We start from the raw sequence: 62,804 nt of genomic DNA on the forward strand, positions 1-62,804 counted from the left end.
TGCTGCTACACTTTATTTTATTTATCTAAAATTAAGCACTTTTAAGATGCACATATTTTCAAAAGCTATTTTATTTATTTTCTCCTATTTTATTTTTAAATGCAGCCCGAGAGGAACATTACACATATCCACAGTATTTTATTATCTGTATAGTTCAATGCTAATTGACAATAAATATTGTTGTTTATGAATTGCACTTTCTTTATTTGATTGGCAGTCAGTTGTTGATTACATGCAGACGTTGATAAAGCTACAGCTACTTCAATGTATATCACATTAATTCATAAAGCAACTTAGACATTTTGATGTTGCATGGGGAGATTTTCTCTAACTGGACCTCGTTGAATTTTAGTTGAATACCCCTGCAGTAGAGCAATCAAAAAGTTACCAAATGAACCCTTGGTTGTGATGAATCATTCAAGTCAATGCATGTAAACGGCAATGGGTTACATTTGACACAAACAATTTTTTGGACATTCCTTGCTTGCGTGACTGAACACAATACATACAAAATATATATATTTTGTGGTGGTATGTCAAATCTGATAGAACCTGCTATGCTTCTCTACGTCTTAAAAATATTTAACAAATTGTACTTTTCTAATATTTTGTATTGTCTGTTTTTGTAGAGATATTGTAAGAAAGCGGTACAGAGGTAAGTCCATTATTGAAAACTGATACAAAATATCTAATACTCCAAATTGTTCCATCCAATCCACGCATTACCAAAGATTTTGTTTTGAACTGAAAATCTGAATAGAACGTCCTATAAATATTGTACATAATCAGTGCAAAAGAAAAATGTGTGGAGACAATAGGACAGACACACACTAACCTGTTGCCTATTCAAAGTGTGTGTGTGTGTGTGTGTGTGTGTGTGTGTGTGTGTGTGTGTGTGTGTGTGTGTGTGTGTGTGTGTGTGTGTGTGTGTGTGTGTGTGTGTGTGTGTGTGTGTGTGTGTGTGTGTGTGTGTGTGTGTGTGTGTTTACTGTACATGTTATATTTACTGTGTGTCGACACTTGACAGCCTTCTATGATCAATTGACTCATTGGAATGTTTTGAAAGGCAAGTTTAGTCAAGTTCATTTTAATCTATGCAGTGCAGAATAACAACACAAGTCAAGAGATAAGACCTGATAAAGAGCTGGACGGGATCCTAGTCTTTACTGTAGATGAGTCTGAAAAAAGGCAAACATTAGTGAAATTGCGAGATCATGTTAGATTTGTGTTTCAAATGTAGAGAGATGTGTGTTGTGTTTTGCAAATAGTTTAAGGCGGTGTAAAGTTGGAGTGTCAATAATTGTGCTTTATGTGTTATTTTAATATTTGAGGACAAGTGTAATATTTCACCGATAATATTTATTTGAGATTTAATCAAAGTTAGTTATGCTACGAGATCCATTAATTATATTCTGTTTGCTCGCTCAATAAAATGGGCTGAGAATCAAATAAATATTACTTTTATCATCACTCATCATAGCACGCAGTAAAAGTAAATAAATCCTTCAGTACTGTAACTAAGTCCTCCGTTTGCTTTAGGCGGAACAGTCATCGTCCCAAAGAATGGATGTATTGTGTTCACAGGCAGGCATAAGGAAGCCTGAGGTGAAAACCAAGTCATACACGTGCTGTTGACGGGAAAATAGGCTCTGAGAGACTCTGGGAGATCCCCAAACCAGGTGTGTGTGTGTGTGTGTGTGTGTGTGTGTGTGTGTGTGTGTGTGTGTGTGTGTGTGTGTGTGTGTGTGTGTGTGTGTGTGTGTGTGTGTGTGTGTGTGTGTGTGTGTGTGTGTGTGTGTGTGTGTGTGTGTGTGTGTGTGTGTGTGTGTGTGTGTGTGTGTGTGTGTGTGTGTGTGTGTGTGTGTGTGTGTGTGTGTGTGTGTGTGTGTGTGTGTGTGTGTGTGTGTGTGTGTGTGTGTGTGTGTGTGTGTGTGTGTGTGTGTGTGTGTTGCAGTTCCCAGCAACCTTCAGGAAGAAGCATGATATTTTTGTAATCTTGCAGGAATGTAGGCAGTTTATTATATCACACTGCCATCACTATCAGAAGTGACCAGTATTATTCCCACTTTTTTTAAGAAGACTAACAAGACATTCTTTTATTATTTTACAAGGGGAAATTAAATATATTACATTTAAATATATTTATGTTTGGTGCAAAGAAACAATATCTGAGGTCCATAATTGCAGGAAATAAAATATATACAGTCATTGCCTTAATTGGAAAGCAAAACAAGTACCTCAATAATGCATCAAGTACAATACTTGAGTAAATTAATTTAGATATAATCTGACATTGTTTTTATGGAAATAAAGTTATGTGAATGCTGGATTAAGTACTCTTTATGTTTGCTTGTAGACTCGACATTGTATATATTCGTAACAGAAGTTCAACAGTTGAATGTCCTTTAATTGTGACTTATTGTTCACATACTATTTGTTTCTGTTCTGATTTGATGTAAAGCATCTTTGAGCATTAGGAAAAGCGCTATAAAAATCCCATGTATTATTATTATTATTACTATTAAACTACTTAAGATGTCCTTTATATGGGATTATAAGAATTAATAGTGTAGCAAAACAACATTTTGAGATGTAGGAGAGAGTAATATCTTCCTAAACTGAAAATGACACACACACTCGGCCAGTGGCGTTTTTATATGTACAAAAGTGGTGAGGCACAAAAAACTTAGATGTCTATATATAAGCTTCTGCAGAGACGTGCAGTGAGGTTCATGGCTGGTGAGGCACTGGCACTGACTCTTCAGGTTTACAAATATTATATTTTGACCTAAATCAAAATATAATATTATTTTCAAAAGCTTTTTTAGTCTGATCCTTCAATTAATTTTAAACAGACGGTTCAACAAAAGGATACCCAAAAAATGTAATTTTATCATTTAAATATTTAATTGTTATCTCTAAGTAAGATCCCATTTTCAATAAAATGGTGGTCTTATCTTGACTTGAAGATAAAGTCCATTTGCCTATCCTTCTGGATAAAAATCTCTATTACTTTTTTGTAAAAATCCTCCTTATCTTCTTGTAGTTTCAAAAGTATATCATAAATCTAATCGATAGATTTATGATTTGAAAATTATAAAAGTAGGGTAGACATGTGTATACTATCCGGCTGAACAAAACGTGCATTTATCTAACAGGTACGTTTCCCACAGATCTTATTTGGAGCTATTTTCTAAAATCCTATGGAGAAATCTCATTGCTTTTTTGTCGAGGGAAGCCATGCGCAGCTTACTTCCGGGTTTTAGGACGCGTGACTGCAGCTCTCTCGTCTCCTCTTCACACACTACACTTTTCGAGGCACACGTACTTACAGCCAATCAGCTCTGAACAGTGACGTGCGGGGAGGTTCATGGCTGGTGAGGCACTGACTCTTTCAGAGTCAGATTTACAAATATTATATTCTGACCTTAATCGAAATATTCGGTTATTTTCAAAAGCTTTTTTAGTCTGATGTTTCGATAAATTTTAAACAGACCGTTCAACAAAAGGATACGCACAATCTAAATATTGGATTGTTCTTTCTTAGTAAGATCCCATTTTCATTACAATGGTGGTCTTACCTTGACTTGAAGATGAAGTCCATGCTATCCTTCTGGACAACAATCTCTATTACTTTTTTGTAAAAGTCCTCCTTATCTTCCTGTAGTTTCAAAAGTCTAGTTTGTTGTTTGCGTCTACCGTCTCTGCCTAGAATAACAGTAGCAACAAGAACCTGTGGGCTCACGTGCGCCCCCTTCAGTGCGGCAGAGGTTATGGCTGCCTCTCCTGGTGCTTTTTTCATTGCCGTTGTACGGCGAGCCTAAATATCATATATACGTGAAATAAGTTATTTAGAGACTATTGATGTCGAGGATAAATGTAATATTACATTGGTGACCTACAGTGAGATGGTAACAGGCATGCGCTTAGTGCCCGCTTTCCAGACAGTTTCTGTGGGGTGACACATTCTGAGGTGAGGCAGAGCTCATCTGTGCCTCACCTCACCCCACAGTAACTGGCTGGAGCGCGCTCACAAAATAAGTGCCCGCGCTAAATTAGTGCCCGCGCTCCAGCAAGTTAATGGGCTTACGTGAGGCAGAGCTCGTCCCTGCCTCACTTCTCATCGCTACCCGCGTAGTTGTAGCGGAGTTCGGCAAATTTGCTGATTTTGACTATAAAAAGCGATTGGAATCATACATAAAGCACATTTACAACACAGATCAGTGGAGACATTTTATTATTATTACTATTTAGTTTTTCTTTAGTTGTTTTTCCGTTACATTGTAGTTTGACCAGTCTATGAGTATGACAAGTGAGGCTCTGCCTCCCCTGACTGCACGTCGCTGGCTCTGAATTATGTGAGATGATGTATGGTGGGGATGGCAGCTCAGTGCCCCTAGGGTCATTATTTTTTTGCCACACACATTAAATTGAAAAATACTCTGAGCATGCGCAGTGTAGTTTTTACAGTCACCATTGACTTAGACAGTGAGAGGGAGGGGCATGATCGGGATTTGTCCCACATGGACGTCTCAATAGGCACACACTGTAGACACTAATTAGAAGAACACAGACTAAAACAGCAATGTATAGACGAATCAGATGATTAAACATGATCTTAAAACATATTTTATGTACATATATATATTTAAATTGTTGTAATCATTATGTGTAATACTTTCTGCTGCCACTAGGTGGGGCTGTGCCACCTGCCCCTAATGACCACTGCACTCGGCTTGTTTTTGTGCCTGCAAATAACTCCACAGAGTCTTTAAGAGCGACATGTGCACAGTGCACACACACTCCCACACATTATCACACGTCTTCCTCATGGGATTTTGTTTTATGCATCCGGATTTTGCATTCGGTACATGTTCTTTTCTGACCATGTTCTGTTGGGATTAGGGATGGGTATCGTTAGGATTTTATCGATACCGATACTGCTTATCGATACCGGTATTTTTCTATACTGTTATCGATACTTTTCAATAAGGTATGAGTGTGTTTGACAGTGTGTCTCTGGAAGGGGGGCGATAATTAGGGGCAGTTCATAAATCCATGTAAACATGACCATTATTCAGTTAAAACAAGACGCTGCGTGTGCACCTCCTAACTGGAAGCCCCGTTCGGCTAACAATTATAATTCATTTATTGCGTTTATTATTTATAATTGTAATGATGGATTATCTAATGTAATGATATTACCTTTCTTTTTAAAGATAGCTGCAGACTTTATTGCTCCACCTCTTACTTCTCTTTTTAACCTCTCCCTCAGCACAAATACAATTCCAAAAGTATGGAAGTCTGCTTATGTCTTGCCTTTACTGAAAGGAGGGGAGGCAACTATTTTAAATAACTATAGGCCAATCTCTAAATTGTCAGTTCTGGCTAAGGTTCTTGAACGACTTGTGAGTGAACAGGTAAAGGAGTTTTTAGGTACAAATGACATCCTGTCTAAACATCAGTCAGGCTTCAGAAAGAAACACAGCACCATCACTGCCACAATGAAAGTGGTGAATGACATTACTAGTATTTTAGATAATAAGCAGAGTTGTGCAGCTCTGTTTATTGACCTTTCCAAAGTGTTTGACACCGTTGATCATCGCATTTTAAAGCAGAGGCTGGTCAGTATAGGCATATCCAGCCTTGCAGTGGGGTGGTTTGTAAACTACCTCTCTGAAAGGTCCCAATGTGTTCATTTTGATGGACTGTCTTCTGAGTGGTTAAACATTTCTAATGGTGTACCACAAGGTTCTGTTTTAGGACCACTTTTATTCTCCATATATATTAACAGCGTAGGTGATAATGTGGATGAAGCTACTTTACATTTTTATGCGGATGATACTGTGATGTATTGTGCAGGTCCCTCCATTAAGGAGGCTGGTGTTAAATTACAGGCTGTTTTTAACACTATTCAGACTCAGCTCTCTGAATTAAAGCTTCTTTTAAATGTGGATAAAACCAAGGTAATGCTCTTTTCAAAAGCAAAAAAGACACCAGAGCCTGTTTTAGATATTGTAACTACGCAAGGAACAAAACTTGAAGTTGTTGCCTGTTACAAATACCTTGGTATCTGGCTTGATGATTGTCTCTCTTTTAAACTTCATGTCAATAACCTGCTTAAAAAGCTGAGGGTTAGGCTAGAGTTCTTTTTCAGAAACAAGTCCTGTTTCTCGCTTGAGGCCAGGAAAAGGCTCTGTGACCTTTTTACCTGTGCTGGACTATGGGGATCTGGTCTATATGAATGCACCTGCCTGGTCAAGTTAGATGCTGCGTATCACAGTGCACTAAGATTTGTGACAAACTGTAAAGCATTAACCCATCACTGCATCCTGTATGCAAGGGCTGGTTTGCTTTCACTAACTGTACGGAGGCTCAGTCACTGGTACATTTTTATATACAAAGCCATGTTAGGGAAACTTCCATCTTATATCTGCTCCCTGATCTCACGGAGAATTGTAAGTGGCTACTGCCTGAGATCGCATGCTGTGGTTTTATTAAATGTGCCAACTGCTAGGACTGTCTTAGGGAAGACAGCTTTTAGATGCGCAGCTCCTCTGTCTTGGAACAGTCTGCAAATTAAATGGAAACTGAGCAATCTGGTGCCACTAAATGTTTTTAAAGCTCGGTTGGATGCTACTCAATCGGAAGCTGTTGGTACCTGTTTATGTGGATAATTTTGTAAATGATGCTGGATGATGTCCTTTTGTTGTTCTGTTTATGCTTTTATGTTTCATGTGGAACTACTTGAGCAGGTCTCCCTTGGAAAAGAGATCAATGATCTCAATGGGATTTTTTCTGTATAAATAAAGGTTTGAAATGAAATGAGTAATAATTTTAAAGTTACACAGAGACATTGGATTAACCATTTAAAATGACGTAGAAAAGATCGCTTTTGCCAGTTATGTGCTAAAGTAGCCGTTAGCCCCGTTAGCCCGTTTTGCTAAGTAAGATAAGATGGACTTTTATTAATCCCCGTGGGGAAATTGTTTCTCTGCATTTGACCCATCCTAGTGTTAGGAGCAGTGGGCTGCCATTTTGAACGGCGCCCGGGGAGCAGTGTGGGGAACGGTGCCTTGCTCAGGGACACCTCGGTAGCACTTGCCGGGACTTGAACTGGTGACCTTCCAGTTGCCAAGCCAAGTCCCTATCGACTTCGCCACTACTAAGTGTTGATTTAGACTCTTGGTGTTGGACTTCTGTTCCGTGTAGGTCAAATGGTTAATATCGTCTGTTAAATGAGTTTCTTCCCGTTAAGTGGGTATGCATCATTAATAGATTGTTAAATGTTAAGAAGCCTTGAGACGCTGTTTCTAGCAAGATGTTGCGTCTGCCCCCGGGAGTCTCACAATAATAAAAGCGCTGTTAGGAGAGATGAGGAGCGGCATTCACAGTGGCCAATCAGAGTGGTAATCAAACCGGATACGTCACACGGGATGAGGGTTCCCAACCAACCAGAATTGTTTAAACTAAGAATAGCAGCACCGTTTGTCCAGCGGCTTAACGGTATACCAATACCATCCAATCAGGTACCGGTACTGACTTAGTACCGGTTCTCGATACCCATCCCTATTTGGGATCATTCCTTTCCTGCTTTACTTCTGCATCATTGATTTTTTTTCCCTTTATTTCATCATTACCATAATCATCTAATGAGGAAATGTCATGTGTTTCTTGTCTCATAAACATTTCTGATTAGCTGTGTCATGGAGGAGATACAAAATGGCAAATGTTTTACTTCGGTTTTATTTAATAAAGTCCATCATTTATATCCAAAATTACATTAAGCTGTAAACATCAAAGCAGCAAAAAAAATTACAGATATTTACATAATCTCATAGGGATCATTTCCATGTAAACGTTTGTAAAAGGTAACACTTGTAGTTCTTTGTTTGCACACTATGCACAGGAATCTGAACAAACAAACCCCAGATTCTCCATTAGCCACCCAAACACCTGCAGCGCTAAACATCAGACCTTAAAAAACTCAAAGTATAAATCGGTTTGAGAGCTTTTGAAACCTTTAGAGCAAAATGTTACTTGATGTTCTCATTTTCTCTGCTTCTCCCCTGTTCCCACTTATAATATAGGGATCCAATTTGCAGGGTAAAGACCGCAAGGGGGGTAATATTGAAGTTTAAAAGTTTGAAAATTAGGGTCATAAATGTATAAAGTAAAATATTGGTAATATTATCTGACTATCTCTCTTCTTCTTGTATATTTAACACTTGTCCAACTTTCTTCTGGCAAATGTATGACTTTAAAAGGAACATGACTTGTTCAAAGAATATCTGTCATAATTAAGTGACAGTCTCAGCAAATGTAACCATATTTTTACTAACTGCAGGTTTAATCTCTAAAATTCAGAGTTTTTTTCCTCTGAATATTACCCACAATGCTCCTTATATGTGATCATCAACACGAGGCACTATTCAGACTCTGAGATCTCGGGGGGCATCCTCTCGATTGACTCTATGGAGGAGCAGTGGGAGCGCTGGGACTGAGAGGCTCCAGGGCTGACCGTCCCAGAATGCATCAGGGGTATGTATATGTCGTCCATATTTGGCATCACAAACACTTTCTGGAGGAATACAAATACATAGTTGTGAGACAAAGCATTAAAGGTCCCTATTATACAGCTTTTCATCAATATATTATAGGTCTCAGATTTCATTTCTCATTTAATTTCAAACCTTTATTTAACCAGATTGGTCCCATTGAGATCAACAATGGATCTCTGAACACAGGAAGAGACACTGAACACTGAACACAGGAAGAGACTAAATACAGGGAGGGGTAATCACGAGACGAGAAACAGCCGGGAAGGGAAGGAGAAACACAAGGGCAACATCTGAACACAATCAGACACACCAGGGAAACAAATGACAAGGAAGACAAGACACAGGGAGAACAGAATTGCAAAATAAAACCATGACAAGACAGACCAAACAAAACCGTGACATAAGACTAAGATCGTGACAGAACCCCTCCCTCAAGGGACGGATTCCAGACGTCCCTACAAAATACAAAGAGTCCAAAACCTCTAGAAGGATGGGTGGAGGGGGTCCGGAGGAGGGACGCATCACTAGGGCCAAAAGGGTGGATGGAGGGGGTCTGGAGGACGGGTTTGGGCTGACAGCCCAGGGGCACGGCAGAGGACCAGGAAGGGGTCTCGGGCGGACGGCCTGGGGGCAACGCAGAGTTCATGAAGGGGCAAGGACCACCGCGGGCGCGACAGGTGTCGGCAGGATTACCCACGGAAAAGGACAAGAAGAGGTCGGCGGGACCTCCAACGGAACAGGGCATGGGGTTGGGAGGACTCTCAGCGGAACCCCCAATGGCACAGGACATAGGGTTGGCAGGACCCCCAGCAGAAGAGTAGTCGGTGGGACCTCCAACGACACAGGACATAGGGTTGGCAGGACCCCCGGCAGAGGAGTAGTCAGCGGGACCCTGAACGGGACAGGACATGGAGTTGGCAGGACCCCCAGCGGAACCTCCAACGGCACAGAACATAGGGTTGGCAGGACCCCCAACGGAACCCCCAACGGAACAGGACATGGGGTTGGCAGGACCCCCGGCAGAAGAGTCGTCGGCGGGACCCTCAACGGGACAGGACATAGGGTTGGCAGGACCCCCGGCAGAAGAGTAGTCGGCGGGGCCTCCAACGACACAGGACATAGGGTTGGCAGGACCCCCGGCAGAAGAGTAGTCGGCGGGACCCCCAACGGGACAGGACATGGAGTTGGCAGGACCCCCAGCGGAACCTCCAACGGCACAGAACATAGGGTTGGCAGGACCCCCAGCAGAAGAGTAGTCTGCGGGACCCCCAACGGGACAGGACATGGAGTTGGCAGGACACCCAGCGAAACCTCCAACGGACCAGGACATTGGGTAGGGACTTGAGAGGGGACTCGAGAGGGGACTCGAGAGGGGACTCGAGAGGGAACTCGAGAGGGGACTAAGAGGGAACTCGAGAGGTGACTTGAAAGGAGACTTGAGACGGTCGGTTCGCCGACAGAACACGGGGGGCTGGAGTCGGCCGGAATGCCGACAGGAAACGGGGAGCTGGCGTCGGCCGGTACGCCGACAGGACACGGGGAGCTAGCGTCGGCCGGAGAGCCAGTACTGGAGCCGAAACCATGGCTGCTGGGGCTGGTTCTGGAGCAGGAACCATGGCTGTTGGGCACGGAACAGATGCCTGGACCCTGGCTGTGTAAGCCAGGTAACGGAGCACGGAAGCATGGCTGTGTGGGCCGGTATTGGTGCACAAATCCATGGCTTTGTGGGCCGGTTCTGGAGCAGGCACCATGGCTGCTGGGGTCGGTGCTCGAGCCGGAAACATGGCTGCAGGGGCTGGAGCCGGACACATGGCTGCAGCGGCTCGGGCTGGTAGCCTGTGTCTCCTTCTCTTAGGATCCTTTTGGAGGCTCCGTGGACCTCCAAAAGCCAGACGAGACCCATCAAAAGTGTTCTCGAAAGAAGCTATGTTGGGAACTGTGGCAGGCAGGGATTTAGCATGCCTGGGGCTAGCAGGCTGGGAAACGCATGTCTGGAGGAAGTCCATAATCCAGCCAGGTAAGAACTTTACTAACCCTGGTTTCTCTGTTGCCCTCTGGTATGCCTCTGCCAGGGCAGCCCTCTTTTGCTCCGCACTGGTTGCTCCCCTCCATTCACCATAGCTGCAAGCCAGCAAGCAGGTAAAGGAATACAACTCCACTTCAAATGGATCATCTGCTGGGTCCATATGTGGTTGGCTCATTCTGTCAGGGTTGGGGAAAAATAGGACCCAAATGCAGATTGAGGAGTGAAGCGGGTTTCAAAATGAAACAAAAGGCGAGCTTTATTTACAAAAGCTGAAAAAACAAGAATCCATGAACAGGTACTGTAGCATCCAAACAAAAGGTGACTGTGACTAACATGAAGGGAGACATGAACGACAAAACAATGAACCAACACTGAACACAGGAAGAGACTAAATACAGGGAGGGGTAATCATGAGACGAGAAACAGACGGGCAGGGAAGGAGAAACACAAGGGCAACATGTGAACACAATCAGACAATTAGACACACCAGGGAAACTAATGACAGGGAGGAAGACAAAGACAAAGGGAGAACAGAATTGCAAAATAAAACTATGACAAGACAGACCAAACAAAACCGTGACATAAAACTAAGATCGTGACACTCTGTTTCAGCCCTGTTTCAAAAGTGCTGATTCTCTGTCTGTTACTTTAGATGAAAATAAGGAGCCCCTCCCCACGCCCCTCTGAGAGATATTTGGTTAAAAAGAACACAATGGAGCTCTAGGAGGAGATGCAGGTAATAAGGTGGGGGGGTTACTTTGGTTGGTGATTGGCTAATGGTTACACAAGCCAAAAAATCGTTATGACATCATAAAGTGGCCAAAATCTGATCAGCTCATTTTCAGACAGGTTTTTATAGAAATGGATCAGGACAAAAAGAGAGAGAATCTTTTTTCATGAAACTTTCAGAATCTCTTTCCACAGAGGGGACACATGTTGATGTAGAAGAGACATGAAGAAGTGGATATTGCATAATAGGTGACCTTTAATATGTACTGTAGCATTTTGTTACCTGGAACTCATCCTGCAGTTTCTTTTCAATCCACTCGGTCACATGACAGAAAGTCACCTCCCTCTCCCCGAGTTTGGGACGGACACGCAGGTCCAGTTTGGGGGGAACGCAGAAGCTGTACCTACAGAGGAAAAAATAACAGTATTGATAAAATAATTGATGTTTTTTAGCTCATTAGAATCAGATATTGGTTTTTAACATAGATACATGGAATTTGCTTTGTTGGATAAAGGTGCATACATAAAGACAGTAGGAGAAAAGCATATGAAAAATAAGAGTAAATATAGAAAACAATGAATAAGGAAATACAATAAGTACATGACAAATGACTATTAAGCAATATTAAGAGTAAATCTGAATCCAAAAGTGAAAGAGCTGTGCAGTTTCAAAGTGATAGTTGTGTGCAGAATTGTAATAGGTAGGTCAACAGAGTGGAGTATGAGGAAGGACACACAGATATAAAAAATATTTACTTTCATATAATGCACACGTCAATATAACGCAGAGTGTTTCTTGGAGGATAAGAGTCATTCTGTTGCAGCGCTTAAAACAGGCTCGGTAGAATAAATAAATGTTGTTTTGGCAGGAGATGAGGTGTGAAGAGTGAGTCACACATCCAGCAGGCACGAAGGAAACGTGTTGCTGAACATTAACCGATTTGTTCTTGAATTAGCAGTTGTAGAGTGTTCATCACAAGCAGTACTTGGTACATTGGAGTACAATTGATGTAAGGAAAATAAGACATAGTAAAGTACGTGCCTAACACTTTCCAGTTGTCCTCAGCTCAAATGTTCCCAGTTTTTAAAAATGGTGTTGTCATAATAAGGGGTTATTAAATCGTATTGCCACAAAAGTAACATGGATGGATCGTACGAAACAAAAAGCATATCATGTGGTGGCATTATGTGCAGCCAGTTCTTAAATATAGTCAAAATAATTCTACATTTGTGCCTTTTTACCTGAAAAATGTGGTTAAGATGTGTGTAAATGAGGTCTATTGAACATAAAGGCCCAAAACATAAGGGTAAAATGTCTCGTTAGTTGGAATAAAGTTGGTTTAAAAGTTGTAGCTAAGATTTGGGTGATGATTTACCTCTATACTGCTTTATAAGGTGTCAAGCCAGGATAAAAGTTGCACTGTTGATTGTGTAGGAGCCAAAATGCTGTGCCTCAGGGACGTGAGAAGGGGGGGTGCTGAGGGGGCTGCAGCACCCCCATCTGTTGGCGGAGAGATGTAACTACAACGCCAAAAAGTTCACTAAACAAATCAATAAAAAAGTTTTATTTTGAGTTAGCATTTTAGTGTAAGCAGTCTATTAAACATGGTTGTTTTTTAAATGGTTGATATATAGAAAACATAATTAATAAGTAGCAGACTATTACTTGTCAATTCAACCTCCTCAACTGTGATTTTTTTGCGCCCAATGTTTTTTGTTATGATATTTTCTGCGACAAAAAATATCATAACAAATATCGTTGGGCGCAAAAAATCATTGTTGAGGAGGTTGAATTGACAAGTAATAGTCTGCTACTAGTATTGCTACTACTATGTCTCAAAAACTAATTTCTTTAATGACCCCAAAGTCAAACAACCAAAAAACCCTATCGACTCGGAGTCCCTGCAGGTGGACACAGACAACTGTCACTCCAGCAACCCGGAGGAGAGAACACCCGTCCAGCAGCTAACAACAACTCAGTTGCCCTCAGTGAGGAGCCTTGCCAGCCCAAGGACTTTCCCTGCCAGGCGGTTTGGAAAGGAAACATTCACCCGATCCTTCAATTCAGTTTAAACAGTAAACATGGCTTCACTACATAAAAGAAAATGATAATGCGGTGTGCTTCTTCTGTTGCTCTGCAATAGAAAAGAAGCTCGTCAGTGCAGACAAGATCAGGAATGGGAGTTTTGTTAAAGGAGGGTTTAACAACTGCGAAAGGCAGGGGAAAAATGTAGGGAGCATGAGAAGTCCCATCAACACACGGAGGCCGTCAACAAACTGGCAGAATTCAAACGAACACCAATTAATGCGCTTCTCTCACAAGCTGTTGCTAAGGAACAAATGACTGCACAGACTGTGACTTATTTCCACCACCCCTGAGCGCAAGACCACCTTCGGTGCCTATGCTGTGTGTGCGCGAAGAGAGAGAAGTTCAGAATTACTCGTTATTAATATTTTCGGATGGTTACTCTGTGTTCACTTATATATAATAAAATAAATACGTTCACATGGCGCTTTTCTATATCGCACAGCCGAATTCACAAAAATGTGCAATTGTGTAAAATGTGTAAATGGTCACTGTTAGAAATGATGATTATTCATGTAGGCCTATTCCATTTTAATCTGTTTAATCTCTGTTAACTCTGCATCTGTTATTGTTATACAATCCGGTGCGCAGTGCGCGCTATAAAGTTCAAGTGCGTTGTTATTGCTACCCGGCTGCGTCTCAATCAACAATAAATCGTCTTCTGATTAGAAAAAAACCTGCTGCATTTCGTGTGTGAAATCCCCCCACATCCCCAGCTCTGACTGACTTCCCGCGTCCCTGGGTAGCCTGTGCTTATAGTTATATTATCTTCATTATTTATTAACACCACACACACTTGTAATGGGTTGTCTCCGGTAATTGTCACATGGGTGTGGTTAATGGTATTTAGGACAGAGATCAAATCCTGGCTGAGCAAAATGTCCTCAACCTCAACGAGAACAAGACCGAGGTCATCTTTTTTGGACCCCAACCTCCAGCCTCTCCGGTTGATATTCTGGGCTCCCTCAATAAAAATATCCTCCCCTCTGCCATGAACCTTGGAGTGACCTTCAATAGCGCTTTTAAATTTGATAAGCAGGTCAGCACCGTCAAAACCTGCTTTTTTTAAATATGACTATTGGCCAAGACCAAGTCATTTTGATTTTTTAAAGACCTGGAAAGGGTTATTAACGCCTTTGTAACCACAAGGTTGGATTATTGCAACGCCCTATACGTGGGTATGGACCAAGCGTCAATTAGACGCCAGCAGCTAGTGCAGAACGCAGCTGCACGTCTTCTCACTGGCCACAAAAAGCGTCACCACATCACCCCAATTCTGGCCTCATTGCACTGGCTTCCAGTTCGGTTCCGCATTGATTTTAAACTCCTTTTATTTGTTTTCAAAGCACTAAATGGGCTGGCTCCGGCCTATATAGCTGAACTCCTCCAGCGCTACACCCCAGCCAGAGCTTTAAGGTCTGCTGACCAGCTGCTGCTGGTAGTGCCCAAGACCAGGCTCAAAACCCGAGGGCACCGAGCCTTCGCAGCAGCTGGCCCTAGGCTCTGGAACAGTCTGCCCCTCCATGTGAGGTCGGCCCAGACCCTGTTTTTTTTTCAGAATGAGGCGGAAAGTATTAAAAGAGGTGAAAATCACTCCAAGTCTGGGCACGTTGAGAGCTGTACATACACACAAGGGGAGTGAGTCGGTTCCGTGAGAGCCAGCATGCGGGACCGGGACTCTGGGATTTGTAGTCTTTCTAGTTGCGTATTTTTCATAGTCTTATATTTCAACAGTTTTACGACAAACTGTGACTTTTTTACATGGAAATAATTTTTTAAGATTGACAAAATCATATGTGTAATTCGTGGAACAATTCAAACGTGGTCGAAAGATAATCTTTCTCTCTCCATTGACTTCAATACATAATTTTTCCGAAATAAGGTCCCATGGGTCGGAAGTAGATGGGCGGGACTTCGCCTCTCTATAATGCTCTAAAACCTCAGTTTTTACCATATCCTGTCCGTAGGGGGCGGTGGGATGTTGACGACCAGAGTGCCCGACAGCTCCTGAACCTCCACAGTGAGCAGCAGGGGCGTGTTGGACATCTCCTCAAACTTCTTCTTTATGAACTCGTTCTCCGTCGCCTTCTGGAAATACTTGGATTTAGCGATTTTGTCCACAAATCTCAAAATCTTCCTCCCAGTCATTCCGCCCCCTGTCCTGTGAAGATAGGATTAAAAGAGAGGAGAGAAGAGGAGATTTAGTGTGAGTCAAAATATGAGGAGAAATTAGAGTCTGAAATGTAACTGTAATAGAAAGCAGCCATCTGGAGTGTGATGTCAGTGCAGTTTATTTTCTGCTTTAGAAAAATTTGCATTCAAAACACAGAAGGGTAGAAGTAACACTTAGAGGTGTTGCCATCTGAAAGTGCTCCATTTTTAATAAGCTGTTTATGTAAAATGTCTTATAATTATGTATCACAAAGAAATAGCAGTTCATGGTACATGTCAAATGTTCTTTTAATTAACGTAAACATATCTTTAGAGTCATATTAGCACTTATCATTGTAGTATACAACCTTCTGTACCAAGGAAACATATAAACAAACACATGGTGTCACGATCTGTCACACCAGTTTCCTGTTTTATTTAGAAAAGTCTTCAAAATGTCTGTTTTTACTTCCTGTCTCTGTGTTTTCCCTCCTGTTTGATTCTGTTCACCTGGTGCCCTTCTGTTTTTCCTTCCCTCCCCCGCTGTGTCTTGTCCTTGTGATTAGTCTTGCATGTATTTAAGTTCTGGTATTCTGTCAGTTGTTGTCAGATCCTTGTTTGTCTTTTGTGGAAGTGGACAGTTTTCTGTGTGTTGGAGAGTTTTCTTATTTTAGTTTTTACTGGCCTGCTGTTAACCTGGAATTAAAGGTATTTGTCCTGCATTTGGGTCCACCTTGCTCTGCTCTCAACCATGACACATTGGCAGTATTTCTTTCATCATTCACTACTTTATATTTGAGCAGTTACCCATCAGTAGCTGGTGTGGATCCCTTGTCTCCCACCGGGCCCTGAGGCTCTGATAGGAGCAGCTCTTCCTCATCAGAGGACCCAGCGCTGGAGGACTCCTCATCGCTGTCCGCCAACACGCTGAAGATTGGCCTGCAGCTGGGAGGATGCACGGGAAGACAGACAAGTTAGTAACGGGTGGATGGAGGACAAAATGGTGGTATGCATTGAAGCATCAACCTTTTTTTTTTACATTAAAAAGTGACATTGACACAATGGAAGCCAAGAGCCAACATTCTTTCCATAAAAAATGATTTACAATAATTAGGAAACACACAGAAAACGCTACAAATCTGTTTCTAAAGTATTTAGAAAAGCATATAAAAGAGGAAAATTCGAACAGCCATCATGTGGTTGGGCTTGTTTAACAAATGTTGTGGGGACATTACTCTGTTTACATACTTACCTTATGAGGACTCTCCCCAACCTAAATTATAAAATGTATGGTAAAGACTTAGTTTTATATAAAGGTAAGTTGAGGCTTAAGTTAGATTTCATTTGGCGAAGGCAGGTAGAAGTACAGGGTACGTCCCCAGTCTATATATTGTCCTCTAATGTAATGAAAACAAGAATGTATGTTTCTGTGTTTGTAGTGTTTATAATGCTGACCATGGGCTACGAGTTTCTGTGGTACAGTCTGCATCATGACCGCCCTCTTTCCCCAGCTTGGACAGGTTGAACTTGGTCTGCAGGGTCATCTGCAGGGCGCCGGTGTAAACCAGCTGCAGTTCCACCCACAGGCCTGCGGGGGCAACAGTGAGAAGAGTTCATCACCAGACCACCAAAATCAAGGAAAAACACACACACAGCTGGATCTGGACACACACACAGCTGAGCAGATTAAACAGCTTGTACAGTGATTATCGAGCACTGAAATTAAATTTACAACAAATTACAACAGATCTAAAATCCCCTTTTGGAGCGGATAATTTGTTGGAGGGCGATTGTGTAACAGTGAATTGGAGCAGAGAGACACAAATCAAGAGGTCGCACAGTCACATGCTGACACACTTTCCACTCATCATTGGGAATGTTGACTGCCAGTATCCCTGATTTGACAACACACACACAGACATAAACAAACATGCATGCATCCACAAGCCAATATGCTCTAAATGCTGAAGGTCATGGCGTGATGGCTCTCCTGCTCCGTGAGATTACATCAGGATAAGAGTGTCTGATCTGATGCTCTGCTCAGCCGTCATCACACAGGTCACATCCTCACTCATCTCCTGCATTTGTGTGTTTGCATATTAAGTATTTGTATGCTGTTTGCACTCACCTCTGTGGTTGACTTCTGGTCTGGAGGTAGCGGTGATTTGCGGCATAGAGCTGCCCATATCCAGCTCAGTCAGAGTCAACTCATTCATAAAGTAAGGCAGCTGGAAAGGATGAAAAATATCATAATGTTAAAATTCACCATATTATTATGGGGTATCGTGTAACAATCGAACCTGTACTTTTAGAATAAAGTGTGGTATTGATAATATTCTCTACTTTATCTAATTGTATATAGTAAAACAAGATAGGAGTTATATTTTACAAGTATTTATATCTCTCTTTAATTTTCATTTGCATTATTTGTCTTTTTAGAAAAAATATTTTTGCATGCCATTTTTCTTTTGTTTTCTATTGTTATTATTGTTTGCCATTTTAGAAAAGTGAATTATCATTCAGGCTATCTCTTTCATCTAAAGAGGTATTTAACTATGTGTACTTATTTACCTGTCCATAGGTAATTGAACTTAAATACTGATCCTAGTATGCCATCCATCCATCCATCCATCCATCTTCTCCCGCTTATCCGTGGTCGGGTCGCGGGGGTAGCAGTTCCAGCAGAGAGCCCCATACTTTCTTTTCCCTGGCGACATCAACCAGCTCTGACTGGGGGGTCCCAAGGCGCTCCCAGGCCAGCGAAGAGATATAATCCCTCCACCTGGTCCTAGGTCTACCCCTCGGTCTCTTCCCAGCTGGACGTGCCTGGAACACCTCCCTAGGGAGGCGCCCAGGTGGCATCCTAACTAGGTGCCCGAACCACCTCAACTGGCTCCTTTCCACGCGAAGGAGGAGCGGCTCAACTCCGAGTCCCTCCCTGATGACCGAACTTCTCACCTTATCCCTAAGGGAGACGCCAGCCACCCGGCGGAGGAAACCCATCTCGGCCGCTTGTATCAGCGATCACGTTCTTTGGGTCATGACCCATCCTTCATGACCATAGGTGAGGGTAGGAACGAAAATGGCCCGGTAGACAGAGAGCTTTGCCTTCTGGCTCAGCTCCCTTTTCGTCACAGCGGTGCGGTAAAGCGACTGCAGTACCGCTCCCGCTGCTCCGATTCTCCGGCCCATCTCACGCTCCATTGTTCTCTCACTTGAGAACAAGACCCCGAGATACTTGAACTCCTTCACTTGGGGTAAGGACTCATTCCCTACTCCTAGTATGCCCTTAAATGTAATTGCCACATTAGCTTTAAATAAAACCGCTCTCACTCTGATTTTGCTCAGCTTCTTCTGGATCTTGCAGGAAACCACGTCGGCCCAGTGCTTCTCTCGCAGGAAGTCCCAGAAGAGTCGACCAATTAGAGCGTTGGCCCACGCAGTCTGGCTCGTCCCAGGATGCTCTGCTAAATCACAGGTACACTGCAAGAAAAGACACCTGAGTGAGAGCTTAGCAAAGACAATAAAAGTGCAGGTTTAGTACAATTTACTTCTAGGAAAATGCATTTGCATACTAGTCATTTCTATTTTTCTGTGTCACTTTACTCTCTGCAGATGTAATATAACATGTTCACTGTCCAGCTCAAGAATGTCCCCACAGCTTCACTCCATTTGCTTCACTTAATCGTATCTGCTAGCATGACTGCTTACATTCCCTTTGATGGTGGTGGGGCTCGGTTCTGCACTGCTGCTGGCTCCAGGACTGGAGAGGGGGGTGAGCTCCTCCTTGGCCAGGAGACGGGACATGTATCCCTGGTAGTCTAGTAGGAAAAGGCCCCTGGTGCTGCTGGAGGTCTGACTGACAGGGAGGCTGGGTGCTGGAGGGATGAAGGTGGCGTCTTCATCACTGCTGCCTATTCTGCTCGGGCCTCTGCTGCTCGGGACATTAGCTTGGGCAGAAACGCTGTGTGCCAACGCTGGGTCACCTGGGAGAGTACGGTCAAAGTCAAAAGTCAACTTTATTGTCAATTGTTCAGTTTGTGTGTACAGACAGAGAGATCGAAATACCGTTTCCCACAATCTCGAATATTAATGTGTATACAAATATGTAAATACCTATATATATATATATATATATATATATAATCAACAGACACATGTATACATATGGACACATTAAGACATAAATAAAAGCACAACAATCAATATATACAAAATAACAGTCACTTCAATATCTTTTGGCAGCATTTAGAAGTAATTACCTTTTGGTTATCATTCACAAAGAACATATAATTGTATCGGTACGACACAAGTCAAGTGAGGCGTTCCAGTTTCCCTTTTTCACTAAAGAATTCAACGCTACATTTCACATCAGTCTTAACGTTTTTCTTTCATAGGCTTTTAATTTGACAGTTTAAGATTTTATCAAAACAATATTTCCGATGTAATGAAAAATGTGTGCTTTAGAAATTATACAAAATGTTCCGACCCAGGCTAGCTGCATCCCCGTATTTCCAGTATTAATGCTAAGCTAATGTAAACTAATCCAGCTTCTACTCAAAACCAGAAAAATGACAGACATTAGATTTGTATCGATCATCTCATCTGACGCTTTGCATAATAATATTTCCCAGAATTTAAAACTATTCTTTGAAATCACTAAATTATATATTCCCCTTTAGTCATTTTTCATCAAAATACAATAAAACTAAAGTTGTTGTTTTTGATACCTTTGCCCAGTCATGTCAACAACAACAACAACAACAACAACAACAACAACAACAACAACAACAACAACAACAACAACTCACAGATATTTATGTTCCCTCAAAAGGGATTGGGTTTAAAATGCAAAGAACTGGAGCATGTAATCCATAATCCACACATATAAAGCATTTGTATAGATGCCTTATCTGGAAGCCCTCTCTTATCGAATGCATTATTTTCTCATACCCAATCTGGACTCACATCTGCCGGGCTCTCTCTCCTTTTCCCTCTCTGGATCCGTGGACGCTAGCAGGAAGTGACGAAACCACTCTTCTTTCTCTCTTCCTGTGCGTCCGAAGAGGTAAAGGGTCCTGGGAATGGATCTTTGTTGAGGACTTCCAGGTTCCGGTCCCTCTTCCCGACTCTCCTCCCACTTTCCTCGCTCGTCCTCCTGAGAGTTCGCTCCGGCGGCCAGTTGGATGCAGATGGGATACTTTGGGTTCCACATCCTCTTCCGAGCCAGAACAGGTGGCAGCAGGAATACCTTTGAGGATCAGTGGCAGTGTTGTGTCAAAGCAAAGACATACTGTATGTGGGAGACAACAAGCTTTTGAGCCTGAGTTTAATATTTGTTTACATTTGTATTAGTTGAGCACTACCTGCAATTGTCACATGGTTGTTTTGGTATTTAGGTCACCTGTTGCATGCTGGGGGTGGGATGATGGAGGGTGAGCTTACCCTAGTTATCGTGTGTTTCATTTAGTTTATTTAACATCCTTAACCTTTCAACTTCAGTATGGACTATCTTGTTGGAAACACGTCACAGTCTAAAGCCAAGTTTAGCGTCTTGGCGACTCCACAACATCTGTTAAACGGGCAATGCACTCAGATATCCCATTTTGTTGTTATTAATACATTCTAGTTAATCAACGAATCAGAAGTACATTTGACTGTTTCTTGCCTAACCTTATGACCTCTGCAAAAGAGTCAAGTTTGTTGGTCTTCCAGCAGGTTTACGGAGAAACTACTGGCCTGATCTTCGTGAAGCTTGGTTGGAGGGTGAAGCATCGGCCAAAGACGAGCCCATTACATTTAGGAGGGGGATGCAAATCGCAGGGCAGATACATGCATTCTTTTTTACCTATTCACTTATTTTCTCTCAGGCCTTACAAGCTATTTCAGACAGTTAAAATAGACATTATAAACATCCCAGCATTAATTAGTCAAAATCTTATGCATGCATTAATTGGGTGAATGTTACATAAAGTTAGACTGACTCTACTTTAGTCCTGACCTACATAACAGAACATCATAATACCAAACAATACAAGGTTTTCACTGCACTTTGTATATCTCATTTGGGGGGGGGCCAACGTCAGATACAAAACAAATGTTCCTATATCACAGTAACTTTGTCACTTTACCTACCTTAATATTATTTTATTTATTGTATAGGTCTTAATCTTTTTATTTCTGTTGTACCTACATGTTCACTTTGTTTCATGGGATTTTATATTGTTGCATCGACTCAGTTGTCTTGTGTCTTATCTGTCAGAGAGAAACCATCATTTATTTTATTTTAATTATCACACATTTTACCTCCTTGTGTCTATTAACCTGATCAAATGTTATATTTTGCTGCATTTACCTTTTAAAGTTCTTAAACAATCTGAGGGCAATTTCTTGTTGTTTGTTTTTAACTTGTGATGTGTCATTTTGTAAAGCACTTTGAGCTGCATGAGTTGTATGAAAAGTGCTATATAAATAACGCTGTATTGTTATTATTATCATACTTTGCTTTTTGCGAGCTGGAAGGAGCGTGACTTGACGAAGGCGGCCTCCTGGACCTTCTCATCGTACGCGGCCCTGCGGATGATGTTGTTTCGCGGAGAGTCCAGACGGAGAGACGAGCCCTCCAGGGAGGAAAACACCGAGTGAGTCAGAGCTGGATGGAAGGTTTCTGGGTCGTAATCATGTATTTCATTCATCCAGCCCTGCAAAGGCAGGAAATAGGTGTTATAATCAACACCGTGCAGAGGTTTCAAGTGAGTCAGAAACAAACACTTTGGAATCGAACCAATCTTGAAGAAGCCATGTTTGTAGCCATGATTGTAGTCAGCCTAAAAATGAAGTATACAGAAAATCTAACTGTAAACCTATATTTTTTATGTCCAAATATTCAAATATCATCCCTGGGGATTTCAACATTGCTATTTTTAAAGTAAACAAATTAGAAGAGAGGCATTAGAGGATTATTCATCCATAGAGCTAGAGAGAATTTGTGATGAAACTATGTTTTTGTTTCAGCCTTCCAGGCAATATGTCTTCTCTTGCTTTTATGCAGCAATCGTTCAGACAAGACTCTTTTTATTTTTGTGCAAATAAACATTAGGATTTGTTGGTAATGAGCGGCAGAAATGCTGGTAGGTGTATTTTGGATCTTCAGACTCTGTTTTCAGTCTTCAGGCAAAGCTAACTGTCTCCTGGCTTAAGCTAAATAATATGCGTACAAGCCTAGGGTACAAATATGAGCTTTCATCTTCTTGTTTAAACCTCAGCACAAAACAAATTTACTTCAATTCCAAAACTTTACACAAAACTCCATACATTTTATAGACATAAAAGCATAGTTAGTTGGGCTTAAAAATTGTTCATTAATATGACGCTTCAAGATAAAACCTTTTTCAGTCTGAAATACGGTGTAGAGGATCGCTGCATGTGTGGTGAATTCTACCATCTCTTTATGAGCTTCCTTTTAATGCTCTAATTAACTAATAAACCATGTATTGTTTATAGCTAGTTCCTTTATAAATAGCCTCTACCCTTGTCTCAAATTGTGCCAATCAAACACCGTGACAGTTCTCAGTCTGTCGCCTGATTAGCGACACCTCACAAACCTTAGGGCTCGGACTTTCACACGCCAACAACAGCCGTCAGACTCAACAAGCTGCGAATGACCAAACAAGGGAAATATCTCATCAGGAGAAATGTAACTTCCCATTTCCAACCATCACCACGACTCTTCACCCCCAATCTGCCTCACGCCCTGACAAATTACGGCTTCCTCTCGCCTGGATCCCACACTAATTGCCTCTGGATCTGACAGTGTCTGGTTGTTAACGGTCCCCTTCAGTGTCAAGCTCAGCCAGGGGGAGAACAGCAATTACCACTGCAGCTCAGCCGGTTTTTAAAGTAAAGGTTTTAATTGCATTCTGGTCATCTTTTCTGGTCGCCTGCCACTTTCAACAGCTTTGTGTGTGTGTAGAAGGTGTTGAAGTGTGACGCCATCTTAACACTTTCCTTTTGAACAAATTGGTAGGAAATAAAACAAGTTATTTAGTAAGTGTATTTGAAGTAAACAAGCTATTTAAATCCCTTCACTTTCAAAAAAGACTCTTTCACACATAGTTCTAAGTAAATTAATAGAATTACTGGTAGTGATTTTCACTATTAACACATACACTGCATGTTGGAACATTTCCATCTTGTGCCTTTTCACATATGCCATTGCAATGCTGGATAGGAGGGCGAAAAGACAGTCCAGTAATGGCAGTAATGCAACACCCACGGAGGCCAGTCACTGTAAAACTCAACAAACGAAGGCAAGATGTACCTGAATTAATATTTTCAGAAACATTACCGGCGAGGATATATTTTTGTCTGATGCCAAAGTTGATGTAATGTCAATAATATTCAACAAATTTGAAAAGAAATGGGAAAACATTGCTGTGAACAAGTCATAGATTCAAATATGTAAATTCAGACTTAACCCTGAAGTGCTTGTGTTTTGAAATAAACTGGCAGCTCAAATTTCCCTTAATATCAATCTCTGCTGCCATTCACTCATGAATCCATGTTGGAAATATTCCCAAACAGAAAATGGACTGCTTGGATATGGAAACAGACTTAAGTTTGTTGTTGTTTACCCCGTTCCTAGTCTTTGTAAGATAAGCTAACTGGCTGTAGCTTCATACTAAAACGACAGACATGAGTGATATCAATCTCCTTGGCAAGAAAGTAAAATAATAATCATTCCCGAAATGCCTACTATTTTTCTAAGAGACAAGGGCTAGGTGGGAGAAAAATGAGAAATGCAATGATTGTCTGCTATCTATAGAAGACATGCTGAAGAATGTGTCAGTTTTAGATTGAGACTCAGGTGCCTGAGTATAAGGTGAGAATAAAAAATGTAACACTCATCAATGCCTCAGATTTACCTTCGGGGTGTCAGGTTCAGAGCTGACGGGGCCACCTGTCAGGATCTCCTCTCCCAGCAGAGTCTGTGTTGGTCTGTACGAAGGATCCGAGCAGCGGGACCTGGGGGAACCCATCCTAATGAGCAACAGTCCCAGCAAGAAGCCCAAAGCTAATCCCAGAGCCAGGCCAGAGACGTACGGACTGAGAGGCAGGATGAAGTATCCATAGGAGAGCAATGCAACGCTGAACAAAGTCATGCGTGGAAGAGGATGGGGCTGAGGAAGAGAAGAAGTCCTAACCATGGGTGGTTCATCGGTAGGTGATCTCCTCGCCTGCCTAGGAGACTCCACGGCTAACACTTGCATCACGTCTCCATCTGTACATATTTCCAGCTCCTCATCCCTTTGATGTTGTCTGTTGTGATGCAAAGGACAGGAAATATGGTGGATTCTCCCAGGAGATTTAACAGAAGGCCAGTCAAACACTGGCAATACGTCAGCGTCTGTTCTCTTAGTGTTCCTCACAGGAGATTCGGAGAGATTTGTGTCAGTGCTACCTTCATGCCCTAAACTTCTGGAGCTGACCTGCTGAGCCCCCTGGCTTTTAGTCTGGTGTTTGGGACTCATTGCGCTATCTTCTCTCATGATCTTACTGAACATGCTGCTCAGAGGCTCGTGCACGGCCTCCGAGAGTTTCCTCTTGGTGTCCTCCAACTCCATTTTGAAGAAACCCACTCGCCCCTCTCCACTTGGGGAGTGGGCGCATGGAGACGGCGGCGCAGTGCGAGAGTCGCCATTGCTTCGGGTTTTTGGTTTTTGGGTGAGCTGCTTCCACAGATGGAGGTTCAAGCGGGAGTCTGATTTTGACTGCGACACCGCGGGCTCTGAGCGGGACATCTCGGTGGATATCGACTTCACGAGGCTGAGAAAGGGTTTAGGTCTGAGAGTGGCACCTTCTTTGATATCCAGCTCCGTCGAGAGAGACTTTGAGAGGGGTCTATGGCTGGGAGAGGAAACGGTCGGGGAAAGGAAGCTGGAACCGGTGGTGGAGAGGTTTCCCAGAGAGCCAGGAGAAGAGGGGGAAAGTGGAACGTGGAAAGCTTGGGAATGCAACTTTCTGTCATCCTCGACAGAAAGCTGCCTTACTTTGGATAGAGATATGGAGGGGTAGTCGTCTTCGTGGTCGAGGGAGAAGATGAGCTCACTGTCGTCCAGACTGTCCCATTCTCCCTCTGTCCCGGTGAGCTGGATCACAATCCCTCGAGGAAGATGCCTCTTGGTCCCTGGGGATTGTCCACGACTCGGGTTTGAGGACGATTTAGTTAGTCCGCCTCTTCCTCTTTCTTTATCCTCACTTCTTCTGTCCCCATTAGTTTTATTCTCAGCCATCTCTTGACTTTACATCGCACTGCCAAGGCACCTTGAGTGAAATAGAACAAACAGAAAAACACGGTCAGCTACATTATTAAGCCTCAAAGGCAGAACAAATGAAAGCAGAAAGAGATGGAGACATGGGGAGAGAGGAAGAGCTTCTTTTCTAGGCTTGTGCATCATTATCACAGAAACTGCTTGCCAGTGCCAACTCCGCATTAATGGGTGAATGTTGTGTGTAGTTTAGCTCTGAAGAGCTACATTAATCTGATTACTAGTCAGGGAATCAGATCCAAGTACGCATATCTCCCATAGCTGTTGCTCCACATATTGAATGGGCTTTAGAGGCAAGCAAAAATAGACAAGGCAGTCTGTCTCCCCCAAATGTTGCGCAAACTAGGGCAGCTCAGGCTCGGATTTAGAGTCTTTCGGGGCTGATTGGATGTAGAGTTCATTCAATTTATGTGCTTTCTGTGCAAATGAACATGAAATGAAAAAGCATAGTTTGAGTAAAGGCCCAGCCTTCCGGTGTGAAACAAAGAGATTTCATTCAGGCTTTGTCAAAATGCTAACTCCACATGGAAACGTAATGTTTTCATGATAAAAGAAGGCATGACCAGACTCTCTCTGAAGCACGCCAACTCCCAAAAGTAGCAACGACAATGTCTTCAAGTCTCCCTCACTACAAAGCTGTCAGCTGAGTCACAAGCCTCTGGTTTCATCTCAAGCTGTTTGAAGAGTTACTTATGTAAGCCTGAAATGTTTCGTATGACTAAATAAAGAACCTTGAACCCTTGAACCTTGAAATGAAAAGTGAGGGGAGTTAAACTATGCCTTCTCATCCCCCATGTGTGCTTGTTGTGTGTCTGCAGTAGCAGCACATTATCCAGCCACCAACAACTGACTTGTCAGAAATTATGCTAGCAGAACCAGCAGAACAAAGAGGTAATGTATGCTATATCATTTTGTTGGAGAAAATAGAAGCTCTGCATCACTGGACACAGGCTGGGAAACGGCACAAAGGCCCACTGGGGACCCTTTTTTTATTTGCTGTCTCTCTGGGTCAAGTGCCCTGCTCTTTGTGCTAGTTAAACCCTACCTATGACTGGTTGCATTTATGTAACTGTATTACAGCGCTGTGTGGCACTATTTCAACCAATCCACAGCAGCTGTTGGATTTCTGACTAATCTGCTCCCACCAAAGATGGACGGTGGGGGAGATAAACCCCACGGACACTCATTCAGCCAGGAGGCATTAGACCTTCCGAGCAATTGGGCCTGCAATTTGGTGAACACATGTGCATGAACTCACACCCACCTCTAGGCTAAACCACTGTTAAGCTAACATTGTTTTGTCCAGGCTAATTGTTGAATGCTAAGAGGACTGGACAATGTCGCCCTTTTGTCAAGCTACTGCTCTTCGATGTATTTTTTTTCTTTTCTAAATGTAAATATATCAATTCAATACAACTACAAGTCACCTGTTATGAATAACCTAATTGTATATGAACGTAATCTTCTCTCATAGTGAAAGGGCCAAATCAACAAGTTACATTTTTTATTTTGGCATTAAGCTACATGTTTAAATATCCATGAAAAGTGCTTTAAAATAAAACAAGTGGGTTTCTCTGTGAGGCTCTACTAAATGCTAACGTCGGTATGCAAGCATGCTCAGAAGTACAATGTAAACAGTCTGGTGTTCGTCTAATATACTGTTCACGTTAGCATGTTTGTGAGCTAGCTTGCTAACGTATGCTAATTAGCACTTGGCACCAAGTAAAACTGAGGCTGATGATATTGTCATTAGTCTTTGCTAATATTCAAGAGTAAGGGGACAATGTTTCTCAATGGGATGTTATTGCAACTCATCAGTGGAAGAACTCATCTCTTTTTCTCAAAATTATAGAGCTTGGATCTCAGGAAATATATGTTTAAGTAATAATAATGTGTTTTTGTTTATTCTCCCTCACCCAGCTGCATGTTATTTCACACCTTCAAGTGGGTTGTAAGAATTCAGCTGTGACAACCCCAGAGGCCACAGACAGCTGAGAGAAACCAAAGAGAGGTCGGAACAGAAAGAAAAGTGGGGGAATGTCCTTCTGGAAATATTCTACATGCACTGGTCTGTAACCTTATTGAGCTTTAACTTGTGGGAGGTCATTTCAGGTCCCCAGCCAGCGTGTGATGTTTGATGATAAACTCTAACGTAAGAGCTGTGAACTTCTCCATTAGGGTGCGTGTAAAAGACAAAGTGGTCATGTGACTGTAGCGCGACACACATCACACATCTGCTCTGAGTGAGTGTGTTCGATCAATCCTTCACATTGACAGCATCAGCCTGTGTGTGTGTGTGTGTGTGTGTGTGTGTGTGTGTGTGTGTGTGTGTGTGTGTGTGTGTGTGTGTGTGTGTGTGTGTGTGTGTGTGTGTGTGTGTGTGTCACCCTCTGATCAGACACGAAGAGTAAGAATCTCAGATTAACTTTAATGCAGGGTTTAACTGTGAAATCTGACAAATCACACAGCCGGATTACGGGCTAAACCCACCCCTCATTTGGGGCGTGTTTCCAGGCAAGCTCATCTCCATGGCCCGGTGTTGATTGTAGTTATTAGTAACATCAAAATCCCTCAGAGCCCCTTGCTATCAGTGCTCGTATTCACACACTTAAAGTCAGATGCAGATGTTTCTTTTGAGGGTAGAGGAGGACACTGCATGCATTGATAATAGATTTGCACAAATGGGAACACTTGTGGGAGGTTTGGAACTGAAATGAAACACAAATCAGTTATTATATATCGTAGTCACTGGTCGGTCTTTCTTTCCTCCATAAAAGATACTTTTAGAAAAGCAAATATGCAGAACAAATGTATGATTTGTTATTGAAGGATAATGAAAATAAAATAAATAGTGTTTGATCAGATTGGAGAGATTGTTTTCACCTATAGTTTTTCATCCAAGTGAAAGTGCAACACATGGCTTGGCATTTTTCTTCTTCTGACATACTCAACCTATTGTGAAAGGAAATATAAGCCATGCCTGTTTTACTCTTTTATTATTTGTTCTGGGTAATTTTTAATGAATCTACAGTATCATTTATGGTCTCAACCTAGATTGAAATCAAAGAACACACTAGATTGAGCTGCTAAAACAGAATTGCCGATAGTATATATATACCATAAGTATTTTCATGACTTTCTGTTAAGATCTCTATGACTTACATTTAAACTCTGAGTTTAAATCAGTTACACAGATACAGAACAGAATAATTAGATTCATTTGGTAAATAATCGACCATTGATTTATGAAATAATGGTTAGGTGCAGCCCATGTGACACCATGTGAAAGCATTAGCAACTGAAAACAAAAACTGTGACAGAAAAGGCAGTAGAACTTACTAACAGAGACATAATATAAATACACACAAAACAGCACATGAATCCTAATTTATGCAGTGGATATTAACATATATTAAACTATTATTCTGTATTATCCCATGCACATCACAACAAGTGCACATGCAAGACAATTGTGGCATGCAGACATGGCGTCAGAAGTGAAAGTGATGTGATGATGTCTTGCAAAAAGAAAGAATAAAGCAACATAATTGGAGATAAGGATTTTATACTTACAGGAAAAATAATTCTGTGCATGGAGAAATAATGCCTTCTGCTGGTTCCCGCTCCATTTGTGTGCTGTGTGCGCGAGGTTCCGCGGACTGAGGAGTATGTGCTGCCTCTCTCTCTCTCTCTCTCTCTCTCTCTCTCTCTCTCTCTCTCTCTCTCTCTCTCTCTCTCTCTCTCTCTCTCTCTCTCTCTCTCTCTCTCACACACACACCTCCCCTTCACCTCCACCCCCTGCCTCCATCCAGATGTGTCATGCGCTGCCGAGAATCACAGCTCACCAAACTGATACGCATGGCCGCGCTGCATGGTAATCCAGATTAAGAGTCCTGCAGCCCCAACAGTATCTCTCACACACACACACACACACACACACACACACACACACACACACACACACACACACACACACACACACACACACACACACACACACACACACACACACACACACACACACACACACACACACACACACACACACACACACACACACACACACACACACACACACACACACACACACAGTAAATGCTGTCTAATTGTACACAGCAGCTAAAGTTCAGCCTGAAGGTTGAATAGTGTTATTTGTTCTAATCTAGTAAACACACACGTGGGATGAATGTGTCCAATAGCAACGATATGGAAGTAGTTTCATGACAATAAAGGAGATAATAGAATAATCAATTGAACTCTTATTACTCTCTTCTTCCTCCCTCCATGTTGGCCTAGATAAAACCCACTGAAAGCCCTAGAAATGACAACATGAAGAACGGCAGGGTAATAACCTCCATCCAAATCCATCCCTCACCGCAGGGGGGCTCCTGAACTGACCGACTGTACCACCCATTAACACACATTATAATCAGAACGTTCCATTGCTCTGACACTCGAGCACTGTGGAACGCACACTTTCTTCCATAGTCTACTCTGAACGGATCACAGATGCATTTTGGAAAATGTTTTCGAATATAATTTTAAACTGACTGGCACTTCAAATCATCATTCAGCTTACAAGCCATTTAGTTCTTCTCAGGCAATTGAAAATATGTTACACGTAAATGATGAAAAAAACACCTGTAGAAACACAGACCATTAGCATGGCCAATAAGGCTGCTCATTAAAATATACACGCACATGTCAGTGAAATAGAACTTGACGAGCCAAAAAGGTCTGCAGACTTTTACTCAATTCAATAGCTTTATTAGCATGACCATATTTACATACAGTATTGCCAAAGCTAGTTGTAACATCTATACAAAAATACATACATTACTCTCACTTTGTACCTGGATTTGACACGCGTTGAACCTCTTAAAAAAATAAAATCCTATTAGCTGGAAAACTGAACTCTAGAAAAATCTGAAAACACTGACAGATGAGATATACAAGCTAGAGCGCGTCAAACTCAAGGCCCGGGGGCCAAAGCAGACCCTTGGTAGATTTAATTTCAGCCTGCAGGATAATTTAATTCCTATTAGATGCCCGGCAACAGGGCATGTTTGATATGTGCAATAAATTCATTTCAATAAGTATTGCAATAAACATTGAACCAGTCCGGCACTCTGCTAGTACTGATTTTTTAATTTTGGCCCACTGTGTATTTGAGTTTGACACCCCGAGGGATGGCATTCATCACGGCTTACCATCATGCAGGTAGGACCACTAAATAATCAAGTGCTCATTACATGACCTCTATTAAAAAGGTGGGGTCTGTAATTTATTTCAGAAACACTTTGTTACACATGCTATACAGAGATGCTGTACGAGAAACCAATGCGATTTTGGAAAATTGCACAATATAAATCTATTCTAGTAGACCTCAACAATGGAATTATGATCAGTAGAAATGGGACCTTTAATAATGCAGGATTAAGGCTCCGAAATTAAGCACATGTTCTAATCCTCATTAGCCCTGCTCTCCAAGATAAGATTATAAATTATTTAGATATCACGCAACACCACAATTTAGTCAATTAAAAAATAAAATGTTTTACATTTCTTCCACCCCCCTCAATATTCCATTAATGAGCAGGCAAACAGGATTTCAGACTCTTTACAAATTTATTATGTGGAAAATATCACATTGACATGAATAGTTCACTCAGTACTACATGCTGGCAGCAGAGCCTCGAGTCTCACTTTGATTTCTCTGTGCAGAGCCTCAGTCAGGTGGGATGGGCTAATGGTGGTCAGTGGACGACCATTCTCACATCTCAGATGTTCGACTTGGTTTAAGTCCAGGTCCTGGCTGGGCAACTCAGGACGTTTAGAATGTTAAAGGGGCGTATTTGGCTCAATATCAGGTTCATGTGTGTCTGAGATCCAGAGCACTCTTAACCAGGTTCCCAGGAGCTCTGCACTTTATGTGCCCCATTCAGTTCCCCCCCCCCTTAAAATCAGTCTCTGCCCCAGGCTTTAACCGCCAGCATGGTACAGGTGATGAACAGTCAGGTTTCCTCCAGGCATCTCTCTTAGAACTGAGGCTTAACAGTTCATCCATCTCATCAGACAAGGAATCGTGCGTCGGCTCCAAGTGGGCTGCTATGGCTCTCCACAGAGGTGGTGGCACACAGGATCTCTAAGGCACAGCCATCTTTTATTGGTCATTGTTATTGGACAAAGTCAAAACCCATCTAAGCTTTGACTGCAAATTTGCGGATGGAGTAGAGGAGCTCTTTCCTCTGCTGTTTCTTGGTCCGCAGACCCTCCTCATGCTTGTTGAGCCGGCGGCGCAGAGCTCTGGTCTTCTTGGGTCTCAGATCCAGGGGCTTGTACTTCTTACCCTGAAAGAAAGGACATTAACTTTCAGTGGAGCTGAAAACACATTTGGTCCAAATGCAAAGACACAATAGTGAAGGACAGGAAAGTAAAATGTCGAAAAGTTTGGCACTTTAAAGTAATGTCTTCATAAGAATTATTTAGGAACACTCGGGTCATCTCAAGTCTCAGTCTTTTGGTAAGCAGTTGAAAATGCATCAGTAGAACATCAGCTCAACATGTATCATCTTTGACTTGAGATCCACACAACGAAGGGGGGGGGGGGGGTACTGCCAACAGGAAGCTTCTTGCTCTTACCCTGTAGAACTTCCTCAGGTTCTCCTTCTGCGTCTGGTTTATTACAGTCAGGACTCTGGCGATGGCCTTGCGGACAACACGGCTGCAGAGAAGACAAAGTGGATTAGCACAGCAGATTTCAGATTACGGTTAGCAAAACATAAAACATGTTGGATCCCCATGAGAGAACACGGTCCTAAGAGGATTGCACAAGTATAAATCCATTCAATCAAAGGACTTCACTTTTTAAAATGCTGCCAATTCAGATAATACAAACAATAGTTTGTTAAATGTGACTAATGTCAAAGCAGTACACTGGTACATGTCTAGGTAGATTCTTCTTTCCCTGAAAGAATAAAAGTTACCTCCGTCATCTCAAGTCTCAGTCTTTTGGTAAGCAGTTGTGAATGCATCAGCAGATCATCAGCTCAACATATATCATCTTTGACTAGAGATCCACGCAGGACTTTTTTTTGAAATTCTACCATTTATAAAGTATCTTCATTCACTGCCTGCCTAAACCATTTCATACCGTGAGTAACGTTACTTACATCTTGGAGATCTTGGACGCGGCTCCTCCGGTAACCTTCGCCACACGGAGCTGGGAGAGCTCGTTCTTCAGGTCGTCCAGCTGCTTGAGCAGCTCTTCCTTCTTCTTGCCCCGCAGATCTCTTGCCTTGATCTTGGCCTGGAAAATGACATTTATATTAGACAGTGGTATATCGGACTCGCACCACCTCAGAGGGCAATGGCAAGTAAAATTCTCCACTAGTTTGGTTAACAGCAATGTACCGTTTGTTACCTAATCTGTTAATCACATTTTATTTTCCACCCTTTTTAAGGCGAGACACCGCAGGCAAATACAGTTTTTCAAGTACTGGTACATTGAGATTTTGTGCTATTTTGATTCTATAACATGTTTTCTTTCAGGTTTTTGGAAGGAAAACGTACAAAATACACATTTAAGTGTTTATTTTACTATAGTTTGTCTATTTGCGTCTGTAGATTTCTCCTAAATTAACCAAAAGTTAGCATTCTAACATAACATAACGTAACCGGGAACGCTGTGTCCACCATGTCAACAGAGATATCGTTGGAAAGCTGTCTCTCCTGCACAATCTCATCGGATCCAAATATGGTCATTTCCTTTGCATCAGCAACCAATTGTGTAAGCACTTTGGCTCGACCAAAAATCGTTTATAAATGTTCTATATAAATAAAAAACTTGATTTAAAATATGTGCATATTTAATGAGATAATGGATAATTTGCATATTTATACATGCTATTTCAGAAAACTTGTAATACAAAAAACAATTACCTTATTGTAAGTAATTAACTGGAGAAATTTCTAGCCGATAAGCTGACAACAATATCTCAAACGACTCGTTAACAGGAATAACTGCAGTGAATAAACGCTGAAAATGTATTCCAAAATTAACATGGTTCTCAGTTTGGGTTTGTTCTGATGGGTGAACATAATCTAGGGTTACTCTTTCAATTTCTATGGCGGCCATTTCAGACCGGGAACTACATAGGCGTTACAAAGTTGGCAATTCATTGAAAGTGGGGATCAGCAATGTTATGTTCAAATGCATACCGTGGAGGATATGTAAACAATAGTTAGTAAACACGACAGAACGGCTAAATAGGTTAACAGCATTAACGAATACACACGGCTATACATGAGCAAATCCTATTCAGCAATGCTGCCGCGTGTTAACTGCTAGTAGCTTAGCTTGACATGTTGGTAGCATAAAGTCTATGGTTGGTAGTAGCTAGGCTTCACAAAATAACATTAGGTTTCAGCAGCGTGCTAATCAACACACGCAAGAACGGCTACCCGAGAAGCGTGTGTGTACGTCTAGCATTCATGTTATAAATTAAAAAAGTGGATGTGAATGAACGAGTGAAGGCTGCTCACCATGTTCTCCTCGCCGTACTGTACTAGAAAGACCAAACACTGCGCGTGCTCAGAATATGTAGTACTTCTTCTTCGTGGATTTTAAGTCTCACTTTGATTCTACACAAACAGCGCCACTGGCGGCAGGGCGGGGTAAAGCTTTATACCTGAGCTAACCTGGCAGCGAAATGAAAAGGGATGAACCACAGTGGTCTTTGAGAACCAAATACTGTCTTCTTCAAGAACTCAGCACATGAAATGTTGTCTATGTTATTTAAAACCTTTACATTAATTGAACAACTAACAACTATGAACAAATGCAGTAAAGCACTGTGGTCTCACAACAAGGTTCTGAGTGAAAACCTGCCAGCGGGCTTTTGTGTGTCGAGTTTGAATGTTCCTGGTGTCAGCTGTGCACCCCCCCCCCCCCCCCACAAGGCGTGGTTTTATGATTTAAAATGTGTTATTAACAAATGGGGGAAAGAAACCTTTGCAGTGGCAGCAGTGAAATCACGAACAGCTAAATACATAACATCTTTAGTGACTGTTAGGTTTAAGGGTTTAAAACAGAATCAGATTAAAAAGTGCATTAGTCTTCTCCTTTGTTTCTCAAGCAGAGAGAGTATATTACCCAGCAGAGTTTGGGTGACTACATCAGACTGCTACACATCACAGAATGAAATTGGATTTCTGCAGTCAAAGATGCACTTCTGTGTCCAAATAAACAGAAATATTCAGCAGACTTCATACACAAGGAGAACAACACTTAAAGTACTGTTACTGATAATCCTATGCAGACAGCACTTCAATCTAATTCTGCTTCATATTGCATGCAAAATAAAAACAAATGCTGTTACCTTAACACATGTATAGGCTAATTTAGAGATTCAAGGTCAGCAGCAAACATGCAGATTCCCTGGGCTCTCCACAGATATGAAAATAAAGCTCATCATGTTGGAACTGATATCAGCCTGAGGAAGCATTATGTTGGGCAGAGTGACACTGAGGCAGAAAACGCTTCAACCCATTGAACGTGATAGGCTAAGGGCATAGGCGGAGTTTGACATTTGAGCTTGGGGGGGCAAACCTTTTTTTAATGACGTCAGTACACAGTCCCAACTATTGCGTGGGGTGCTACGGATACAGTAGCAATAAAGCCAGCGCTCACCGCACTGAGTATGACTTTTCCACATACGAACACAACTCGTCCCGTCATGCACGCCTCATGCCCGCCGTACACACACTCATATGGAAGGGGCGGTCTCTCCCCCCATCAACATGCATTACATCTGTAAAACTTATAACTGTGCACATCTTGTACTTATTTGATAACTACTATATCCCTTGGTTACTTGAACACGCTACAATATTATGAACCAGTGTCCTACTTAGTGCAGAAGTAGACGCCTTAAACGTTTTAAAAATGGCCTCATACCCATTACTGCTAATTATTGTAATACAATAGCTGAATCAATTGTATGCAAAAAAAAGCGAGGGACCTTGTGTCCTTAACCTCATACGTCACACACACACACGTCACAACATGCGACTGCTCAAAAATGAAATTATTTCAAACAAAACCTGATATTATTCAGATTTGTATTGTAACAATCATTATATTACATCAATTAAAAATATTTACATACGAAATATTTGTATTGGAACAGCTTTAGACATGCTGTAAAATCCGCATATGGGGGCGGGACATCTCTAAGCGGCTGACCAATCACAACAGAGCCGGCCAGCTAACCTATCAGTTCGGGAGGCTGTGGCTCAGTGGATTGTGTGCTGGACTTGGAATCAGGGGGTAGCAAGTTCGAGTCCCACTGCAGTCAGCATGTCGTTGTGTCCCTGGGCAAGACACTTCACCCCAAATTATTCCTGTGGGGATTGTCCACAGTATTGAATGTAAGTTGAGTTGGATAAAAGCGTTTTACAAATGACATGTAATGTAATGACTGGGCTCTGGTTTCAGACAGAGGGTGAAAAGAGGTGCTGCAGCACAGGCAGTATGAGAAAAATAAAGCACAATGTAAGCAGCAAAACCACTGAATGCACAAAGTGAGTAGGAAGTATTTTATTTACAATTTTTCATTTGTAAGGGAAAGGATGTTTTTTTTTGTATCACTGTTGTCTCACCAAATCTTGACCTCTGTACCACATCCTGCAACAAAACCATGCATTCATTATCTTCACAAAGCAAATGATTTAATCTTCACATTTTTATATTACTAATGAGGGCTATAACAAGCATGGGGTAGCTTCCATTAGCATACTGTATAGTTAATATGACGTGATAAAAGTAATTAACACATTTAGACTGAAAGAATATGAACTACAGTAATGAGTGGCAATGTGCAGAAGCCTTTACTCCCACTCATATATAATGAATATGAAAATATCTGCTCAGGGTTATCTTTTAAAATCATAATTCCTCCTCATACTCTTGAGCTATAACTCCATTACCATAATACATCTCCACTGCACTCTCTATCCTGGGATATTACTTTACTTGCAGCTTTACATAAGAAAGAAATCCAGACTGTATTTTGCTGTAGTGCTCCCTGGCATATGGTATTATTAAAACTACGCAGTTATTACCTCAGGGCATTGGGGATGGTGGAAATGAATGAACGTCGGGACCCGGGGGGATTTTGGCTTTTTAATAGTGACATCCTGTTTAATTGGTATTTTAATTTGTATTATTTATTTATTTTTAAATTGTTTTAATTATTCATTTATTTTATAGGTTTTTCTTTATATTAGATTTTATAGTTTTATAGCGACATCCTCTTTTAAATTGGTAATTTAATATTTATGATTATTATAATGTATTCATATTTTATTGTTATTCTTTTAATAGTTTTTATTTTATTTTATAGGTCTTTTTATTTTATTGTATTTATTCATTTTGTCTTAAGTATTCCTTTATTTTACCCAGAGGGATCATTATTTATTTTATGGCATTTTCTTTTTATTACCTTATACCTCCTCCTTTCCCTTTGAATTGTAACATGTTGTTGTTACTTTGAGCTGCACCTGGTGTATGAAAAGTGCTATTCAAATTATTATTATTATTATGATATAATCCCACTCACCTCAGTCTTTGTGCATGTCTGGTGTGAGTGACTGTGGGCATGTGCATGTTGGCCACCCCCCTTCAACACACACATACCTTGCCATCTGTTGACATGCAGCTGTTCAAAAATAGCCCTCTCGAAGCTACCCTGAGTGGCCCACAGATAAGCACAGATTGTATCGTGTGTGTGTGCGTGTGTGTGTGCACATTGTTGTGTTTCGATGAAGACCATGTGTTGGCCGGCATTAGTCCGAAACCTCTGCAAGACTTTTTGATTGGAAAGTCTCCATTTGTTGTGTTTTTTTTAGAAGCTATTCAACAAAACAATGGAGGCCATTCCCGACCAGTTCATGGAGTTCCACCCGATCCACGGTGTGAACGTGAGTCTGGACCTCTCGGGAACACGGGCTACTCGCGTGGAGAGCTTTGCAAATGGAGTGTGTTTCAGCAAACACCCTCTGAAGCCCGGGGAGATTTTCCTCATAGAGATCGAGGAAAAGGAGGTGGGCTGGTGTGGCAACCTACGAGTCGGCCTGACTTCTAGAGACCCTGGAAACTTAGACGTGGTGCCTGAATACTCCATCCCAGACCTGACTGATTCGGGGGACAGCTGGGTGTTCGCCATCACTCGAAACCACAACAAAGTGGTAGAAGATCCTGGAGATGGAGGTCAAAGGCTCGGTCGTGGAGAGCCTGGAGAAGAAGCAGCTGAAAGATATCACAACCTGAAACCACAGACCTTCTTCACAGACTCTCACTTGTACATTGACAATGTTCGGATCCCCAGAGACAAGCTGGTGGGACGGAGCAGGCCTGGACGCTACAGCCACATTTTAGACGACTTGTATAGGACGAACGCTCTTCCCCCCACAGCCAGACGCAGCCGGATAGGAGTGCTGTACACGCAGAGAGGACCAGGCCTGGCTGATATGCACGTTGTGATCAATGGGGAGGACATGGGAGCTTCTGCTAAGGGGATCCCCACCATCCAGCCGCTCCACGCTGTTGTGGACGTGTTCGCTGCTACCAAGTGTGTCCGAATCGTCCAGGTGGAGTATGGATGTGAGTGTCACAGTGGAACCATGGTTTACATGCGTCTCAGAGACAGAAAAAGGGCTCAGGGATGTTTTTTGTACTTATTGTGGTCGGTTTGAGTCTCTTTGAAGCTGCGTCGCATCTCAAATGTCAATGTGATTGTCTTTCTTCTCTTGTATAGTCTCTTAGATGCCCTGCATGTATTTTAAGTCTTTTTGCATCATTGTTAGTCTCTCTGGTCTTCTTTAAGTCGCTTTGTGTCTCATCCTGGACACTGTGTGACTCTTTGCAGTCTTTTTGTGTCTCTTTAGTTTCTTTACATCTCTTTGTAGTTGTGTTGTGTCTCATTGTGATCACTGTGTGTCATTTTGTAGTTCATTTGCATTTCTTTGTGGCCTTTTTGTGTTTATTTGACGTCACTTTAGGTCCCTTTGAAGTTGCACTGCATCTATTCGGAGTCGTTTGGAGTCTCTTTCTAGTTGCTTTGTATATGGTCATTTTAAATCTCTTTGTCGTAATGTTTCCCTTTCTCTTCTTGCTTTGTGTCTTAATTTTTTGGTAACTGTCAGTTTGAGTTTTGCACCATTTTGTTGGTCGTTTTTGTGTTGGTTTTGTGTCTCGTTGTGGTTGTTTTATTTGACTGTCGCCTAGGGACCCATTTCAGTCATGAATCCATGCTTAAATTCTTCATTCTTCTTTACTTTTATTCTGCTAATCCACTGTCTTTTCGTGTTTTTTTGTTTCTCTCTCGGTTGCTCAGTCTCATCGTTGCAGACGTTGTGCAGAAAGGCCATCCAGAAGCACATCGTCCACCGGATGGCCATCGACTGGCTGGAGCTGCCAGAGGCCATGAAGCACTACTGCAAGTATGAATGAAGGAGACTCACCTGAAATGGACACAAATATCACCTCAGAGATCTTTCACACTTTCTACCTAGACAATTATTAATAGCTGCCAGACAGTGAATTTGCTCGGTTTCATGAACTGTTAACTAATAAACTCACAGTTTTTGCTAGGCTGTCTGAGTCGGCTACTTTCTTTGTTACAGATCAAACGGTTCATATTCTGAAAAAGCATTTTGTTTAAAGTTACATGATAATGAGAAAAAGTGATGTTGATTTGAATAATCAACCCTAAAATGTAAGCAATGTATTGTCTACTCGGATTGAGATTTAAGAATAGTTAATAGTTCAAAATGTGGCCTCGCTATAGTCCAAGGTGTTTTTTCTTCTTCTTTGTGATCTATCTATGTCTACTGTTGTTTTGGTTACAACATGGTGTGTCAAAAAGCAAGTACACATTTTTAGAGATTAGATTATGGTTGATGTCGAAAAGCTATAAAGATTTTCTACAAATGTGACAACAAATATTAACTTTTATACATATGGTCTGGACCCTGGACTCATTTCAGTAATCCATCCATCATTTAGTAATTCTTCAACATTTCTTTATGTTTTCCACACTCTTTTTGATTTGTTTTGTTAAACTTCTCTGTTGCTTCAGTGACTGAGGTAATTCAGCCATAGTAAATCTGTTTCAGGGTACACTCACCATAATACAGTCTATGACACTCACCTGTCAGTGTGCTTAGAGCTCTTATTATACATCCATGGCTTAGAGCCGGTGAAATGTCTACATGCAGTTCAACGCAACACCTCCACCTGCAGCTCAACACCGCTCCCTGGTGGTGGAGGAGGGAACTGCACGGGGCGGAGCTCTCGTTAAATCTTCAGCCGGGATCTGTCTTCTTCACACGTGAGGAAGAAACACGGGAGAGCTTCCGGTCGTCTGTCACTGAGGCTGGAAGAAATACTAAACTGAGATTTATTTCGCTTTATGCTGATCCGTGCACACACACTCACACACCCACACATACACACTTCATACACACAGCATGTCTTTCTGCAATTTTTTCGGAGGTGAGGTCTACAAGGATAATTTCAAACCAGGTGAGCAGGCTGTAACAGTGATGTGATGTAACCTCCTTCAGTCTGGATTATACAGGATAACACTCACATTTAGAGCTCATGTTTAGACTATTTTTGGTTTCAAATTAACTCATTTTGATGGAAAAATATAATTGGATTATTGTGTAATGTCAGAGTGGATTGGAAGTGCACATGGTGTCAACAATTGGGGATATTTATTCATTATTATTTGAAATATATATCTGCAGTTTCTACTATGACTGCTACTACTACTACTACTACTAGTAGTTACAACACAGCAGCTGCTATTGATTATTATGGTTTAAACAAAGCATTAATATAACTTGCATGTTGACACAAGTTTTCAACTAAATAATGATATATATATATATATATATTCTTTTTAAAAGTGCTCTCAAGTCCTCATTCCTTATTTTCCACTTTCACTCCATGTAAGCATCTTTAATTTTGATCACAAACCTCCATATGAACGTTTGTTTACTTAATGTTTATTTTCTGTATACGCAAGGAAACATGTAATAATTATAACTACCATTTTTAAGCCATGGCTATAAATTAAAAGCCTGATATAATAAAATGAATGGTCTTGTGCTTTAACACAAATTCTTCATATGCTACACATGTCCCCAGTCAGGCACACAGATTACACGAGTAAGTGTCTCAGGTAGAAAATGAAACCATATCTTTAATAAGAATCTGTTCCTGCAGGGATGTATGTGTGCTCCCAGTGTAACCACCCGCTGTTCTCCAGTCGATCAAAGTTCGCCCACTCGTCTCCGTGGCCGGCGTTCACCGACACCATCCGAGAGGACAGCGTCACCAAGATGATGGAGAGCCTCACTGCCTTCAAGGTCACAGGCTCCTCCACCCGTTCTGTTTTTCATTTCATTTTTATTTGTCCCGCTCATGGTGCGCAAAACCAAATGTACAATAATTGCCACAAAACATGACTCCACCATTGAGCGAAAAGGAGCAGGGAGAAGAATACAATCGTATGTGACCTGCCCCTTTCTAAAAAAATAAATAAATAAATACAAATAGATGGTCTGCCCTTCATAATAATAATTTTTTTTTTTTCACAGCCAAACATAACAGTATCTTAGGATACTAAGAGAAACACATAAAACAAATACTTATTTCCCACTTGACGGTTAACAGAAAGAAACGAAACAACACCAAAACATCACATGTATAAGGAAAAGAAAAGTGCAACACCCTCATCTGAGTCCTACTGGAGAGGAAGGTGGAATTCATTTTTTCGTTTTACTGCATCATGCACACAGATCAAATATATAGACATTTATTTATTAGGATAAACCCCTTGAGATGCACCATTTCGTTTTCATGGGGGTCCCGACAAAAGCAACGTTTTACAGACATACATGGACAAAATAACAGAAAGCAAAGCATGGCAAACAAGCAGGACAAACCACGTACAGTCTGTTAAGTGAAATTCATGAAGTAATGCATACAATCGTTACAATCATTACAATTTGATAGACAGTAGTGTTGAATAGATCAGTGCCATCAATAACAAAAGCAGACCAGCTGATAGTGAGATGATAATGCATGCTTAAACATACCCAATGAAATACCCCAAACATGTAATCCAGTTGTCTAAATGTCAACATGTGTGTTTTATCTCATAGGTTCTGTGTGGCAAGTGTGGCAACGGGCTGGGCCATGAGTTTGTAAATGACGGCCCGGAAGAAGGAGTTTCACGATTTTGAATATTCAGTACCTCGCTCAAGTTTGTCCCGAACAAAGGTAAGATGATCACAGATATGAGTGAGGCTATATTTCAAAAGCGTTTGACACCGTCGATCATCGCATTTTAAAGCAGAGGCTACTCAGTATAGGCATGTCCAGCCATGCAGTGGGTGGTTTGTGAACTACCTCTCTGAAAGGTCCCAATGTGTTCACTTTGATGGGCTGTCTTCTGAGTGGTTAAACATTTCTAATGGTGTGAGGCTCAGTCACTGGTACATTTTTATATACAAAGCCATGCTAGGGAAACTTCCATCTTATATCTGCTCCCTGATCTCTCGGAGAATTGTAAGTGGCTACTGCCTGAGATCGCATGCTGTGGTTTTATTAAATGTGCCAACTGCTAGGACTGTCTTAGGGAAGACAGCTTTTAGATGCGCAGCTCCTCTGTCTTGGAATAGTCTGCTAATTAAATGGAAACTGAGCAATCTGGTGCCACTAAATGTTTTTAAAGCTCGGTTGGATGCTACTCAATCGGAAGCTGTTGGTACCTGTTTATGTGGATAATTATGTAAATGATGCTGTATGATGTCCTTTTGTTGTTCTATTTATGTTTTTATGTTTCATGTGGAACTACTTGAGCAGGTCTCCCTTGGAAAAGAGATCAATGATCTCAATGGGATTTATCCGTATAAATAAAGGTTTGAAATTAAATTAAATGAAATGTATTTTTAGCCTAGAGTTAAAAATAATGAAAACCCTTCATTCTTTCTGTACCAAGCACGAATGATGATGAGGGATTTATCTGCATTCATTGAGCTTTGCAACAAGAGAGACCTAAAAGCAAACAGCCAGTATGTACGTGACTAATTATGACTGAGAATGTGTGGAAAAAATGTTTGTGTGATTTGGTTAAACTGACATTTTCTCACGAGCACAGCTTGTCCCTGAACATTTCAATAATGTGGCTTTCTTATAAAATACTTTCGAACTTGCATTGCTTCTTTCTTACTTGGAAAGTGCTGTGTCTCTCTTAGCATCACCTGTATATCAACAATACGCCTTATCATAATAATGTAGATATTTACTTGAGTTTTTAGCTTTGGTGTAATTGTGAATCAACATATTTCTGACTTCCAGTGAGTAAGTTAATTTCTCTTTTATCTCTGTTCCAGGTAAGGACAAGCAGTAAAGAGCGAGGTGTGGGTGTCTCTCCAGCTGCTGCTCCAGGATCAGTGAACGGGTCGGTCAGTGTGTGACGTGGACGGGATAAAACCCGAGAGGGACGTCCTGTCCACTGAAGGATCTTTCTTTGACCAACCTGTGACCTCTGAAAATACTCCTTAACAACTAAAATGTTACCTCATTGTTGGAGCCAGTATTTGGATTTGATAAGAAAGGCCACCCAATTGTGACGTCTGTAGTCAACGCACTATAAAGGACTACAATTCCCACGGCGCCTGTGCTAACGCCACAGTGGGCAACCTGTTGAGAGACGCCCTCGAGGAACAGTTTTTAACCGTACTCAATCGTACTCGTAACCGCACATACAAACCGTACAAGTACCCTTTAAGTTGTGAAGTTATAAGCATTATCAAGAAAGAAAGAATACCTAAGTTGTGTTGTTTTATTTGAGTTTTGCCTATTTCTTTTGAATATTGTAAAGGCCTATTTTTCTTTGTTGCATGTGCAAAAGTTTGTTATTTTATTTTTGAGCAAACACATCGCAACATCTTCTAAACCATCGGAGGCCAAGCAACACTTCAAACTGTGAGTGATTTATGGAGAGAAACGAGTTAGAACTGTCTGTTTAAGGCGTCTAGTGGCTTGGTGGAAAAACAAGGAAGGAAGCCACGACACTCATATTTAAATACATTTAACTCCATGATTAAGATTTTATCAGTAGATCATTTTTAGCAAGACTTTACTTCTCTGCTGCAGAATCTGCTTTATATTGCTGGTACTATTGACTCTATTTCACCTTTAATGTAGCCAGACTATCTATGCACTGAACAAATCCACATTTCTAGTCAGTTTGGGGTATCTGTTTTTTAGCAAAGAAACTGTGAACTGTCTGCAACAGTATGTACTTTTTTTATTTTATGCACTTTAAGACTTGAACAGATTTTTTGTTTGTGCATTTTACTTTTAAAATCTCATTTTAAAGTCAATATTTATTGGATTGAATAAGCTCTACATGTTGATTTGTCTTCAACTGTTACAGGATGTGACAATAATTCACATATGAAGAAACAAACAATAAATTATAGTTTGATAGATTTTGGTCTTGTCCTTTTTCATGTTATTATAATGAACATGAATACATAATACTATCCTTGAACATTGTTAGGAATAGTAACCACATACAGGGGTTTCTGAAATGAGTTATTTTCCAAAACTGACCTCTAGGTGGAGCTAACATCCTGCTAAATCACATCAACTCCTCTGCAGATGTGAAAGTCTGATGCAAAACATATGCATCTGTTCTGACTCTCTGCACATGTGGAAGCTTGCTTGATATGAACACAAGTTGTACGTGTTTGTTTCCATGCATTAATTATGAATGCTGCTTGTGGCTCTCCAGCTGGAGGCCATCCTCTCTGGGTAAAGACTGTGAGGTTAAGAGGAGATCCTGGTGAGGGACTGAGAGCTATCATTACAGGGGAAGCACTCACACGCACAACACAGAGTGCATCCCAAACCACTTCAAATGAACATACTTTTCCCTCTTTTGCATCTTTTCCAGGAAGGAAACCATGCAAGACCAGAATGAAACAAGGAAATATTAAAAAAAGATATGTCATGCACCTTTACGTACCAGTAAGGAAACCATGCAAGGAGAGAAGATACAAGGAAATATCTATTAAGACACTTTTGATGTACATTTACACATCCATAATGAAAGCAAGGAACGAGGTAACAAGGAAATATAAAGAATTGGACCTGTCATAAGTTAGGAAACCATGCAAGGAGAAATTAAACAAGGGAATCTAAAAAAAGACTTGCACCCTTACACAAGTAAGAAATCATGCAGGTAGAGGAAACAAGGAATGATCAAATAAGAGACTTGGGCCACACCTTTTACACACAAGGAGAGAGGGAAAAAGGAACTATTGAGGAGTCTTGTAATGCACCTATCCACACAAGTAAGGAAAACATTCGAGCAGACAGGGAACAAGGAATTATCAAAAATAGACTTGTGATTCACCTTTACACACCAGTAAGGACCTATGCACGGAGACAGGGAACAAGGAATTATCAAAAAGAGACTTGTGATTCACCTTTACACACCAGTAAGGAAACAACACGCCAGTAATTAAACCATGCAAGGATAAATGAAACAAGAAAATACCACATAAGAGACTTAAAGGTAGGGTAGGTAAGAATGGAGAAACCAGCTCGAGTGCGCTAGAATTTGAAAGTACGAAATAAAAATCTGCCCCTTCTTTCAGACTTCCTTACAGAGCCCCTCCTCCAACACACACGAACGCGCACATGACCAACGAGGGCACGAGCCAATGAGGGCACGAGATAAGTGTGTGCCCAGATGGGAGGCTGACAGGCAGGTAGGCCATCCAGTTACTTTAGCCGGCTCAGATGATTGGTTCGTGCTTTTCACAGCGCCACGGCTTCCACAGATGATATTTTTTTAATGTATTTATTATCAAAGCATTTCATGTATTCATTGATATCGAGATGTTAAGAGCATTCCATGGAATATAACAAAGTGTTTCTGAAGTGAATTACCTACCCCACCTTTAAGATGCACCTTTACACACACAATCGCAGAAAACAGTGTGTGCAAATCAACACACTACTCCTTTTTCAGGTCACACACATTTCTCTCATCAATTTCCCCCATATTATGACATGCGTTCACTTACTACACCCTAACACACGCCAAAACACACACGCTGTGAGACAAACAAGTCCTCTAGTTCATTAGCATGGCCACAGAGTTCGCAGCGTATTTTCTCTCCAAACATTGACTTCTTGTAGTGTGCAATTACGAGGGGTCATCATAACATTCGTAAAAGTGGTTGCACTCCAAGCATCAACAATTTAAATATTCTGGAGAGCCACTACACATCCATCTAAAGGCACTTGAGCACGATGCCAGAGGTATTCAAATAAAGCCCTGGAGCCTGACCTTGCATTGAGGTTGTTACGGCTGAGTACATTTCCTCTTGTGTTGTCTTGGCAGCGAAACGCTCCACAGTTTATTCTTTAACACAGTGTAGTCCGATTTGTGGATGTTTTTACTGTGCTGTGAGCGGTTGCATTTTAAACATATAGGTGGTCCCGCTGGTAATCAAACCCACAGCCTTGGTTTCTGCTCTGCCCGTCAAAACTCTACGGGAGGAGGATGTGTGATAAGCAAAAAGCAAAAACAAGGAGATGAGATTGCGATGTCAGATAAATGAGGGGAAGTCTAATTAAAGCATAGAAACAACAACAATCTTTGTATCATCTTGAGCTGTTGTTAAATCAGTCTGCGAGATTTGTTGCTACCATGTGACTAACTTTTTTTGATGGATTTACAGTACTTTAAAGATTTACCGTACTTTAAAGATCCCCGTGACTTCATTTCATGTGGCCCCACAAGAGCTTGCAAAGAATATAATATGTTTATTATACAGTTACATGCCGCTTTACAGAAGCACGTTGCCCATAAACTACATCTCCCACAATGCATCTCAAATTAGACTTTTCTTCTTAGAATTTGACTTTTTTTCAAAATGTCACTTTTACTTTGACTTTTTTCCCATAATTTGGCTTTTCTTTTGAAATCATTTTGTGACATGCGCACTGAAGAGACTTGCAATTATTTGCCCTAGACTTCTGCTTTCAGACGTAGTTAATTATGTAGTTATTACCATATCCGATAATAATCCAATGCAGAGGCAATGATGTAATATAATACATTATTTTAAATATATTAAATATTTATATATGTATTTTTATATAGTCTTAAAGTTATAACCGGCTCGTTGAGTGCAACTATAATGCTGATGTGGCCCGCGATTAAATTGAGTTTGACACCCCTGCTTTAGATGAAAATAAGGAGCCCCTCCCCACGCCCCTCTGAGAGATATTTGGTTAAAAAGAACACAATGGTGCTCTCGAGGAGATTCAGGTGATAAGGGGGGGGGGGGGGGGGGGGTTACCTTGGTTGCTGATTGGCTGATGGTTACACAAGACAACACATCGTTATGACATCACAAAGTGGCCAAAATCTGATCAGCTCGTTTTCAGACAGGTTTTTATAGAAATGGATCAAAAAGAGAGAGAATCTTTGTTCCTGAAACTTTCAGAGTGTCTTTCCACAGAGGGGACACATGTTGATGTAGAAGAGACATGAAGAAGAGGGGACACATGTTGATGTAGAAGAGACATGAAGAAGAGGGGACACATGTTGATGTAGAAGAGACATGAAGAAGAGGGGACACATGTTGATGTAGAAGAGACATGAAGAAGAGGGGACACATGTTGATGTAGAAGAGACATGAAGAAGAGGGGACACATGTTGATGTAGAAGAGACATGAAGAAGAGGGGACACATGGTGATGTAGAAGAGACATGAAGAAGAGGGGACACATGTTGATGTAGAAGAGACATGAAGAAGAGGGGACACATGGTGATGTAGAAGAGACATGGAGAAGAGGGGACACATGTTGATGTAGAAGAGACATGAAGAAGAGGGGACACATGTTGATGTAGAAGAGACATGAAGAAGAGGGGACACATGTTGATGTAGAAGAGACATGAAGAAGAGGGGACACATGTTGATGTAGAAGAGACATGAAGAAGAGGGGACACATGTTGATGTAGAAGAGACATGAAGAAGAGGGGACACATGTTGATGTAGAAGAGACATGGAGAAGAGGGGACACATGTTGATGTAGAAGAGACATGAAGAAGAGGGGACACATGTTGATGTAGAAGAGACATGAAGAAGAGGGGACACATGTTGATGTAGAAGAGACATGAAGAAGTGGATTTTGCATAATAGGTGACCTTTAACCTGTCTGCCTCTGAACCCAATCACTCATTAGGGCCTGGATGAAGGCCTCAGAAAGATGTAGCAGCTCTCTCTTCTTCTCGTTCTGCAGCGTGTGTTGTTTAGTCTCTTTGTGAGACGTTTGACGAGTGTGTTTTTAAAGTTATAACAGGGCTTGGTTGAATACTCGATTCTGATTGGTCAATTCGGCTCTTAATTCTCGCTAACAGACTGCTGCTAAGGAGAAGAGAGCTCAGGAGGACCAAGGGACTTCTTTCCACCTGCAGAAAGAAGTCTGGTCAATTTAAAGTCAGACGTGAACAAAACATGTTAGTTTTCTCCCTCAGACAACACAATGGATCAGTGTTGCCGTCATTTTAATTTACGTGGAAGAAGAACGACTATTTTGGAGAGGAGTTTTTGAAAACGTAACAATGTCATTGGTGCTAGATTACTTTGTCAGCCATCTTTCCCCTTTCTCCTTTTCTTGAACGGCTTTCGTTGTGTATACTTACTAGTAGGCCTACACTAACGGCCCGTCCACACTACAGCTTCGACAGCTTCAAAAACGGTTTCCAACGCGTCTGCCCATTCACTTTGAATGGGGTGACGTCACCTTTCGCCGAACTGCATTGTGGGAAGCAGAGCGGAGCTTTCCTGGCGTTTCAGGCTGCAAAAGTTGAGCAATGTTCAACTTTTGAAGCTTCTGAAGCTTTCGGTGGAAGCGTCAGCCAATCGAATCATATGCCAGTACAAGCTCTAGCCAATCAAACCGCTGCTTGTGTGTCAGGGGCGGGAGATTCATGTGATTGGTTGTTGGTTGAGCTTTAGACACGCCCAGCTCCAAGCTTTTTTTGAAGCCGTAGTGTGGACGGGCCGTAACAGTACGTCCACACAGCAGCTTTAAACAAATCTTCCAACGCTTCCAACGCTTCCAACGCTTCTCTGCCCTTTGACTTTCAATGGGGATGACGTCACTTTGCCTCGCTTTTTGCCGAACTGCATTGTGGGGGAGCGAAGCGAAGATTTCCAGGATTTCCAGCTTTCTGAGCATGTTTTTTCCTCCAGTCTCTCCCCCTTTACGTGACTATGATTAAAACCTGTCGTTGTGATTTTAATTTGCAGCTGAGACTGAAACTCCCTCCCTATGCTTTTATTTGTCTTACTTTAAAACGTTCTTCTCGATAAACACCTCACTATATTTAAAAATGACATGTTATCCTCAGGGGAAAGAAAATACGCCATTATACATAATCTGTTCTTCTTCCAGGTTGACGTGATGCAGGTAAATGATAGTAACCTTTTCATCAGTGCTTTACAATCCTCTTTCTCTGGAATTCAAAGGAGTGTCTTGACAACAACAAAGCTCCGTGTGGCTGAACCACAAATACGTTGGTGGTACCGAACTGGTTTGAACAGAGATGCGGCTCATCACGAGCTTCCTCCGGGCATTTTGTGCTCAACAACAAAACATCAGCAACAATTTATCATCCCATCACTGGCGCTACCCGCTGTGTGACTCATGTATAATCAGACCCATGCAGCGGGTAAAGTTTGTTCTGTTTTTTGTTTTACTCTCTAGTTATTGTCTCCGTTGTTCCTTACATGTACATTGCTCAATATACAAACACATTTCTTTACAGACAGTCGTAAGTCAAACGAACCAAAGACACTATGCTTTGAAAGCTAAACATTTTTGCCTTTTTTTTATGTGAATCCAAAAGTATAAATAATACAAATAAATAATAAAATAAATAATAAAACTACAACTAACAATACAATTTAATTTGAAATAATAATTCAATAATGTACATAATACATTAATTTAAAAACAATTTATACTAATAATACAAATAATTATAATAGCAATTACAACAATTATTTCAAATATTTATATATTTACACCCATATAGCCTAAAAAATAATAATGATAGTTATAAAAACATATAAAATACATAGATATATATATACTATATAAAGACAATTTTGAACACTTATATTTAGATTTCGATAGAAGTCTATGGCAAGAAAGTGATGTGTAAAGGACTTTTTGTTTTCCATTGAAGACATCTGTAAAAGCAAAGTCCTTTCTAAATGGAGTAAAAGTTGAACACACCTTTTTCCACCACTGAACTGGAGGTTAATGGTGAATCTCAGACGGTTTTCTGTCGGGTCACACGGGCACTGCATTAACCCGGCTGCCCTCAGACGTTTTAAACAAGGGTTAATGTTTGATTCAATGGGGTAAATGTTTGTTAAGGCATGAAAGACCTACCTATACACCATGTTATAAAAGAAAAGTTATTCCAGGACAGCTGCATGAGTCGTTTCCATTGCACTGTTGCATTCAAGGACCACAGAATTGTTCAGGTGAAACATCCAGGTAAAAATCCCCTACCACCAAATGATTGAAAAGGTAAATGAAACCAAATTAGTGTAATTTATGAAGGGACATTTTTCTCTACAAAACAAACACTCTTTCAGACTTCATCAACATGACTTTAGGGTGGACCATTTTCCCCCTAAGTGGATAAAGCTCAGGGGTATTTCAGAGTAAACGACTTTTCACATTGACGGTCTGTAATTTCTCCGGGTTTCAGCTCACGAGCTCCAGATCAGATAAGATGATTATTCCGAAATTGTCTCATCAGTCATCGCGGCCCCGAGCCCACAAAACAAGTGGATGACATCATGCTTAATAAGGCATATTAGAGCAGGATGTCGTGCCAAAACACACACACACACACACACACACACACACACACACACACACACACACACACGCACGCACGCACGCACGCACGCACACACACGCACGCACGCACGCACGCACGCACGCACACACACACACACGCACGCACGCACGCACGCACACACACACACACACACACACACACACACACACACACACACACAAACGTTTTACTGTATATGGGACAGTGATTCCTTGGATCTAGATTAAGATTTAACCATTAAACCTTAATGTAAATGCCTTCACTCATAGGGGCAACTGCTACACCAGCATCAGGGCATGCTAATGGTATCCTGCCCGACAGGAAGACACTCTTATCTCCTTTGTAACGAATATTATAAAGAATCTGGTGAACCTATACTGAAGGGTAAGTGTTTTTGTGAAAGGCCACCCTCTCCCTTACACACAGCACCTGTTAAAGTGGTCACATAGGACAGGAAAACTGTCTTATGCTGGTAGACATTACATTTCATTGAGCTGATGCTTTTATTACAAAAAGTGCAATAATACGGGGATACGAATCAGATTAGATCACATCACAATGTTTTATTGGGATTTTCAAAGTATGTCCCATAACCAGTTATGTCCTACCTGCCCAGGCCTCAACTTGCTTTCACTTAAAAGGTGTGTGATGTCATTTTACACAAAAGCAATTATATTCCACTTAACTGCTGCTACAGCTACTGTTTACTGTAAGAAGCAGGGTGTGTTTATGATGTCAGTCATTTTCAGTAAGATTGAGGAACAGTGGTGATTATATAATTTGATAGAAGCATGTCAGACTTCTCTTTCTCTCACCGTGTCCATATCGACTTATATAAGTAATGATTCACTGTAGAGGTGTGTGTAGAATTTTTAAAAAAAAGCCCCTGCTTAAAGAGGATATATTATGCTAATTTTCAGGTTCATATTTGTATTGTGTGCCTCTACTCTGACTATAATTCGATCTGTTTAATCTTTAGAGATGCGCTGTGTTAAAGGTTTATCAAAACACAACCTCTTAAAGGGGCCCTATCATGCTCGTTTTCAGGTGTCCTAATTATATGTTATGTCTCTACTGTGACATTATTACATGCTTTAAAGGTCACATGTCATGCTTTTCCGGTTATTGCCCGTCCCCTTGTTGTTATGAAGGTTTTTCTGCATGTCAAAACCCTCAAAGTACACCCTGTAGCGAGTAAAACTCTAACACAGAAAATACCTCCCCAAACGCCTCGTTGGAGAAACGTCACTGTCCATTTGATTCTTCCGGGTATGGACCAATCCGTGGAGCCGTTACGTTACGTCCGCCGAGCCGTTACGTTAAGCCCCCGCTGATTGGTCCAAATTGACCAATCCATGGACACACACACACACACACACACACACACACACACACACACACACACACACACACACACACACACACACACACACACACACACACACACACACACACACACACACACACACACACACACACACACACACACACACACACACACACACACACACACACACACACACACACACACACACACACACACACACACACACACACACACACACACACACACACACACTCAGTGCAGGCAGATCTCTCCTCCCTGGCTGCAGGCTGATAACAGACAGTTGGGATCGCGGCAAAATGCTCTCTGCAGACCCATTCTCACAGCGTTTATCAACCTTTTTCTTACTCAACATCAAGCCACACTTATTGTTTTTACTTCGGCTGTGACTTTGTGTGTGCTCAGGGTGAGTTTGGCTGTGTTTCGCTGTGTATCGCTAAACAAGGAAACCACACCTCCACGGAGCTCAGCGCGATTCACAACCTCCCGACCAATCAGAGCACACTGGGCTCACAGGGAGGGTGGGGGCTGGAGCTATTGGAGCTACAACGAGCCGTTAAAGGCAGAGAGTGAAATTCAGTGAATACATGTAGTTTACAGAGATGCTGTTTGAGAAACCAATGTGAGTTTGGAAAATTGCACAATATAAATCTATTCTAGTAGACCTCAACAATGGAATTATGATCAGTGGAAATGGCCATGACATGGGACCTTTAATGTTCAAACATGTGTGGGAGAGAAACTCCCTCCGCAGGGAACTTTGGGATTGTAGCCTCTGCCGACCATTTACATGCACACAAACCTATATAACACACTACAGGGAAGGGGAGACCCCAAAAAGCATATTTGGGCCCTCAATACTTCTCACGTGTGACTTGTATTAACAGGCAGTGCTAAACTCAGATTTAGAAGAGAACTATTTTAACAAAGGCTTTAAATACCTGCTAAAGTCTATTCTGTCATCCAACAGCTCACCCGTCCATCACAGAGTCACTCAGCATGTGGGCTACATTATGCCCCCTCCTCTGGACACGGAGCGAGTCTCCTCCATCCATCTTGATGTCCCTCAGCTCCCAGCGGACCCCACACACACATCTCCATCATACTCTGAGATGCAGAGCATTGAGCCGCCTCTCAATAAGTCAGAGGTATCGACACCTTTCAGCTTCACATGGGATTCCAGTTAGAAAGCATAAGGGACTTTACTGACTTATTGCATGTCTTCCTAAATGTCTCACAATGGCCCTGATTGCAGTGCTATGGTATTCCTTTTTTATAGGTTTTCTAACTTCACTTCATGTGTTGTTGGTACTGTATGTGCAAACTGTAAATGAAACAATGTGTAATTTCAATGTGTAATACCTGATATTGGGCTTTTGGTTTGACACCTTTATTAGATGGTTAAAAGTGTATGCTGGAGGGAGTTTCCTGGTCAAACAGGAACTGGAGGTGTTGTGGTTTATGGTTGACAACATCAGAGCCTCCAACGTTTGGGTTTGGACATCTTTGTAGGATTTGAGCACAAAAATGACTCTCCTCCATTTTAATTGTAGTAATGATAAAGGCTTTAAAGCGTGCTGAAATCGTGCATCAACTGTGCTTAAATGTATTTAAATTCTGCTCATGTGCTTCCTGTGTGTATGTGCTCTTGTATTTTTCCTTTTAATGCCATCAACCTCTCAATCTTGCACATTGACTTGATGGACTCAAGTGCTCATGTTAATTAATGTGCATTGTCCCTTCTTAAATAATATATACAAATACAGATTCCTGGCAAATAAAACCACATTTCTATTTGCAGCTACAGTGAAAACAACATGTTTCCACTTGAACTGACCCTTACACTGGCCTCAAATGAATAACAAAAGATTTATGAGGCGATTCAAAGTTTACACGAAGTGCTTTCTGGCATGTCTGACAGCAGCAGGTTTCAAACTACGTCGGCCCAATCATCTCCGTCTGCTCTGGCCTTCTGCTCGCCTTCTTCTCTGCATCTCCCTGACAGCAGGCGGACTGTTAGTAAACATGGAGTCTGAGCGCTGTCGGACTGCGTTATCTTCAGTCTTCAGAGCAGATAACAGCCACACGGTGACCCGCTGCAAAGCTACGCATGCTCTGAATCTATTTAATCAGGTGTGTGTGTGTGTGTGTGTGTGTGTGTGTGTGTGTGTGTGTGTGTGTGTGTGTGTGTGTGTGTATGTGTGTGTGTGTGTGTGTGTGTGTGTGTGTGTGTGTGTGCGCGCGTGTGTGTGTGTGTGTGTGTGTGTGGTAACGGGGATCATGTTTGTTTAGGCTGCCTGTCTCTTTCAGTGGCTCAGACTCATAGAGGTATAATTCTGTGGCGAGACTTGCTGAAGATCTTTCTAGTTTTCACATTTTTCTGTCCTGAGGCTTCTCCTGCTCCACAGTCCATTTATTCCCGCAGTTTAAATCGTCAGATAATCAAATGGAGAATGAAGTTATAACTTTTCAAAATCCTTGGCATGCACACCAGTGGCGGAAGAACTATCTTTAAACCCTTTACTTAGTAAAAGTACCAATTTGTTGAAGTTTAAATACTTTGTAACAAGTAAAAGCCAAACATTTAAAGTCTTACTAAAGTGAAAGTACAGAAGTATAATCAGCACAGTATACTTAATGTATCAAAAATACTCATTCTGCATGATGACATTATCATATTGTCAAGCATGTTACTGTTGTAAACAAACAACAGATCAATCAAGTTTACGACTATCTTTGAAAACGTTTTGTTGTACTAAATTGAATCTTTTTTCATTTTTAAGTGCCTCAAATGGTTAAAAACAGTTATGCTAGTTTAATCTATGCATTATCTTAAAGGTCCCATGACATGGCCATTTCTACTGATCATAGTTCCATTGTTGAGGTCTACTAGAATAGATTTATATTATTCAATGTTCAAAACTCACATTGGTTTCTCATACAGCATCTCTGTGTTCACTCTCTGTCCTACACGCCTTAGCCGCGTTCACACTGCGGTACTTTTCCCACAAAGGTTCATGCGAACTTAGTTCATGATCGCGTTCACACCAAAAAGAGCCGGTACTAAAAGTAGTTCATGCGAACCTTTTTACCCGCTCGAAAGTCCCTGCTAGAGAGCAGGGACTTTCGAGCGGCTCTTTTTGAGAAAAGAGCTATATTCCTGATTGGCCGGGCGGATTGCAAACCACGGCCCGTAAAACTCCCAAAAAGTTTTGTGAAGCCGCCATTTTATTTTCCTCGCATTAGCATTATTAGCATTAGCATTAGCCCAGCGCAGAAACGCAGAGAGACTAACTTATGGCAACACAAAATAAAACATGGGAGCGGTGGAGATGAGGAGGTGTCGGCGTTCTGGCGATTTACTCGGAAGGCTTCAGTAGAAGCTGCTGGGACTCCCAGCAGCTTCTACTGAAGCCAGTCCCCAACTCCAGGGACTTCCGGCCGGGGACTTTGGGCGGCAGTATACGCCGTGAAGTGGTTTGCGGCCTGCCAGTAAACCCAAAGCAGAAGAAGAAGAAGTGACGTCAGCGGCTTCATTCGCCTAATCCACCCCCAGGGACTTTTTCTGGTGTGAACGCGATCTGTACTTAGTTCATGCGAACTAAAGAGTTTGCATGAACTAAGTTCGCATGAACCTTTGTGGGAAAAGTACCGCAGTGTGAACGCGGCTCTTGTTGGAGCTCCTCCCCCCCCCTCCCTATGAGCCCACTGTGCTCTGATTGGTCAGCTTGCCCACTCTGTTCAGCGGAACATCAGTGATTATGTGTTACAATGGCGTTTGTTAGCAACCAAAAAACGACACCAATAATGACAAACCGATTAGAATGCTGCGTGGGGTCTGGGTGCCGTGTTGGCGGAACGTTGCGGCGGGTAGGTAGTATAATCTTGACTAAAACAAACAGATGCCATAGCACACTGCTTACTGCATGGCTATTGAGACCACTCAAAGGTTCGCAACAGGCTCACAAATGTGAGAGTGGAAAAACTGGTCGGCATTCGGGCAAACCTAAGGCTCTCTGAGCCTGACACAGAGCCATCCTCAACAAGGCTGGACAGTGACACTGAAGAGGAAGACTCAGAGTTGGATGTTGATGAGGCCCAGGAAGAGCCCGTTGACTGAAAGGGTTTAGCCAAAATGCCGAGGATCGCTTGAAGGAAGATTTGCATGTTTAATGGGACTTTTTGGAGGGAGAAGGGCTCTTTTCATTTAACATTTTGAATGGGACTTTGTGGGGATTTTTGGATGGGGTGTGCATTTTTGTTCAATTTTTACGAGTGGGGTTGGGGGGGATGAGTAACATTTAACTCAGAATTCCTGTTTTCGGTCTTCAATGAAACAAATAATTGTTCAATAAAATAATTAAAAGTTGTTCTTTTCTACTTAAAAAAAAAAAATTGTTTTAAAAATCTGTTGAAATGTCATGTTTTTTTGTTTAATTTTGCATCGAATATTTCCAAAATTCCGCAGCTTAAAGGTGGGGTAGGTAATTTTGAAGAAACCAGCTCGAGTGCGCTAGAATTTGAAAACACACAGCCGGAAAAAATCTGCCACTTCCTTACAGAGCCCCTCCTCCAACACACACGAACATGACCAATGAGGGCACGAGATAAGTTTGTGCACAGATGGAAGGCTGACAGGCAGGTAGGCCATCCAGTTATTTTAGCCGGGCCGGCTAAAATGATTGGTCGTGCTTTTTACAGCACTACCACTACGGCTTCCACAGATGACATTTTTTTATGGATTTTTTATCAAAGCACTTCAGATATTCATTGCCATCGGGATGTTAAGAGCATTCCATGCAATATAACAAAAAGTGTATCTCGAGCCGGTTTCTCAAACTTACCTACTACCCCACCTTTAACTTCCCATGGAAATGTTCCGGAAATTTACCGGAAAGTTTCCGCCCCTTTGCAACCCTAGTTGCGGGGCTCGCTGCTCCGCCCTTTGAGGCTCGAGGAGCGGACAGTGTGAGCTGTATTACTGGTGTCGTTTCCGGGTTGCTGCGTGGGGTCTGCGAGACAGCGAGACACCGCTGAACTCAGCATGAGCGCGCACGCACGCACGCACGCAGAAAACAATGTAAAAATAAAAATCTCCATCGAGGTGTTCTGGGGCAGCATAGACAGGTCTTTTCTGTGTTAGAGTTTTACTCGCAGGGTGTACTTTGAGGGGTTGTGAATCTGCAGACCGTTTACATGCAGAAAAAGCAAGCAAACACACAAGGGGACGGGTAATAACCGGAAAGGCATGACATGGGACCTTTAACATTTTATTGCATGTATTATGCTCATTTCCAGGTTTCATTATTGTGTTTTAAATTCAGTACTTGAGTAAATGTCCTTTCCACTACTGATCCACACGTACTCCTTGCTGGCATTAGTAATTCTTTAATTTCTTCCTTGGCTTCTGCAAGTACCTATCACATGGTGTACCAGCGCGGTGTGTGTCTATATTTACAGCCGCGTCCTGATATATATTATCGTCCACCGTGATGGAGCTTCATAGCAGAGAAGAAGTGAGCAGAATGATTATAGGCCAGCTTTTGTTGCATGAATGACATCATGACCGTAGATCATGGTTTTGGAAATCCCTCTGTGCACGGCGCAGTAAATCGCACGGTAGCTGTAGCGTGCAGGCCAAGATTCCTGGCTTAACGTTGGAGTTTGATGCAAAGGGAAAATGGAAGGTCAACGAGGGAACGCCTGCATGCAAAACCTGTGCTAATCATCACATTTTCCAGGGTGGCCTTATTACCCTGAGTTACACCTGCGGTCCGATAGCTTATCAGAGAGGCTGATTGCTCACTGCTGGCTCACAGATCAGCTGCTGTCGTTAAAACAGCCTGACGTCACCTGTTTAGATCTCTTTTATCACCTGTTTTTGTGGACCTCCACATGAAGATTTTCAGTTAAAGGAACAGAGCATGGTTGGAATTAGTTGTTGTTTTCTTTAGTCCTCATGTACACATATTCAAAGCTGACTGACATCAATTAACAGGCTGGATCTCGTCTGTCTAATCTGTAAAGAAAACTCTACAATTGTATGGGTTCATGGGGGGATTTCTTTTTTTGTTTTACTTGGAATAGAGTAACGCAAGGTGCTCACCTACCCCTGTTCTTAATCTTTCCATCTTACTCTTGACGTATTTCAGGTTTTTTCAAGTGAGATTGAGTGAAAGACACTTTTAAAATGTAACGTCTGCTACTTGAGATAGGTATCGATTCCCGTTAAAGAGACCTTGCAACTCCCGTTTGGTAACATGTGTGGGTTTTTATTTGTTCACGGAAATGTCTATGCAACCTTTTCAAACCTCCTCAAAAAGACACATTTTTGACAAATCATCATCTTGTAAAAGGAAGTGTTTAAGATGGATGTTTGAAAAGAAATAACCCTATAGTAGCAAAATGCATGCATACAATATGGTTTCAAACTGTTGTAGAAACTCATTCCTCCTCTCTCTAAATGTAACATTTTGTTTCGGCTACTTTATCCTCTCGATCTTGTAGCGACAGAGATGTCAGATGTGCAGAGATAAGCTATGTTGTTTTGACTGCATCTCTCCACAGCACTATCTGTAAAGCGTCTTTGAGCACCTGTAAAAGCGCTAACAAATTAAATCTATTATTATTATTATTATTATTATTATTATTATGACACACCTGAGGCCTTATCTGCTCCTGTGCTGTACTCTGCAAGGTGGTACTGTAAATGCGACTAATAAACATGGAAATATGTGATTGGTCCGCTTGCTGTAAACACATATCAACAAACATTTATACAATTCTCGGAATAACTTGATTACACAGAGATTACGTTTATAGGGTTGTTTTAGTGCAAAACCAGGTTGTTTCCATTGAGTATGAACCATCTGTATTCATTTGTTTGCTTCCAGTTTTTCTCTCAACCAAGACATACTTGCTTCACAGTTCAAACAACTATAAAATAACCAAAGAAGGCAGAAATAAACACAAGTAGAAGGCTGCTGTGGTTTCTTGTAAACTGCCATTGTGAAATAACTGAGTGTTTATTAGAGGCGGTGGCCACTGTTTAACCGCAAATGACCTGCAGTAATATTTGCAGTGTGATAAGATTCATTCTGTAATGACTCAGCTTTAAGTAGTAAACAGTTTTTTATTATAACCCTCAACCTTCCCACTTGTCACACAATGAAGAGAGGATCCTGTGCAGGCATGCCTGGAACTTTACGTGCCTTCTTCACTCCTCAATTGAAAACATTTTTCGAGCTCCTAAGCCACACCCATGTGTAATGTACAGTGCTGCCGTGCCCTGTACTTACCAGCTGGCCACAGAGCTGCCCTGCAGTTACAGCTGAGGATATGGCTGCCACCGGCTTTCACGCAACACACAGATGCTCGGACTGTACTCATTGGTTTGCCTCTGTGCTGTCTTTTTAATTGTGTTATATATTTGTATTGAAGACACATAGATAAAACATTTGGTACATTCAAAGTCAAAGACAACTTTAATGTCAATCTTTCGGTTTGTGTGTACAGACGGAGACATCGAAATGACGTTTCCAACAATCCCGAATACAAAAATACAATTATACAATATACAGATATGTATACAAATATGTATAAATTAGGAACCACAGTTACAAATGTTCAACAGTTCAAAGCTACTAGTGTTCAGCATAGTCTCTACTATTGTACGTCAATGTGGACCAGGGGCGGACTGGCCATTGGGAATACCGGGAGTTTCCCCGGTGGGCCGGTGCTGTGTGTGGGCCGGAGGGCCAACAAAAAAAAAAAGTTAATAAAAAAAATTAAAAAATTCTTTTTTTTTTTGCCTAAATCCTACCGGCCCACATTTGTAAGTGTTCCGGCCACTCCCTTTTTTTTTTTTGCTTACCTAAATCCTACCGGCCCACATTTGTAAGTGTTCCGGCCCAGCCCAGTGGGGTGTGGCCAGGGTTGGGTTGTAACGGAATACATGTAACGGCGTTACGTAATCAGAATACAAAAATCAAGTAACTGTATTCAGCTCGTGTTACATTTGAAAAATTAGTAATTTGATTACAGTTACTTTCGTAAACCTGAAGTGAATACATTTTGGATTACTTATTGGAATTATTGGTGGAAAGATTTCCTCACAACATGTAATATTCATTACTAAAGGTACAGCCTCGTCTGGTTTCTTACTCAAGGGCACCACGGCAGGGCAGGAGGTGAACTGGGACCTCTCCAAGTAGAAGTCCACACTCCAAATAGGTCTGGTCGGGGACTTGAACCGGCGACCCTACGGCTCACAGTCCAACCCCCTACTGACTGCAATAGATTTAGTGCCTAATTTTGCTCTCAAAATGGACCAGATTGATGCATTTAACTTCAACATTTAAAAAAAAATCTTCCCGGGGGAGCTTGCCCCCGGACCCCCCTAGAGAAGGTGAGGTCCATCACCTGCCCACACCCCCTGTTAAATTGTCTCACCCACATTGAGGATGCTTCGTACGTGGCCCATGTTTTATTCCATGTGTCAAATCAGGCAAATTGGGTCAAAATGTTATTGCATCAATGATCTGTTAACATTAAAATCACTAAATATATGCCGTAACTATTTTTGCTCAAGGCAACTCAAGGGCTCAGGTAATGTGATTACTATATGAATAATTGTCCAAAATAACATTAAAGGCATAGGGTTTTTTGTTAAGTAACATACTTTCGTCGCCGGCCGGCCGATACATGCCGCGCATTAAGTGGGCCTGTCTGTCAATTAATCCCCGGGCCACTTTTTCCCCCCAGTCCAGCCCTGATGTGGACAAGCCATACATAGTTGATCTTCACTTGAAGGCGTACTATATTTGAACCACAATTATAACCAAAACAGACCATGAAGCCAACATGTAAGAGAGTGTTGTACAGACTAACAGGACAAAACAAAACAAAATAATAAATACATAATAATAAAACCGTACAAAGACGAAAACGAAATATATAATAAAGAGGGAAAGGAGGGGGGGGGGGGGGTGTCCATTAATCAGTAGATAAAAATGAGAGAGATTTGAAGAAGGTTAAGAAGGGTTGCCACTTAGTGTAAACTCTGTGCTGTGTTTGCGTGTCAAGTCTTCCAGTAGGCTTTGTTTTCTAGTTGAGATCTCGAGGTGTGCCGCAAACTTTCCTGCATGTCGTCAGTGTTCAATTACAGTTTCTGCTTATCAGAAACTGTGTCCAGTAATTCTGCAACATGTTTTCAACCGCTTCTTTTGTTGTTGGAGGAACATTTATGTCCAGACCAGCTTACGTCCCAGCATCACACTGTAGCAACACAGTGATCAATGTCAGATGTTTAAGGAGAGCTAAACCAAACTGGAAAACGAGCAGTGTTGTCAAATTCAAAAATAGTAAACAGAAAGCAAAACAAGACAAGACACAAGAGGAAAAGGCATTTCAAAATTAACAGGAAACCAAAACTAAGATCATGACAATTGTGATCAAGCTCTTAATTAGTAACAGCTAGCCTGCTAATGGGTTATGATACACATTCTGGTTATCTTTAAGAAAGGACTGTAGTTCAGCCTAAAGTTAGTACCTGAGGTTGAAGTGTTGGGTCACGACGCTGCCCTATTTGACACCTTGGGAGAGAAAACTGTTTTTTTTAATATATCTGTTTCTACAATCTGTAATCCGGATTCAAACCTGAAAAGTGTAACATATGTTTCTAAATGTTGGACTTGGGCTGAAAACCCCCTGCTCGTAACTCATCCTTTAATCCGTGCAGGTCTTTAGTGACATGCTGTCTGGTGGGGTTTGGTGACAGGTTAGTGTGTGTGTGTGTGTGTGTGTGTGTGTGTGTGTGTGTGTGTGTGTGTGTGTGTGTGTGTGTGTGTGTGTGACACATTCCATCCAGGTGAGTTAACAGGCCGTTTGAAGTGCAGCTCTTCAGTAGCAGGTCTCGTGTATTGTATCCTCAGTGATCCAGGGACACACCGGGACAATGCTGTGTTTTATCCTGCGGGACAAAGACTGCACCGCCCTTCTGGACAACTTGAGAAGTCTGGTGTATTCACTCTGACCTGAAACAGTGAGGGGATTAGCTATTGTGAGAAAGAGAATAAACAGGAACCCTTTAAGATACACAAAGTAGGGAAGCCTGTGAAAATACTTCTTTAAACATGGTTTAAAATAAAGTAGATTCCTCAAGTGAAAACACAAATGAGATTTAAATTGAAAACGCCTTTCATCCTAGGACTGCTATAATGTCATTAAGGGGAAATGTCAACATCTGTCATCTTATTTATATTTTTACATTTCTCAAAAGTCAGTTTGTGGTCCTTTTCATTAGCTTAGAAATTCTTTTTTGATCCGAAATTGTTTGCATGTTTTAACATAGGAGTAACTTGAGAGAGAAATATAATAAAATACAAAATAGACAAATATGGTGAATAGATACAATATCAATAGTATATATAATATCAATAATATATGCATAATCAGATAGAATACACTGTAATAGACCAACTTACTACAACACATATATATAGGACACCTAACATAACCCAAGTGAGATATTTTGACTACTTGAATATA

The 62,804-nt window shown here is 41.5% G+C and overlaps 4 protein-coding genes across 9 annotated transcripts; 2 read left to right on the top strand and 2 right to left on the bottom strand.

Moving 5' to 3' along the window:
* Window positions 1-7,770: 7,770 nt before the first annotated feature.
* tex2l (testis expressed 2, like) lies at window positions 7,771-29,541 on the bottom strand. Of its 4 annotated transcripts, none has more exons than XM_034107783.1 (12): window positions 29,455-29,541; window positions 24,478-25,876; window positions 22,054-22,254; window positions 20,522-20,804; window positions 19,265-19,539; window positions 18,887-19,036; window positions 17,682-17,781; window positions 17,009-17,141; window positions 16,361-16,498; window positions 15,354-15,563; window positions 11,600-11,720; window positions 7,771-8,581 (listed from the first exon to the last, which is right to left on the bottom strand). In XM_034107783.1, exons 2-12 carry the CDS (start codon window positions 25,843-25,845, stop codon window positions 8,429-8,431), a joined length of 3,132 nt encoding a protein of 1,043 aa, XP_033963674.1. In that variant the 5' UTR covers window positions 25,846-25,876; window positions 29,455-29,541; the 3' UTR covers window positions 7,771-8,428. The 4 variants fall into 4 exon arrangements, with proteins under 4 accessions (XP_033963674.1, XP_033963673.1, XP_033963675.1 ...); XM_034107782.1 differs by having other exon boundaries at window positions 20,507-20,804; XM_034107784.1 differs by lacking the exon at window positions 7,771-8,581 and adding an exon at window positions 10,562-10,763 and having other exon boundaries at window positions 20,507-20,804.
* A 1,949-nt stretch (window positions 29,542-31,490) lies between these two features.
* On the bottom strand, window positions 31,491-34,515 carry LOC117465066 (large ribosomal subunit protein uL29-like). Its single transcript, XM_034107938.2, has 4 exons — window positions 34,426-34,515; window positions 33,054-33,190; window positions 32,524-32,605; window positions 31,491-32,231 (listed from the first exon to the last, which is right to left on the bottom strand). Exons 1-4 carry the CDS (start codon window positions 34,426-34,428, stop codon window positions 32,082-32,084), a joined length of 372 nt encoding a protein of 123 aa, XP_033963829.1. The 5' UTR covers window positions 34,429-34,515; the 3' UTR covers window positions 31,491-32,081.
* A 3,083-nt stretch (window positions 34,516-37,598) lies between these two features.
* neurl2 (neuralized E3 ubiquitin protein ligase 2) lies at window positions 37,599-39,537 on the top strand. Its single transcript, XM_034107797.1, has 2 exons — window positions 37,599-38,545; window positions 39,279-39,537. Exons 1-2 carry the CDS (start codon window positions 37,810-37,812, stop codon window positions 39,392-39,394), a joined length of 852 nt encoding a protein of 283 aa, XP_033963688.1. The 5' UTR covers window positions 37,599-37,809; the 3' UTR covers window positions 39,395-39,537.
* Window positions 39,538-40,286: 749 nt separating this feature from the next.
* msrb1b (methionine sulfoxide reductase B1b) lies at window positions 40,287-44,452 on the top strand. 3 transcript variants are annotated; one of them, XM_071206752.1, is made up of 5 exons: window positions 40,287-40,468; window positions 41,177-41,319; window positions 42,118-42,235; window positions 42,821-42,876; window positions 43,351-44,452. In XM_071206752.1, the coding sequence occupies exons 1-4, from the start codon at window positions 40,414-40,416 to the stop codon at window positions 42,844-42,846; spliced, it is 342 nt and encodes a 113-aa protein (XP_071062853.1). In that variant the 5' UTR covers window positions 40,287-40,413; the 3' UTR covers window positions 42,847-42,876; window positions 43,351-44,452. The 3 variants fall into 3 exon arrangements, with proteins under 3 accessions (XP_071062853.1, XP_033963710.1, XP_033963709.1); XM_034107819.2 differs by lacking the exon at window positions 42,821-42,876; XM_034107818.2 differs by lacking the exons at window positions 42,821-42,876; window positions 43,351-44,452 and having other exon boundaries at window positions 42,118-42,797.
* Window positions 44,453-62,804: the final 18,352 nt, after the last annotated feature.

The sequence above is a fragment of the Pseudochaenichthys georgianus genome, chromosome 19 (genome assembly GCF_902827115.2).
Source record: "Pseudochaenichthys georgianus chromosome 19, fPseGeo1.2, whole genome shotgun sequence".
In the NCBI taxonomy this organism is placed as follows: Eukaryota; Metazoa; Chordata; class Actinopteri; order Perciformes; family Channichthyidae; genus Pseudochaenichthys; species Pseudochaenichthys georgianus.

Coding starts and splice junctions, on each gene's coding strand:
- LOC117465066 (XM_034107938.2), bottom strand. Junction 32,606..33,053: donor GCGTCCAAGATCTCCAAGAT/GTAAGTAACGTT, acceptor TCTTCTCTGCAG/CCGTGTTGTCCGCAAGGCCA. Junction 32,232..32,523: donor ACCTGAGGAAGTTCTACAGG/GTAAGAGCAAGA, acceptor CCTTTCTTTCAG/GGTAAGAAGTACAAGCCCCT.
- neurl2 (XM_034107797.1), top strand. CDS start 37,810: ATGGAGGCCATTCCCGACCAGTTCATGGAGTTCCACCCGATCCACGGT. Junction 38,546..39,278: donor CGTCCAGGTGGAGTATGGAT/GTGAGTGTCACA, acceptor TCGGTTGCTCAG/TCTCATCGTTGCAGACGTTG.
- tex2l (XM_034107782.1), bottom strand. CDS start 25,845: ATGGCTGAGAATAAAACTAATGGGGACAGAAGAAGTGAGGATAAAGAA. Junction 22,255..24,477: donor CTGAACCTGACACCCCGAAG/GTAAATCTGAGG, acceptor CTGCCTTTGCAG/GGCTGGATGAATGAAATACA. Junction 20,805..22,053: donor TCCAGCTCGCAAAAAGCAAA/GTATGATAATAA, acceptor TGATCCTCAAAG/GTATTCCTGCTGCCACCTGT.